The following is a 72089-nucleotide window of genomic DNA, read 5'->3' as shown; positions in this document are numbered from 1 at the left end:
TTGAGTGAAGTAGGTCAGAATGGAGTTTGTAATCGATGCTTCAGAACAACAGAAAAGGTGTCGAAAATGGAGGAATGACTTAAAGAAACAACTTTTCCCTAAAACGAACGAGGGAGACATTTTCGGTAAATTTAACATTACCTTGTCGGCAGTTTGCTGAAAAGTATGAGTTCAGAACAGCCTCAAAAAATCACGGGTAATACATCGCAATTTTAAAGAATCTGCAATCGCACCAATAATTATAAAGCCATTTTTACAGAAATCGGGAATCAATATTTAGAATGAGGTAGACTACCTGATTATGTGCACGAGGAAAGTCTCGGCCAAGACCGATTGGAAACCTGTGCTGAGATCACTGGCAGTCATCGAAAATCAGAAATCACGTTGGATGGTGAAATAGAGGTAGTATTTTAAATTATATTTAGTTGAGCTTTAATTAAATGAATATTTGACGATAGTTCAAATAGACATTTTACCCAGAATTAATCCTGAGAATCTTGTTGCCATGTGTTTGTGTATGATTAATATCAAAAATTAAAATCTCACTTAAATTTGCTAGCTCTTCAAGCTTAATGGTATCTGTTCTCAGTCATCACATCTGTCCAGTTTTGATTTACTTGATGCTGCTCGGCAATTAGGTATACAAAACTTTAGAGGAGTCTTCATGCGTGATCAATTACCAGAAGAACCAAATCGATTTGAAACTGGTATCATTAATCTCGATGAAGTTTAGTCCAGGTACTCAGCGTACGTTATTGCTCTGCGTAGTGTTGTTCAGTTTGATTCATATGGAGTGGCGGCACCAAAAGAATTTTTAATAAATATCAGTGGATTGGCCAGCCAGATCTGGATTGAACATTACCAACGCAGACATTGACAGATTGGTCTGTGTGCGATCCAGAAGTACTTGCTGTACTTATCGCGATATCAAGGTTATCAGCGCCGCCGCATAAAGTCATCCATGAGTACACCAATGGACGGCATATGCGTTCGACAGCAACACCGCCAGTCGTTTTAAATAGTTAAATAATTTATAATGGTATATATTTACGGAAGATATGCTACGTGCCAAGGTCCCAATGACATTGATTTGTCAAGCGTATGTGACTAAGGATGAGCTTGCTGATCTTGTGCTTCTCGTCTGGGATGACCAGGGTGAGGTTGTTGTTTTTCAGGATAAGCATGGAAGGTTAAAGACGAACAATACATGGTCGGTTGATATTATTCATTGAGGTTTAGGTGCGACCACCAATAACACCCCGGTATTTACTGATCTTGGGAAATCAGAGACTCAAACGTATCAATCCCAGAGATCAGATATGAGATCAAAAACAAGGTCAGTAAAAAGATCAGTAATCGTGTTTCTAAAAGCGGCGATATAATGACCGTTCCACTCGCCATGAGTGGAAATAGAATTGCTAACTCGGGTGAACCTTCATTTAGGCTCGAAGTTACACCAAAGGAATAGGTGGACGAAATAGACATCTAAATCAATAATGAGTTCAGTAAACGTGTTGCTAAAACAGGTGATTCAGTGACTGGTAAACTCAACAGAATGGAAATAGAATTGTTGTTTTGAGAGTACCGTTATCAGACGATGACGCTGCGTTGAGGAAATACGTGGACATCGCGATAAGTACCTCGCTAACAACAACGAGTGATCAATTTACCACGGTGTGATCTATGTATGATGCTGATGTGAGCGTTTTTTTTACGGATTTTTGAAGAAACTCTCTGAGACTTAATAAAGTCACCGATAATTTCATTGGAAATCCAATGGTCGTTGATGTTAAACTCGCTGCAATTTGCACACAAGGCGATGGTATCTCCAAAAAAATTAAAAAATATCGGTGCTGGTGTAATTTCTCAATTGCAGAGATAATAGCGCTACTATTTTCTTAGCTGATTATACACAAAAAAACCCCAACTTTTTAATAAAAGGACACGCCGTACCCAGCATGGCCCGGCAGATACGTTGAGGACGTTTCATATCTATAATCGCATATGAAAGGTCCCCAAAAAATATGTCGCTACGTTTACTGATATTTTACTGTTTAGTGTGCATTTTAGTATACAGATTGCTTAACCAAAGGTTCTATCGAGGCCAATGCGATATCGTGTTGCTGGATCGTGTAAATTGATTGTAATGAATCCATATGGAATTCTCTGAGTATGTACAAAAAGGTTTTTAAACTCTTCTGCAGTAATATCGCTAGCGATATTATTGAATTCCTTGAGGACATCATAACATCGTTGGTCGTCTGCGGATGGCGCTACTAAATAAAGTTTGTCCAATTTGAGCCACCTCATTATTAGGTTGAGCAGCAGCTTTACAAAACGGATCGTTGATAATGGCTCGTACAATTTCGTGATGCTGGATCGTGTTTGACGGATGCTTGATCTTGTGTTGCTGAAGAGTCAATTAAGTTCATATTGTAGGAATATGTATTTTTTTATAATCATGAGTCCGTATTGTGTTCGATGCAGGACGTTCACGGATAATATTGGAATAAGAGCAACAACGACAGAGAATAACAGGCGAATACTTACATGCCAGTGTGTAAAATGTGGCACAAAACTAAATTTTTGTGAGTAATCCTAGTGGGCAAAGCCGGGGTGTTGATATTGCTTTACGGCACTTGGGAGATTACCAGGAACTCAACTGGGTAAGTACCCGGGTGAAAAACATCTTCTGGGATATAATTAATGTGGTCCTGGAACACGATTTGATATCAGACTCGATGAAAATAATCGTCCAAAAACCAGGCGAATTCTCAGTGACTGCGATTGATCAAGCGTACCATGCTCATGATGTCAGGTATAAAACTAAAGATCTGCAACAACGACACATCGCGGATGTCATGTTGATTCACACGCTGAAGTCGATTAAAAAAATGTGATAAGTTAGCGGTGGGGCGAGTAATTAATTGTATGGTAATTTTAAATGGAATCGATCTATTATAGTCCAAGAGGATACTGGAACGGTACAGCAGTGATTAGCAAACTCGCTGATTCAGCAGGTGTCGCGCATGGTGTTGTCGCTGGTTGGTTGACCCACATGCAATATGGCAAATTTATCCACCGCCAACTAAAATGGTTCAACTTGGATGGTTTTGATGTTAACACTCCCAACCAAGTTCATCAGGCTGATGTCTTGTTTCTACCCAATGACACTATCACTGGCACATCACGCAAACACAAACAACATACTCGCATATACAACTACGCGTTGACGGTCGTCGTCTCTGAAAGCAGATTCAAGGAAGCGGAGCCTCTATCGACTACAACAGCAACTGAAGTTGAAACTGCGTTTGAACGGATTTATTTGAGTGGACCTTTACCATGGCCACGATTGCTGCAAGTTGATAGTGGCAATGAATTTATTGGTGCAGTATCATTGCTGATCCAACAACATGATGTTTAAATCAGACGTGGACACGCCGATACGTCGTAATCAGGAAATCCTTAAATAATTTAATCGAACACTTGTTGAGCGATTGGTTGGACACAGGAACTACTGAACAAGAACAAATCTCGTGAATGGATTGCAAGACTACCAGATGTGATAGCCGCAATAAACAGCTAATTCATGCGTGAAATTGCTTTGAAACCCCTCGATGCAATCGCGAAGAAACACATTCAACTTAAGCGGCGCGACTTGCTAGCGAGACCACTGATGATCAGCAACATGACAGTCGGGTATTTTTTATGAGCCTGGTGAACTTGAAGGTGGCAGAACAAGAACACCGACTGATCCTATCTGGAGTGTAAACACACATTAAATTTTTCCAACGTGGTATGGGCAGGCCTGCAATTTACAGACTAGATTCGGGGGCTCCTGAACGTAGATTTGTCCTTGAACAATTACAGATAATTCCTGGAAATACATAATTACCACCAGCATGGATACGCTAGCAAAGCAGGGCACTAGCTCCTCGTCGTCTGTTACATTCAAGACATGCCAGGGCTACATTTTCGCGTGGGTGGAATAAACTACTATAGATTCTGTCAACGGTAAATTGTCTTGGGTCATTAGGAAAATAATTCCATAACAATATTGTGTTTTAGCACACACGGTGATTATCTCTCTGATTGTTAACTGTTTTCTTTACTGTGCCGAGAATTGGCATGCAGGGGATTTTAGTGGGGATCCGTTGGATCCACCATTGAATCATGGTATCTGAGGTTGATTATAAACCGTCATGTACAGCTGCGATATGTTTGTAACTCTCGATACTGACATATACACTAAATTTAACCCGTCGACTCGATCATCGACAATTCAAATATTGGTATTTGAGATTGGAAGCCTCCGCGATTAATGCATTGCTATTGCATATCCTAGAGTCGAGCATGATGGTTGTGCCAGAGCCTTTCAACAACCTCCACGGAACATCAACATATCATTAAGAACGAGTTTTTTTTTTAGCTGTATCACAGGAGCCGTTCCTGCAATAACAACTAGGGTGTTTTGAAGACGAGTATCCACTGGACGATAATACAATGGAACTGGTAACTCGGGAAATCTTTCCTTATGAAGCTCAAATAATATACGCTGAAGTTAATCGGGAACTATTTTCATGGATGCAAGTATCGGATCATTAGTTTCATAAATCATACTTCGCAATATCTCGCACTGAGTCTTCTCAGGTTGAAGTCTTATTAACGATTTTAGTTCTCTCAGCGATTCCACTGGTTCTGTGGTCTTCTAACATTTCATCGTAAACGTTAAGATATTTTTTTTAGCCATTTATGTGGCTATTCTCCTGTAAAAGTATGAGGTTGCCCATGATCTCTGCACATGATAATAGCTGTTTCTTGTTTTTAACCAACCAATAAATATGTCTAACGTTTCTTTGGACACATTACAAATTTCGTCCCAAATGATGATTTCGTTGCAAGCGCACGACTTAACACCCATCCGTTTCATCTCCCTGGCAAGTCGGCGAAGTGGGGTTAGCACTACCTTGTCGGAATTTCTAAATATGGTACGTGTTGTTTTACCAGAACCACCAGGGCCATTAAGATCAACCGTTGTGTGTCGTGTAAAAGGATCATTTACTGATGGCGCCATTGACTGTTCTGATAATTTATAGATACAGTAATGCACATGATGAGGTTTATAATCTGCAAATTAAGAATAATTACGTATTTTCTCATTCATTATTATCAGAATGATCCCATTTAGCAGAATCATAGTTAATATGCATCATTATAAGCTTTTTTAAAAAAATATCTTTTCTTGATTTACTTCATAAAATGAATCTGCAGGAACTATAATAGCGTCATTTGGAAATCGTTTAATCATCGATAACATATTTACTGATGCATATTAAAGCACTGAATATCTCAAATGAGTAAACTGTGATGAATCATCATCGTCGTAGCTGATGATGGTGCCGATTTTGGTTCGATCTCGTAGGTTTGCACGCTGCCTGGTGGCCAATACATCTTTAGCTGCTGTATCTGCGATTATAAAATCAAGTTCTGATTCGTCCATAATTAACCTTGTGCAGCAGCGCTTGTTTTCATATGAGGCTCCCTGTGTAAATTTGCCAATAATTTTTCGAATCATAATTTTTGCATTACTGCACTCTGTGGCTGGTACCGAATCGTTTTCTTTGGTGGTCTATATGAAATTATTTGTTCATTCACTGTCAATGATGTCAAGTCCTCTTATCGCGCATATATCTCACTAACAGTATTGGATCACAACTACGTTTATTTTTGCACAGATGTCTATGAGATTTATCTCCTGATCTGGTTTATTAAAATGACGACCAAACCAAGCAACAATAATCAGACGAATGTTTGCTGCAAACTCAAACATATCTAGTTAGATCCACCTCGAGTAGCTGACCGTTTATTGCAGTTTGGAACATTTCGTGTGTTGAATGACCAAATCGCGAGAAATACAGCTCACATTCACCTGCTCCAAGACATATAGTGGGGTAACATGCTACCATATCAACATAAATTACATCATCGGGATTATATGTGGTGTCCTAATTCAATACAAATATCCTCGAGAAAGTCTTTCCGGGTGGACGCCATGAAATTTGTTCCCGGGCAAAGTCAGCAACCACAGACGAGATTGTAAAACAATTATTTACCAACCCATCTGCGACATCTATGTCATCGGTGTATTTTATCGCCACCTGTTTCATCTGCGTATGAATATATTAAGGTTACCCGACAGTAGCACAAATTTATCAAATTTGGATTCCAATTCCGATTCTGGATCGCTCTGACACAGCCAGATTGAAAAGGATATTTTCTACTAATTGTATAAATTTCTTCAAAAATATTACCGTCTTAAAATATTGTAGATTTCTCGGCGGAACTTTTGTTATGCTCGCAGTCCACGCATGCTATTTGTGGTCAAATATCACCACGGTGAAGCTTTTGTTTTATAGTTGCTGCAATCGCGCAAAACCTCGTCGGTTATTGTTTTTACTACTATAACAAATTTTATTTTTTCCCCGATATTACGAGGTAATCTTTACGAGCTCCATTCTCTGAAGCACGCTTTGCCCATTCGTTTATTTTTTTGATTCGTAATTCTGTAAATCCATTGCCTTGTATGGCGTTCATAAAATGTTCTGTGACCCGTTGAAGTTCACAATTTAAGATACCAATTCGCATCGGTAAAAGAGCATTACTATTATGTTCGTTTAATGGTAATTTTCATTACATGATATTGTAATGTAAAATTATTCACCAGAGATGATACTTTTTTAGAAAATAGTTTGACCTTGACTGTTAGTTTATAAACACAAGGTGTTGATTTAAATCCTGACCTTGTTTCAGAATTTGTAGCAACCTTCGTAAACAAGTTTTATTTTATTTTATAATGATTGGTTGTTTCTAAAGTGATGATAGGACCTTGTCTTTAAGATATAAACAATTATTTTTTATTTTTTGTTTCTTGGAGTAAAAATGATTCGTTTTCGTCAGGGTCACGCTGGGTAAATGTGATCTGTAACAAGTATTTGCTACTATAAACTTCCAGAAGATGATCACGTGACCCTTGTTTACGTTTTAAAAAGCCCATATAACACATGCTTTGGAGAATTAATCTAAGTAGAAGCTGGGCTGTTGAACTGTCGGAGGTTGTGCTGTTTGGAGTTATTTCAAATTACTTGAATTCAAAAGGATTAATTCCACTATTTTTCTGGAAAATACGTGTGCTCATGTAATATTGTGGAACAATGGCAGTTTAAGAAAAAATAAAAATGTATTCAGCTATCAGAAGCCGGAGTGATAATTTTTATTTCTGCACAAGATTGTAGCATAAATCATCGTCTTCCATCTTGTATGCTTCATCGAGATTCGAACGTGAAATCAGTTTAACATTTTGTCATTGGGACTATTTAAGTTTTATTCTCGGACTATTTTTAGATCATTTTTTGATTTGATTCTATAAAACCATAAGTTCATATTTGTTTTCATTTTTACAGAATTTTTCCAGGGAAATAAATAATTCTATTTTTGAAAGCTTTTTTTTCACTCTTTCTTGTATTACTGTTTATTTGAGCCTAAACAAGTGACATAAGAATTATATACGCACGCATTAAACATAATTGTTTCCTCATTCAAGTAATCTATCATTAAACATTGCTCTCCTGTCACTATCAAAAGTGTCCAGTTGTAAATCTGAAATCCCACACGATTATCTTGTTGCACTCTTGATATGTATAATAATAAGATTACTGGTCTTAGAGAACCAGAATCAAATGATGACGCTGCAACGAAGAAATATGTCGACAATATCAACATTCTGATGATGACAATTAATGATGGAAAGACCACATTTAGATCTGAATTTTCTCCTCACAATCAAGCGTTTGCAAATTGTTGTAGAAACACAAATAGGACCATTCATGAATTTCTCGAGAATCCAGCTGTCGTTGATATTAAGATCTCTGAAATAAAAAAAGATCACCGGCAGTATAGTATATACTGTAGCGTCTGGATCAGCGTTTTGGTCACCACTCAATAAATACACTAAACATCGCGCCGAGCTCACCGTTATATACAGGTTCTAAGTACTCGGTGTTACAAGATTTATAATTTCAACCACAATTTCACGGCGTTACCCACTAAGTGGATCTTCTTATTAGTAGTAGTACTAGATCAAAACGAAAAACGATGAAGTAACATTTGTGGTTAAACCGAAGAAAAATGCGCCCTCTTGTTGTGCTACTATTATCTTGCATTAATCACTGAATTAATCGCTAAACTAAAACCTACATAAAAAATAATTTATCAAACCCAATCAACGTTTAACATTTCAGATACGAGGAAATGTGTTTTGTGGCATAAACAACTGAAAAATATCATTGATGTGTATCAGTAAAACAAAACGGAAAATACCGCAGTGTGTCGTTGTTACTGACAAAATTATATGCTCTGCATCGGCAGTCATCAGTGGAACAGTAACGGTTATCAGCGCATTGTCAGCTACATATGTAATAGCACAAGTGATAAGAATTGGCGTCGCAGCTGTAACAGGAATTGTTGTTATTCTTAATATCATCGCAAAAATATTCACGTACGCGGTTAATAAATTACACGATTATGCAAAAAAAAAAAAAAAAACCATACAGCGACACTAGCATTTTCCAAGTTATGTTCATTGATATCATCAGGTCTTAGCGATGGAATAATATCTGATACTGAGTTCACAGAAATGATGAATATTTACCAAGAAGGTACAAATATACCTTTGCGAATGACTATCAGAATCTATGAATGATTTTGAATAAGGATTGAACAAATAATAAAAATAATAATGTCAACGTCGAACGAAACACTACAATAGATAGTCACTAATACAACACCGTCAAAAACCACGATGATATCAGCAAGTTCAACCAATCACGCGTTCAATGTTAACTTTCCAACTTCGATTCCAGCCGAAGAAATTGCACTAGCTGGCAAACTATAAGATAAAATTCATTCGTTGGGTTGCAAGCAAATAATTCACTGGTATTTGCATATAAAATAAACAAGATGGAACTCTCGATTGGAATGTTGCGAGTATACCCACGGGCAGTTGTCACATCGAACAGATCAATGATAAATTCCATCCCAGAACCAAATCTATTACTTGCTATCACTGTTGACGAACAAACATTATCAGTGGCGATAGAAATAAACTCGCTGGATTATGCCGTTGATATATATCAATCATCGATCAAAACTGTGTTAGGATGGCCAGAAGTTCCGCCGGTTTATCAGAGACCACCAAAACAGCAACGTGACGATTTTATCACAGATAAACAAATTTTTTGAAGCTTCCCTAATATCGAAAAACTGCATGGGAATACAGTGATGATGTTACTGGACATATTTATTTCATTATAAAAGATAATCATGTAAATTCATTTATTCAGTATGATGTTATGTTTAATTTAGCTGTTAAAGAATAAATTATCAAATTATATTTTGACGATATGAAATCTGAACACGCACGTGTACTCGGTATTCTACGAAATTTATTTTCTTGTATAAAACAATTTTATTCTGAAGATACAAAACAACATATAATTAAGACGATAACAACAACTAAACCAGGTTGCATCAGATCTCGAGTATATCAATGGGGAAATCATCGAATTTCTCTCCCGCCACTCGACAATATTTCTCAATCATTATAACATAACTAAAGAATAATTAGCAGCATATGTACATCCTGGATTTAATGCCGACGAGCTAATGTAATCGTCAACGATGTTATCGATGGGGAAAAATTGCGCCTCCTCCAAATATTCTCAAACAAAATAATGATGCATACGGTGGAGGTCGTCATATTTAGTCAGGTGTAGTTAATATAACATCAACAATCGCAGTGAATCTTGTATGTGATGCAATTGTTGAAAGTTACCAAGTAGATCTTTTAAACTCCAGTCAGGATCAGCAGGATTATATTTTATATACATTCACACCTCAAGCACTCACGTGATTTTTGATTGCGTTACAACCCGTTAATCCAGTTAATCTGTGAGGTCATAATCCGTTATTGTCACGGATAAATTTCAAAATTACTTGAAAGTTTTAAATATAAATATGTATGTAAGATCATAGAGCCTCACGTTCGCATAGGATTTTGTAAAGTCGACGTTGGCGTTTTACAAATGCTACAAACAAATTTTCCTTGATTTAATCAAAGGGTATTATAGAATATACCAACACGCGAGGTTTTTTGTATACAACAAAGAAATTCTTTAAAGTGCCATCAGAACAATATTGACACTTTCCTCCAATGACTTCGTCATCGACAAAGTCAAGGCAGAACAATTTAGTGTTAATATAATTATTGATGAATATGACGATGAAGAATTTCGCTAACGCAGGCGCAGTTAAATGAGCTTCAGCGAGAACATATTATTACGATTGTGAGAGACAGAGATAAAATCCTGAATTATGCACATTCTTGCATTGAATTTGATCAGCTTAAAAATATTATCAGAATAAAAATAATATCTATTTCTTTTTACACTAGGAAGAAATGAATTTTCCATTAACGACTCTGTTGATGAATTCAAGGACTCATCGATCGACTCTGTCGAGGATTTTCACTTTTGTTTATCTGTTACATTTACGTTCATGTTCACAATCCGTTACTACTTTCACTTTGTTTAGTGCTTTCACAATTACTACGGTCACTGGTGACAGCGCTTTTAGTTTCACTTTCACCAGTAACAGAGTTGTATGCATACATAATCTTTCTCAATTGTCTTACACGCTTATTAATAATCTTTTTCATTTGTATTCGTGAGACAATTTTGATCTAATTTTTTCAAACGCGTTTGCGAACGAAACAAATTGTTCAACTTGTGTATCTTTCACTCGCTGATGATTATAACATTGACTTACGAATCAGCTTAATGAATCGATACTTTGCTGGTAATGTATGTCTATCTTCAAAATTTCGTTTTTTTGATGATTCACAAATAATTATCTCAAGATCAGAAATTTGTATACCGTTATGTTGTACTTTTTGAATTGCAGAAATAATAGCAATAATATTTTCGTAATTCATTATATAATAAATATATGTTTAAAATAAAAATATAAAAATATTTCTGAATCTGAAACGTTTCTCAATTTTTTTTTATTATTCTGAATAAAAAATATAGCAGCAATGATGAGCGGTTACCGTCCCGTGGGATTCCTTCATTTTCCAGTATTTGCCATTCCATGGAATCCCTTCATTCGAGGCCTTTCTTATGGTCGACATTCTTTGCTATTCTTTCTGACATTCTTTGTCATCTTTTCTGAATGTTGTGTGGTGTACCCTTCACGAGGCTTTTTTTTCCTGGCGATTTTCTTTCTCAATGTCCTTGTGTGGGGTATCCTTCAATGAGGTTGAAAGGTCATCATTGCTACTGTTTATTTTTTATATTACATATATAGAATGATGGCACAGCACTCACTTAATTCTACTCATGGCACAACACATACATACGAGGGCATTTTCCACATTCAACAAATTTCTGCACACCTTCCTACGATCAATCTCGGGGAGAGCAAAAGAGCACCCACCATGTGGTGACATGGTGTGAAGGTGTGCTTGTCTGTTTAAGTTCGATAAAATGGGGCGGACCCCCAATGATAACACGGGTCTTATATCATATAAGCTAACCAATACTTTGAAATACAATAGTATATCACATATCAGGCGTGGCATATTCGATGTTTTAATTTTTCTGTTTTTTTTTTCTTCTTGCAAAATATCGTTGACAAAATGTAGAGGAAACAAGAAACCTGACAGATTCAGTGAAAGCAGTAGCAAAATACAAGTTAGATAGTTATTTAATCTTTCTATTCATCCCATGTTACAGTCAATACAGAGTTATGTGCTTTCGTCTTGCCAGACAATTACAACAGAATGGTCTGTGGAATTTTTACCTGGATCATCACACTAACGATATGACTCTTGTTTTTTCTGAATTATCACCATGACAGAATCCCTAACGAGAAATTCGTCGACGTAGTAAATGTCTGAGACACAACAACAAGAATAAAGATAATTGCTACATTCATTTAGTATTTAGAAGTAACAAGCTGGGCAACAGCTTAATCACTATATCGGAGAAAGATTTGATTAATATTGTCATCTCTCTCCACAACTCCTACTTTGTGTAATACTGAAAAGTCATTTTTTGTTTGTATTTCTTCGAGAACGCCGATCTGTTTATATTATTTGCGATACGGTGTATTGAATACCTACAAATATCAAAATATTTGCCATCTGCTTTAGTGGATTGAAATTCTATTTCCTCGCCAGTTTCAACACTCAGAGATTTAATAGCTTTTCCGCTCTTATCATTACAACAGGTTCATCCAAATTTGCAATTCTGACTAGTTTTTTCAAGAATTATCTTTCGGATCTGAATAAATATATTTGATCACAAGACCCTTATTCGATTAGTCCATGAAAACATTCACACACGTATTTATGATAAAGGTAAATTTTATTTCCCCCGGTATTAAATATGAGATACCCAGTAATAATGACAGAATCGACTGCTTTGTTTAGTTGACAATTCTTGATTACACCATCACAAGATGCCTCATTATTCTTGATCATGGGATGTTTCACAAAATCATTTTTCTCTATTTATATAATAATATTATTTGTCTGAATAATTATTTTGAAAATCTGGCAAGATAGTCTTCGGCGTTTCTTATTCCAGTAACGTTGTTAACGGTGACATTTTTTTCCTTCATAATATCGATTTAGCTCTCTGCATCTTTTGCCACCGCATTTTATACACAACTGCGTTTCACCTCTAACCCCAACACCACATCGAATGCACAGTTTTGGTCCTAGACTCCCTCTTCGTACGCTTCATAGGTGATATCCACATAATTCATTTACGCAAGTACGCAAGACATATTCTAAGAAACAATCATGGAACCAATCGTTAGCCATTTACATGTATTCTTTGCTTGTATCATATATTATTTTATTAGCGACGATTATTAATTATCTCTACAAAGCTACTTTTTTTTTAGAATAAAGTTAATTGCCGAATTAGACGGTACTTGGATTATCCGTGACACACGTGACTCTATTCGGTTACATAACACTGGAAATACTCTTACATTAAATAAAAATTCAAAACCAGGAATGTTGACTGGTATTGAAAAATCATATTATGAAAGAACGTATCCTGGGACTGCAGTTGTTTATGCGATATATCCGCTGAATGATAAACCTAGCGTTGTTGATATCAAACCGATGAAATTGTCAAGGCTTAACCGTGGAGCTGAGCGAATTACAGAACACTTTACAAACGCGATACGTTGAAACGGTTTAACGGATTTACGACGTAAAAAGTAAATAAGTGGACAGAAAGAGTTCAAGATAACGGAGCATCCGTCAAATATATTGCTGAACTGGAAAATAAATTAAGATTCCCAATGACAGTGAAGACATTAACTGAAGAGATTCTGTACGAATCGAAATATAAAAAAATGAAGCTTCGATAAAGACTATTAGTCAGAAAGCACACACGTGGACTTTGGATATAAAAATATTTCCATGAAATCGAACTGTTAAATTCTATAATGGTGACATGTGTGATATTATCAGCAATACCAGTAAAAGCGATCATATATCCGTGTGGCTGTTTCAAGGTTCCGATGATGGAAACTATGATCAATTAGTACGACCTAATAGAAATATGTATCGTACATAATCTCTCCATGAAGAAATAAAAAATCTTGCATCGAAATATACCGATGATACTGAGCAATTACTGGGTAATTGTTTTTCCGTTCCGTCAGTTGCTGCTCATTTTCCTCTGAAGGAATATTCATGGAAACCACCACGATTGGAATTTACTGAAGATATCAAACGCAGTTGTATGGAATACGGACACGGCGGATTGTTGAATACTAAATACGGTTATGAGGATATTATGTCAGTTGATATGGATGCATGTTATCCTGGAAGTTTTATTGGAATGGGAGAATGTTCTAAATACTTTTAGAAATTTGGACATCCAACACACGAGATGACCAGAGTTGCGATAAACGTACCCTTACCAGAATTTTTACTAAACTGAATTTACACGAATTACATCATTTAAGTTTGCTAAGATCTTCATCCGATTTGTTATGTCTGGTTTGATAAACACTTTTCAGAAAAGGATGTGGGCACCAACAGTATTATTACGGTGAATGCTTGATGTAAAATTGCTATAATTATTAACAGTAAGTGAAGCAGCGATATCATATTGTTTGCAGAGGCAAGTTTGGTTACCACAACAATAGAAATATTCTGTTGATGAAAATTCTGATATAACTGATTTGAAAATAAATACATGAAAGATCTTGGCAGAAAAATAACTGGTAAACTTACGCAAGGAGGATCATATGATCATAAACGACATTGTACAAGATTAATTATAGACGATGCTGAACTCGATGTTATAATTGCTGATACAACGGAGAGAAACACATTTATAAGTCGAAGTAATGTTAATTTATCGGACGGAACTAAATTAGGTACAATTGTGAGTTACACTTATGGTGACTCACCACAGATTACTCATTTAAGATCTTCAATGCTCGTGTACGTTTCGATAAATTTATTATCGATGATAAACAGATTTCCTGATACCGCGGTTAGAGTCGCCACAGATTCATTTTATATGAATAAAAAATACAGGATTTATAGAACAATTACACATAGGCGTTGATGCATCATTGGGCGAAAGGAGAATGAAACTAGAAAAGATACTTAGTTATTCTGAATCTTCCGACGTTGAAATCAAGGATATTTATTACAAAAATAAACAGATGTCAGAATTGTCATCAGCACCATCTGTATATGATCCTGTGACCAGACATAAAACTCTTTATCTCAATGGACCATGAGGTCCTGCTAAAAAGAGCATGTCCGATTGAATTATTTTGAAATTGTTATATGGTTGTTTTGACAACCACACATTGACTCGCCAGATAAATGAACGAATGAGGAGTTAAATCTCATACTTATCATAGCTTTTTCAATGGAAGGGAGAAACATGGACTCCTGAACGAATGTGTGAGAAATACAGTCCAAAAAGTATTATCTGGGATGAAATATGTACAGTGTACTGCTGTTATGATATCATGCTCAACCACCACCTCTTGTCGGATCATCTCACATGAATGGCTGAATAAGTTCCTAGATTATTATGAGGAGATAATTGATGGTCATAGCGCGCTTGATCCAGAATTAAGACAGCTTAAGAAATAAATCAGACTACAACCAGATTAAACTTACGTGTGAATTAATGCGTGAGATAATTTCGGAAACTCCTACGAATGATTTTAGGAATTTGTGGAGGCCAGATGATTTGATAGTTGCAAGTAGAAGGATATTTCTTGATACACTTCAACAACAATTATTTCTGTTTTATAAAGTAAAGTTTACAAATCTACCTGTACCATTGTGTCATCGGCCAGCAGATTCGCGACGGCAAAATATCAACGTTGAAATTCCAGGAACCTTGACAGAGTCAACGAAATAAAATCTTGTGTTAAATGATATAGTTTTAGTTCATGTGAGTGATATTGAGAGTGCGTTAACGATGGACGAAACTCCGTGGACTCTAGGGTATGCTATAACGATTCTATCGTCACAAGGATTAACTATTTCTGATACAAACATTTGGATTATTGATGTATTGAATGGTCAAATTTAGTATATCTCGCAGTGTCTTGAGTGAGAAGGATATCTCAGCTGCGGAGTGTTATCAGTAACTTCACGGAAAATTATAATCAAACTGCTAGTACTGGAGATGATATAGTAAGTAATAAGTAATAAATTAGCAAGTCATAAACAATGTGACAAAACAAATAAACGCGATATTGATCTCGATGCTGAATTTATCATGACGCTGAACAATGACATGACAATCATTGTGCGAGCTGTAACACAGTAATGTTGTGGCAATATTCAAATAATAATCCAAGACGGTTTACCGTAGATAGAATGAATAGTATTGTTGGTCACACACGCGAAAATATGATGTTGACCTGTCTTGAATGTAATCGAAGTCGAGGCGCCAGTTCACAAAAGTGAATGCGGTGGTATATATATTATATCTTTTATCATATTAATGAATTTTATAAGTTTCAAGGCTTAAACCCTTTCTTATAAAAATCGATTTAGCTAAACAAACCAACATGGACCGATGAAATCGAATAGTCTCGTTTGTATACACATATAGCTGATTGCGTTACATTCTTATGCATTATATTAATTTGTTTGTGTTGTAAATCAACAACTTAACACGTTAATTCTCTGATACATTATTCTTCGACATAACTAACTTGGAACACATTTTTGTTTAGTCTAAACTAGCAAACATACGAAAGGCATTATCTGTAGATACCTACGTTGTTTTTGATCTATTAAGAAAAATTACAAGTATTATTTTGTTTTCGCTTTATTGAATTTATTGTCTGACTGGTCAAGTAAAACAGTAAAATTTTATTTTTTTATGGTGATACACAATAATATGAATAGTCTGTAGCTGAATCCCAATTTTTGATGTTCTAGTGATTTTGTTCTAAATTTTACATTTTATCTGCTCTTATTCCTATACGTGATGTAACTCCATGGCAAAGCACACTAATAATGCTGGTTTAATTTTTCTTTTTCAAGACTTTTGGGTCTAGTTATTGAAATATTAATTTAAAAAAAACAACAAACAACAACAACAACAACAAAAACCCACCACAAAACAACAAAAACAATGCACCCCCCCCCCAAACGACTTTTATCGTTCTACTGACTCTATATTCGGATGTAAACATATACACATACAGGTATGAGGTTCTGACCTGCAAACATGTACACTACTTACGATTTATTTATTGTTCCATCACAATCATCATGATTCCTTTTTTTTTTTGTTCTATTATTTTCCATCTACAGCAGATTAAGTTTAGAAACATTAAGAATGGATAATTTGTTTATATAATCGACGTTCACTCACACCCCCACACCCAATCAGTTAGCAAGGTCTACAACATTACTAAAATCTCTTTAAAAACATGATTTAGGACGAAATGACCAAACAGAACCGACATGTGGACGAAACGACCCCTCATTTAATTATATAACAAATGAGGTTACGAGAATTTGCTATATTCTGGGATTGATCAGGTTTATTTGCACTTAACATCTAAAAAAAAAAGGAAAAAATGTTATTACGTGTTTCCCAAGCAACCTATACGTCTTGGAAGAAGTGGGCACGTGCGCAGTGCACTTCCTGTTATAATTACCCATAATTCAACCAAACTATCCGCCATAACATCGGAAACTGACAGGACTCCAGTGGTCAGCTTTAAAAATTTACTAATCGTTAGCCATGCCTGGGGTTCTATAATTTCTTTGTGGGAGGAAGATAGTTCTGAAAAGTCAACAGAAAAAAACAACCCCATGTTTCCCATTTTTAACGATCTTGCTGAGAAGAAATCTCAGTTGATAAAATGATGCTCTGAAATAGGGAGAGGCCCTATTGTGTTTACTCAACAGTCCGGTCTTTTACCGACCCATACTAAAACATTCTTGTGAATCTCCCTTGACCATGGGATCGAAAAGTACACCCTTAGACAAAGTAAGTACACAATCTATTTACGAAGTTAAATGACGTGTTTATATGATCCATTATTATATCTACAGAATATAGTATTCTGATCATGATCGTGTCCGATACTTCAAATTATGCATAGGTCTAGGTCATATATCTGCAATATTTTTCACGTTTATAAATGAAGAATTTTGTTTTCGGTGTGTCTGAGTTTATTCACAGTTTTCAGTAATGTATAGAGTTCTTGCATATTTCTATTTTAAACGCCAGTCTGGTACTGTGTGACTAGTCCTAAAATGTAATCAGTCTCCACTGATAAACAGTGATATTTGTTTTTTGGTTCGTCGTCTTACTGCAAAAATAACGGCGTTGTGTTGTGTGCTGCCTTGTTGACTGACAGGAAAATGAGAGACCATAATTTCAGGAATATCTCAAACACTTTCCAGCACATATCAATGAATTTCTAAAAAAACAAAAATCGTACGTGTTTGATGGTGTTGTTTGAAAGTAGAACAAGCATATTTTTTGCCATATTAAGAATCTATCCATATTATAAATAAAACAGCAAGTTTTGATCATGAATCGGCAGGTAATGTTACTGTTACATGGTTTTTATGGTCTTTGAAGGTCTTTGACAGTTTGGGAAAAATGAGGTAGCATTTTCAAGGCCTTGAAAGTTTGGGAAAATCGAGCAGATTACTCTGAGGTCTTTAAAAGTCTTTGAAAATTGAAATATTGCTTATGCTATTTTTATGTTGTTTTAAGATGTTGTATGTGCTACCGCATGACCACATTTAAGCTTATCACATATTGATATGAACTTGTATAAGATTAGAGTGAGTCAGTCCCTAAATTATGTAGCCCTGGCAATAATTCATTTGTAAGATTTAGGAGAAGTACAGAGATTAGCAGATAGACTTCCACTGAATTGCCATGCGCCTTGAGACACAGAGTGTCTGAATAAATAGGAAGACAAAATCACTACATAATTTCATGTAATAATTATGAGAACCAGGATCCCTACATTACATCAAATATCTGATATGCTGAGTTAGGAACTGGTCATTTCAGCTTGTCCACATGACATAAAGCAACTGTCAGCATGTTGAAAGTTTTTGGACTGTAGTGTAGATATTCAAAGCCTAGAACACCAAGCTTCAATCTGAGACCCACTGCTTTCAACTCCTTGCTAATGTGATAAATCTACATGTAATTGCTTTAAAGTTCAGAAGGACACAATTAACTTATAATATTCCTATGACTACAACTAAATTATCAACTCTTTCCTCTGAAAATGTTGTTGTTGTTGTTGTTGGGTTTAACGCCATTTTTCAGCACACGATAGGCTATACATGGCGGCCAGTATTAATGGTGGAGGAAGAACCCGGGAAAACACCGGAAAGAACCACCGACCCACGAGAAGCTACTGGCAAGCTTTCTCACATATCCACATTGGCTGAATCCTAGACTCGAACAGCCGCAGACAGAGGTGAGATGGCAGTGATCCGTAACGAAGAGCGCTTTAGACCACTCGGCCACTCGGGGCCCCCTCTGAAAATGAGTGATTTGTAAACAAAACTCTTCCCTTGTCTGAATGTTTTAAAGTTAAGACTTTGTTTTAAAAAAAAAGAAATGATGGAAAGCCAAAGTCAGGAAAGAGAAAGAGAACTACAGTTGCAGAAAGTGGAACAGGAGAGAGAGGAGAGAAAAATGCAAATGCAAACAGAAAAAGAAGAGAGGGAAATACAGATGCAGGGAGAAAGAGGAGAGGAGAAATGGAAAGGCAAGAAGTAGTGGAAATGCAATTTAGACTAAAAGAACTAAAACTAGCAAGCAGAAAGCAGCCCCCCCCCCCCATTACACACAAGTTCAGGTTTTGATGTTACCAGAAATATTAGGTTATTACCCTGTTATAGTGAAAAAGAAGTAAATCAGTATTTTCCTCATTTTGAGAAAATTGCTGAAAATTTGAAATGGCCAAGAGAAGATTGGACTTTATTGTTACAAAGTACACGTATTTGCAAAGCTCATGAAGTACTACAATTCACTGTTGGTGCAACAAAGTGCTAATTATGATATGCTTAAGGAATGTATCTTCAAGGGTTACAATTTAGTGCATGAGTCATATCAACAAAGGTTTAGGAACTATAGAAAAGAAACTGGACTGACCTATGTTGAATTTGCATGGGGAAAAGAATAATTATTTGATAAATGATACTCGGCCAAGAAGACTGATCAAGCTCATATCAGCTGAAGAGTTCAAGAAATGCATTCATAGTAATGTTAAGACCTACATTGAAGAGTAAGAGGTTGTAACATTAGAAAATGCATCTCATACAGCTGACAGTTATTCCTTGATTCACAAAGTTTCTTTAGTCAGTAAGTCTTTCTCTTAGCAGCTTTTGGGTAAAAAACCAACTTGGTCTTGTACGAGCAATTCCAAATCTCAATCTGTCTCAACCTTTAGGAATCAGACTTCTGATAAGACTGATCAGAAATCCTTATGTTCCTACATGCACCTATTGTATGAAGAAAGGACACATTTTTTTTCTGATTGCTTCAGATTGGAAAATAGGCAAAAGAATAAAGACATATCTATTCCAAATGCTCTTATTTCTAAGAGGTCATGGTCATATATTGAATGCAATACATTTGTTGGGTTACTCAAACCCCATTCTAATTTTATTATGGAGAATTATGAACCATTCATGTCGATAGATTCTGTTTCACTTGTTAGTGACCCTGCTAATCTTATCCTTTTAAAATATTATGGGACACATTAGCTTCTCAGAGTCTTTTATTTTCAGGTACTTTGCCTTTATCTGAAAAGTTTTCTTCTAGTGAAAGTTTTATTTTTCAGGAAGTAGAGTGCAACTTTATTAATGTTCCTCTCCGTTGTAGAAATTTGTCATCAGATTTGATCAGGACCCATGACAGTTGGAACAGTGACTTTATTCATCGAGTGTATTCGTTTATTACTAGGCATTGGCCTAGCCTGAGATAAGGTTGTGGTTAATCCACTTGTAACTGAGAAGTCTTGTTTGGATCAAAAAGTAGATCTTTTTGAATATGAAATCCCTGATTTATACCCAGCCTGTGCAGTTACTAGATCTTTGGCAAATATATGTTAATGAGGAAATTCTTCCTTTAGCTGTCACATGTACTGGTCAGTCTTTTGATATGGTCACTTTTACTCCTGGTATTGATCAGTCAAGAGGTATTGATCACTGTTTCTATCTGTCATTCTCTTTCTCCTAATTAGGTTAACAAAAACAAAATTTTCATTGTCGAACAAGAACAAGATCCAGATATCTTTTATTTGTTTAAGAGGGCTATTAGTGAAACTTAAGCCCCTCAAATACCAATTTGTTATTTGTGAGAAATGAGGTCCTTATGAGAAAATGGAAATGGGAGGTACCTGTTGGTGACGAGTGGTCAGTGAGCTATCATATTGTTGTTCCTAAGTCCTATCAACATGAAATTCTTGATAGATTAGCCCACGAAACTTCCTTGGATGGTCATTTAGGAGTGAATAGGACTTATCACAAGATTGTGAAATATTTTTAATGGCAGAAAATTGAAAGTGATGTTTGTAAATACTGAAGATCTTTGTTAAATGGTAGGAAACCCCAATCAGAAGATATCGCAGGCTCATCTGCAACCTATTCATGCTAAAGATGCTAATGGATACCTGCCCATTGACAATTGCCTGGGTAATAAAATGAACAACTGGATGCACCAGATGCCCCTTATAAAAGTTTCCAAGTTCAGATCGAGACACAGAATAACAATTAGAATTCGAGGCTTGTGTCGTGTCCACATTTATTCGACATCACAAGGGCTTGTATCGTTGCTTATGATTTACTTGTCATACATGTACTAGATAATAATGCAAGGGAGGATACTTCATTTTTCTCATGCAACCTATTTAAGAATCAGTGCTGATATTTCAGGCCAGACTTTGTGTAGCATAATAAATTTGGTACCGATGCTTAGCTGAGGCATGCAACTTTGTATGCCTGTCCAAAGTTTGGCTTGCTATCATACCTTTAATAAATGCATTACCATTTGCCATGCTACCGCTTGACATTGCCACGATCGCATAATATGCAGACATGATTTTTCTCCATTTAGAGTGGAATTCTGCTTTTTTCCTGACTTGAATCAGATTTTTCATGGTATAGTCCATTTTTTATATCATCTTTGATCTGATTTTTAAAAAAAAAGCTCTGTCCAGTCCCATTCTCCAACAACCCCTGTAAATTATTTGTTCCATATATTATTTAGCACATGACTCTCGTAAAGAGTATTCTGATTGGTCAAAGGTTTAAATTCATCCAATGAATCTTCGTGTAATGGAAGATCTGAATCACAGTTGGAAGAGTTTGAAACAGCACCCACAAAAGAAGCTGTATAAGGAAAAAAATCAAAGCTCAGAAGGCATCTGGAAAAAGTGCAGTTAATTACTATAAGAAGAAAAATTTCTTGCACGAGAGAACAGATGTAGCCCTCTGTCAAAATATGTGCACTGCATGTCACCAATACAAGCACCAGCTTGAAATGAACAAGGCTCTCAATGAGAAGGAAAAGAAACAATTGCACATTGAGCCAAAAATGCCAGTGGTGACAAAAAGGAAGGCTAAAGAAATCTTTGCCAAAGCCGCAAAAAGAGTTCAACTGACATATCAATAAGTTGTGTCCTTTGGAGAAAAAGACAAGTGAATGTATGGGATTATTTGTATATAGTTGATGTACTTGGGTGTTTATTTTACAGAATTGTTATGAAAAGAGAGAAGTATAATATGTTTGTTGCAAAAATTGACAAATTATTGGGACTTAATTACGATGTGAACACTGGCATGCACATGAAATAACTTCAGCATCAATAGTATTGGAGAACAAATTCATGTGACAATAAATATTGTGAAATTATTGAGGTAAAGTTGAACATTTTTAGTAAGTTTATCAGTTTTTCAAATGATTATTTTGGTTTATTTTATGATCATTAGTTGCACCAGGAGACGTTTTTTATGAGTATAAAATGTGTTTTTGGCAGGGGGCCTCTGGCACACAGGACCACTCAATCTAGGGCACTGCCCCTCAAGGCCACATTGGGGGAGGGCCCCCAAACCCCCCTTACAATTTTTTCAGCTTGTTTTTTTGGAAGACCAAAATCATGTTTGAATATGTGAGTGCAACTCGCTAAATGTAATACTTCTCTCATTGGCCAATGCAAAATGACAAATGAAACCTATTTGCGACTTACTTTGTATTATTGTATAGTACATATATGATAATAATAATGAGGACTTTGTATAGCGCCTAATCTTTAGAAGCTGTAAGTGCTTTACAACATTAGACAACACCTATAAGAAAAAAAACATAATAATATTATTACAAAAACAAACATGAAATTAAAAAAACATTAAAAAATAAAAAACATGCTGGGAATATTTCAGGTAGGAAACATTATTAGGTCTTTAAGTTTGTTCTTGCAGTCGAAATAAGTGAGTTTTGAGAGCCCTCTTGAATGTGATCACTGTGTCTTTGTGTCTGAGTTCAGTGGGCAATTCATTCCACGTTGCTGGGCCCTGGTATGCAAAAGAACGTTGTCCATATGACTTTGTTTTCATAGTGGGAATAATGAGTATATGATTGTCAGAAGAGGAGCGTAAGTATCTTGCTGGTGTGTACACATGGGTGAGGTCAGATAGGTATGTTGGACTAGAGTCCAACAGTGAAATGTAGCACAGAGAACAAATTTTGTGTTTGATTCTGGATTGAATGGAAAACCAGTGTAGGGTACAGAGCAGCAGGGAGGTGTGCTCTGATCGTGGTACTCTAAGTATGATCCGACCAGCCGTGTTTTGAAGTTTCTGGAGTAGATGTTGAGATGAACCAGACAGAATTGAGTTACAATAGTCCAGTCTTGAAAGTACTAATGAACCCACAAGTGTTTTAGTGACATCAACTGAAAGATATTTGTGAATTGAGCTGATGCATCTCAGCTCAAGATATGCAGCCTTGCATATGTTCATGACATGTTGGTGCAGTGTGAGAGTACTGTCCAGAGTAACACCTAGGTTTCGTACTGATTGTGTGAATTTAATGTTGGCGTTGCTGATATTTATTGTTTGAGGTAAAGGATGTGAATGAGAAAGTCTTTGTGTTGTGATCAGAATGGCCTCAGTTTTATTATCATTCATCTGCAGCTTGTTACAAGTCATCCATGATTTCACATCAGAAATGCACCTCTCTACACCTTGGATGGTAGCATCAACTTCAGTTGGGTGGCTAGATTTGTATATTTGGGTGTCATCAGCGTATAATTGGTGATACACTGGATGATGATCTATGATACTGGAGAGCGACTGAGTGTACAGAATGAAGAAAACAGGTCCAAGAACAGACCCCTGTGGAACACCACAACATATATCAACTGGGCTGGAGTGTATTCCATTTGCAGATACAATTTGTGTCCTGTTGACCAAGTAGGACTTGAACCACAGTAAGGCTGTATCATTAATGCCAAATACATGCTGGAGATGGTGAAGTAATATATCATGGTCTGTTGTGTCAAAATGCTGCAGACAAATCAAGGAGGGTGAGGACTGTAATCTTTCCGCTATCTAATGCAGAGAGAATGTCATTAACTACTTTTAGAAGAGTAGTTTCAGTACTGTGGCAAGGGTGATATGCAGATTGTACATTGCTGTAAATCTCTTGAGGGTTGGCATATGTGAACCTACAACAAAGCAGTTCAGGTTCATATTTAATATACTTTCCCTTTGATCGAGTAAAAGGGTAACTGACCATTATGATTGATGGGTACCCAGTAGAAATTTCCTTAAATTTTGATGTCTTTAGTTCCTGCAATTGATGAACAATTCAGTAGAATAATGGTAGAATGTATTGGTCTCTTACATAAGACCAAGTCAGGCGACAATTAGTTGCTGACCATAATGTGTGCATCCACAAGAAACTAAAACCATAGTAAAAGAACAGGGTTTCTTTGGGTTTTTTAAACACAATTTGGCCTTCCCAAATCCGTCCAATCTTATCAGGGATCAAGTTTTATGTTTAGAATTTTTCTTGCAAGTTATGCATGAATTAAGCATCCAGTAATTTTAAGTCTTCTGCTTATCAGCCTGAAAGTCAGAGGCACTTTAGAAAGATTTCACCAGACTTTGAAGAATATGGTTTGGTCGTATTGCTTTAATACATAAACAGGTTTGATGTGGGTATTCAGTTACTTGTTGTTTGCTGTTAAGCATCAGCTAAAGAATTGTGAGGTTTTAGTCCTTTTGAACTAGTGTTTGGACTTACAGTCAGTGGACTGTTGAAGTTATCAAAAGAAACTTCTTTCAACTGAAACTTCAGAGAATAATCTTCTTGACCTTGTCTATGAATTCAGACACAAGTTGTCAAAGGCTAGTGAAGTTAGAAGAAGTGATCTTCACTCTAATATGTCAAAAATGAAATGAAAGTAAGACAAAAATGCAAACAGATGGAGTTTTCATCCTGGTGATAGAGTTCTGGCTGTCTTGCCCATAACTCCAAATTCTCTTCAGGCTAAGTGTTATGGTCCTTATAGAGTTGAAAAGAAAGGCAACTTATATTATTAACACTTCTAAGATGTGAAAACAGAAAAAACTTTGCCATTTAAATTTGTTACAGAAGTATATTGATAGAAACATCCTTGTTAATCATTCAGCCAATTTAATTGTACCTGTCCCTCACAGTGAGGATTTAAATGATGGAATGCAGTCTGTGTCTACTTTGGTGTAACCAGTCTTCAGAATTCAGATATTTAGGAACAATCTGGACCAGAAACTTTCACATCTACATCCACAAGAAATGCGTGATCTAAAACTACTATTATTTGAATATAAGTACTTGTGTCCAGATTTTCTAACACAAATAAATAATATCTACCATGACGAAAATTGCAGATTCAATACCTGTGAAACAGCATACTTACAGGATATATTCTCTCCAACTGGAATGTTTGAAAATAGAAATTCAGTATTTGGAGGAGAGTGATTTCATAGAACCAAGTAAAAGTAACAGGTGCTCACTATGTATTCTGTTAATGAAACCAGATAATACTTTCCAAATGTGCACTGACTATAGAAAAGTGAAAAGTATCACCCAAAGAAATTCATTTCCATTGCCAAGAAATCGCTTTCTGCATTGGCAAAATTGGAAACTGTCACCAAGTTTGACCTTTTGAAAGGATTCCAGCGATTCCACTCAGTGAAAGAGCAAAGGAGATTTTGATATTCCTAACTCCAGATGGATCAATATAAAGTGACGCCATTTGGGATGAAAGGTTCTCCTTCAGTGTTTACAGCATTTAATGTACATGATTACATCTGGTCTAGATAACTGTGACACTTACATTGATGACATCATCATCTACAATGACACTTGGAAAGATCACATGAAAAGCATTTGGAAATTCTTTGATCAAAAATCAGTGATGCACATTTAAAAGTTGAATTTTACAAACCATGTTGTTTTTCACTCTTTTCTGTTATTTAGTTTGAATTGTAACAGTGAGGTACACCTTGGGATGACGATATATTTTGCATAAGCGGTCACTGACCTAATTGCAGGGTTTATTCAACAGCTGAAAAAATGTGCTACAGAATCGGTATTTGTGAGCCTTGCCATCTTAAACAGCTATACATGTAGTTATTATTTATTTAGGCTACAGAAATTTAAAATGCCATATTCTTTCAGCTGAGACATTTCAAGCTGCTGTTGACATTTTTTTTTTCTTTGCAGATTAATCTTCGACTGATTCTTGTTAGTGGTAAAACAAAAGAGTTTTTATTCACCCCCAATGATGCTGCAGCAGATATTACAGACTATGTTTATAACAACTGGCCTACAGGTATAAGCAGGAAGCTTGCTACTACTACTTCTACTACTACAACTACTACTAATTCACTGGTCCACCTTTCTTTAAGATCTCTTTGATAGAAGTCACTTCTTTACATGCGTCACTTGTTCTGCATCTCAGTTGATCTTTTATATGGCTTCTAGCATGATTTACTGGAAAATTCACAAGAATTGCTTTCATTCATAACATACAGGTGACACTTGATAATGCCATAGATACATTCCTGAGGTTATGGTATACATTGAAAGTAATTTTCCCCACAGGATACTTGTAAATTGAGTAAGGTCTTGGGTAAATTAAACTTCTAAATGGCATTAGTAATGGCATAAAAACAAGCACAGTGCTGTTAATTGAATGCTGTTTCTCAATTATAAATGGTGTTAAAATGAAAGCATATTAATCAAATTGGCGTATATTAAGCCTCACCCCCTGTGGTGTTTTAATGTAAGGCAATAATAGATGACATTTTGGGGGAATTATTCAAGCAGTGAGATATGTTACTTTGAGGATTCATAAGGCTAATCGCCCAAATAAATGCCACTTAATTAATATTTTGCTTAATTGGAGTTCTCTTTTGGCTTTGAAAATGTATGTCCTCGCTATATTTCTTCAAAAGTTGTAATTGGGTACATAGAAAACAGTGGCCCAAATTTGGAAAATCTTTAACCAGAGACCAGAAACTGGGGGTCCTGGAAGCAAGTTCCAAAATCTTATCAAACATGTAATGGTTCATATATTTTATCTCAGAATGGGCAGAAGAAAAGTTACCAGAGAGCAACATTTTGAGACTTATATACCAAGGAAGATTTCTACATGGAAATGTAACATTAGGAGGTGAGTTATTTTGTTTTAAATTACCCAGATACTACCATAGATAGTGAATATTAATCAGAGTACTCCTTTATAATGGTTTGGTATCATGTCAGTACTTTTAATGTTATATTATGCTCAGACCAGAAGAGCAAATTAATTTCAGTAGTTTCACCTTTTGAAACATTGTTTTTTTACCTGTTCTGAAATTCTTCATCATTTCTTTTTGTACTTTTTTCTGTTCTGGAGCCAGTACATTTGAATCCCAAAACCTTAGTTGATCCCATAGTGTAAAGAAACCTTGGAAATGTGCCACAGAATTGAAAGTTCTTGTGCTAGAGCTAGATTATCAGAAAATATTAGTTTTATTTTGACAGTTTTTGATTTGTCAGCACAAGAATTGGATAAATCATATTACTTGTATGATACTCCATAAATACCGTGGAATAGTCCTGAAATGACTGTTATTACCTAATACTAGTATTTTTTTAGAGTATCAAAACATAGAATAAAATTTATGTTTTAAGGCACATTATATCTATTAAAGCAGAGGTATTTAGCATAGATTTGACAGTAATGATAATTACTGAGTAAAAATGTTTTTTCTACAAAATTTTGTGCTAAAAAAATGAAAATATTTTGAGAATAAACTGCATGGGCAAACAAAACAACTATCCTTCACGGTGTTAGAGAGATAATTATTTTCCAGATATTTTCACTTTTGTTTCTCTTAAGTAGATCTTTTTCATATATTTTATATGAACCATATAACAAATGTTTGAATAGTTATAAAATACATGAATGCATAAAATAAAACAAATACACCCATGCATACAAATATATTAATGGTGGTAAATCAATAAGAGAAATTAACTTTTTAATTTCACAATTGTTAAGCTTATTGTTTCTGTTATGGTAAAACCTTGTCTGTGCTAGATGTACTATCGTCCTGTTCTATACGTTCCTAGAACACATGCAAAGTCCCAGTCTGTCCTGCGTCATCATCCCATGTTCAGTAGCACATCCTCATTCTTTTTTTTCAGACAATATCTTAAGTCAGACATGGAAAAAATACTAACTTCAGGAAATTACCTAGTGATGTTTATGCTGTAACAGGACTTTTGATATTCATATTTCTTGTTAGCAAAAAGTTATCCGTCGATCCATATTTATCGGAAGTATCATTTGATTATTTAGTGCATTTCACATTATGTGCCACCTATCCTTCCTTTACTAGGTTTGAAGTTACTTGTAGGAATATGTATAATTACTAATGGATCTTCAAACTTACCCATTCATTATTTACACTTGCATGTGTCCATGTTGTCCGAGGGTTCATATATTAGTATCATTATTGTTATTAATGCCGTGAGCATTATTAACTCTTTACCTTCTGCTAATGCATATCTGCGACACTAAAAATAGCCTTGTATCCCCAGTGATGCATATACAAGTTACTAACAATACTCTTTCTGTCCCAGTTGGCTCATACATGCATTTCCAGCCAAGGGTTGGGAAACCCCAGAGACACATATAGATGTTGCATAACAAAGCTTGCATTAGATCAAAATGCAAACATCAAGTCATTTTAACAATATTTAGCCAATGAAAGTAGTCCTTACATAAAATGATGAAAGTGTTCTATTAGTAGTTCTGCAGCCTATAAGTGGGAATTTCCACTGAAAACTGCACTGAAACAAATGGCAACATTGATGTGTTTAGATGATTCAGACTCAAGTTCTGAAAGTGATGACATTGCAAATTACATCAACTTGAACAGTCAGATTGAAAACAAAGGATCAGACATTAGTGTAAGTCCTGTTTTGGCACCTGACATTTCAGATCTATCTGAATCTGAAGATGAAACACCCAGTGATGTTGTGTCATCAGAACACATGGGGCCAGTACATGTGGACAATTTTACAAAGATTCAGTGAAAATGCAAGGGAGATAAATTTCTTTTTACAATCTTTTCCCAAAGAAATATTCCAGTCATTGGTAGCTTAAACGAACAGATGTGCCAAAAAAACAAAGTAGTGGTCACCTACTTTGGTTGCAGAAATGGTGGAATTTCATGGACTCCATGTCCTTTTTATTATAATGCAAATTCCAAAATAAACTTTGACAAGTGTTGTAAATTTTATTTCAAATTAAATTACATAGTTTAAAACATAGATATAATGTGCTCTAACTCGAGTAGCTCTCACTCAGTTAACCATTTATGATGCTCATGGATTTATCCTACAGACCAGACAGCTGCTAAAAGGCAGGCAGCTTAGTATGTAAGTAGTAAGGATGATGAGACTGATGCAGCCATGTTATTATACATAATCTGTAGTTTCTTTTCAGATATCACAATTATAGGTAAGTTTGGGCATAAGAAAAGCCGTATGGGACACTCGTATCACGTGTTTTGTATGCATAGTCTACATGAATGGATTGATGTCCAGTTTGTTGTTTACAGTTTGGTGGAAAGTTTCTTTTAAGATGACCCTTATCTGGGTTCTTTAATTGTGTCCAAGGTTTAATATTAGGTTTGTTTATATTAGAATTAACTCATTTGTACATTAACATCCAAAGTGGAATCAGTCTTTTAGTTATGTTCAGTTTTAATTTGAGAGGATTTATTTATTTCAACTATCAATGGAATTTCAAAGTACTTTTTTACTTCAGGACTAAATCACTATTTTGTGAATTCCTTTAGAGACATTTTGGATTATGTCATTTTTGTTTATCAATACTGATGGTACAGCAACACTTTCAGGCTATTGGTAAATCAGCACAGTCAAGATTGGAATTTATTTGGAACACCACTGGAATTCATTTGGAATACTCTGTTTTTGGACATGTGATATAACTTTTAGGGCTATTTGGGATTTTATTCAAAATACCATAATTTCATTTTAAATTTTCACTTGTATTTTTAGGAAGATAGACTATTTTGTTTAATTTTACAAAACTTATCTTTCGCTTTTTTCTGTTACTTAGTTTAAGTGCATAAAGTTGTAACAGAAAATTATTACAGCAAGAGGAGGCCTTCAAGATGTAAAATGTGGCATCAGTTTTCAACTCTGTCAGAACTATAGAATTTGGCAGTTTCCATCAACCTTCAATGTGCATATTCAACATTTCGATCTTTCCTCTGCACAAGAAATACTATCAGTTTTCAGTAATGAACAGGAGATATTCAGTCATGAGTTGTGCCATTCTGTCTAGCCTCAATGCCCAGGGTCCTCACCAGAGTTGCAGGAGGCTGTAAACTCGAGGTATCTGGGGATGCATCACATCCAGTACTTTGACTGATTGCTGCATAATAGCAGCAAACAGTCCTCATTACTTCACATGACTCACTGTTGGTTTGTAATGACTCGGGACTCATTCCCAAACTAGAGAAATCAGATCTCATTCCTTTTCAATATTTCATGTACATAGGAATGAATTTCCTTGCCTCTCTGGATTGGGTTCATGTTCTCCCAGAAAGGATTAACAAAATCCTAGAATTGTTGGGAACTTTACAGGCCAAGACTTCCTTGACAGTTTGTCTTTATCTCTTATTTCTGGGGACCTTGAATACCACAGCAAACCCAGGGCTGAGAAAAAATTTAACTGGTCCATGGATTTAATTTTCACCAAGATCATTGTTTAGATTGACACAAATTTTAGAATAAATGTATGGGGGGGGGGGGCATCTAATCTGGTTTATAGATAACAGTAATGTTCATCTATCTACTGGCCATGTTTTGCAACATTTTCCTTACCAAAACATTCTGCTGGTGTGATTAATCAACATGAATGAAAGTAAATCTTGAACTAATCAAACAGTGCTTCTCAAATTATTGCTCTGTTTGGAAAGAAAATGGCTGCTGAAAAAATTGAAGCAAAATAATTGGAGGAAAAGGGTTATTTTGTCCAACAAAAAAGTGAGGGTGAAGGATATTGTAAGGATGTGAAAAACACTTTCTTGTTCAGATGGCTTGAGCATGGCCTTGAGATGATGTGAAGGCTGGTTACAATGAAGCAGTGACAGTAAACTCAATGACTTGTTTGTGATATATGATTAGCCAGACAGGCATTGTGTAATTTGTGTACAGAGCAAAATAATTGTGGCAGTAGCAATTAATTATGGCCTTCGCATTGCATTGTTGCTCTAAGAGCATATCTGATCAACTAATCATGTGACATGTTTGAATAAGAAAAAATACTGCAGCATTGTCAGGCTATTGAAGCAATTTAGTGATGAACCTGGAGGACTTTGGCAACCCAATACCAGCTACCAATACCAGATACTGCCACAACCTCATAGCTAGTTCCTGTGTGTTATAGATTTTCAAATACTGAGGTGTGTATTTGTCTTTGTGCCATTTCTTAAGATGTGCAATGTGTTCTTGAGGATAAGGGGAATCTGAACCAAAAGCCAACTGATTAAGTTTGGGGTAAAACAATTATACAGTTAAAATCTTAATAACATTTATTGCTATGTTTCCTGAGAGAGACAAGAGTCATAGAAATAAGATAGACCATTGTGCCATGCACCAATTCTGGTGGATCTGACAAAAGCCATGTCACCTGACCCAATAATTCCTTTGTGGCTACACAATGAATGGAAAACTACATCATATTATATAATACACAATGTTGCAAAAGGTTTGAACAAAAATGGCTGAGAAAATACATATATCAATTTGAACATGGATGAGAGCACTAGTAATTGTAAGAAGAAAGTCCTCATAAATATGCAGAGTTTAAATGCATTAAAAGGACTTTTACTCTGACAGAGAAGAAAACCTATTAAATTTATGCTATATTACTATTTGCTTTTCCCCCCTTTTTTTCTCAATATCTTGTTAACAGACCTGGGTTGACCTGGTATTATTAGGCAAACTCAGTTTTTCAAGTTATGAAGTACACTGTATATCAGATTATTGGAGCTGGGAAAAGTACTAGTGGAGATACCTTTGGTTGATTTTGAGCTTGAAAATTTTAGTCCATTGTGCATGCTGGATGGACAAATATAGACAGCATGCTGGTCAAATATCCTTTCAGCAAATGTTGAAAAGGCTGAATACCAAGCCAAAATAAAATAAATTCAATTTAAAAGTAAAAAGCAATTTTCATTTCTTTTGTTAACTCATTAACCCCTGGCGTTGCATTTATGTGGCAGGAGGTAGTAACCTACTGCCGAGTTCTGTATCGTCAAGGTCATGTATGATACACTAAAGTGGGTTGTAGTATAGAAAGGTAGACATATATAGCTCTACAATGATACCAAATAATCAGGAAGTTCTAGTAGCACTACAAAATACAGAGGGAAAAACCTAATTTTTTGGACCCGATTATTTCCCCACCCAAAATTCGCCCGAGGTCGGAATCCGATTTTGTGCCTGGATTTTATACTTTTTGGCCTCAGATACAAAGCAGACCAGTCTGAACTGCACACAGACAGATGAACCTTTGCAAAAAGTAGGATAAGATGGGTATTTGGAATAAAGAGTGGTCTTGATACGAAAATGATGGGTCCATTAAGGAACAAAAAAAAAATCTAATTTTTACCCTGTTGCTTATGGGCATTAGGTTAATGGGAAATCACTAGGAAGTCTGTGTATTATGATGTATTCAGAAATAGTCAACAAAATGTGTTTCCTACTAGTATTTCATGCAAAAATGACAAAAACCTCCAGGTATTAATGAGTTAAACAATTTAGCCCTGCAGGATCGTGTGCTACAAAACTATTTCCCCATTGGGGTTAAGATAAACGGAATAAATAAGATTGAAAAAATGAAATTAGGAAGTAAAAATACTGTATTTTGAACAAAATACTTCTGTCTGGTGGCCAAAGTGATTCCTGCATCTGGTCAGATGGAGCAGCCTTATCTGACCTAAAATACAAATCACAGACAAATAACAGATAGTCAGTTTGAATGTATTTTTGTTGTGTTGTCATGGATGAAAATAGCATATAAATAGGTGCCAAGTATGTCTGTCTCTCTGTAATCTTCATACTGAAAATACAGTCAGTAAATCACATATAAAGGCACCACCTAACACTGATGGACCTTCTAAAGATGGAATGACCATCAAGTTAATATGTGTATTGATATTGTATCATAGGCTGTGTATCATGAATCATATTGGTGCGCTGCACAGGTGTATCGTTTCACCCCTTATGTGGGGTTGCCTCTTTTGTATCCAACATTGAGGAAGGCTTTGCCATGGAGACTTGAACCTTGATGTTGTTTGCTAAAGCTGTCAGTTTTACACTGTTTTGGAACATGAAACAATTCCATTTTAAGATGATTAATCCACTTTGCCAATTTGTGGTAGATGTGAGTTGTTTCATTCTTGATATGAAAAGTTGAGATTTTATAAGTAAGACTGTAAATAAATATTTTACATGGTAGTTCAGATTACTTAATAAGACTTTACCTTGTTTGAATTTTGGCAGAATATGGCTTCAGTAAGTAGCAAGAAAAGCAAATTACTCATGCCATTGAGTATAACAGTATTTTCCTTATATGTCCACTCAGTGAAATGCATGAACCCTATAATTCATGTAATTACCTTGTCCATTCATCCTTTTGTCCATTCACACTTCATTTAGCCAACATACATGTGGCTCAGATCCTTACACATACTTATCTCCACACATCCTTGTAACCAGCAGGGGAACCATTCTACATATTCTGATACAATTTGCTGTGTACATTGTCTGATACACCTATGTATGCATTAGAATAGATTCTGTCTTGTCAACTCCATTTTGATCATTAGCAGTTAACTTCATATCTTCACATAGGATGTTTATTGTGATCAGCATATATTTGCAAAAACACGTAATTGGATGCCATTTAGTTAGTGAACTGCCTATTATATTTAATATGTATTTTAAAGGTTTTGTCTCTGAGTCAAGCTATTGCATATTATTCCATCTGTATTGCATTTCCATTAGCAGATCTTGGTAACCATCATAGCTCAGGAACCATTCACCATATTCTGATGTGATTTGATGTGCACATTTTTTCATAGCATTAGATATGCCCCTGTGGATTTTCTCTTATCAGCTGCATTTTGGAAGGAGTTGTAGCTCTTAACAATGTAACCAGCATAGCTCAAAAACCATTGAACATAATGAACACTGTTTTGTATACTTACATGTGCCTTGTACAGGTTTGGTCGCATTTCTAAGAGTTATGGCTCCCTGATTGCACATTTTCATGACCGGTTTTAGCCAAATTTGGCATGAGGATTCATTATGCTGAAACCTTGAATGAGTATGATTTTATGTCTTCAGTAACATCATTTTTGAGTTGTGATCCAATTTCCCATCTTAGTGACTTTTGTTTCTGTAACATACATATAACTTTAGTAAGCACTGTTCCATTTCAGCCATATTTGATATGCACCTTTATGTAGATGAGACTTTGAATGAGTTGGATTTCCAGCTTTTCACAGAAGTTGTGGCCCCTGAAGGCCCAGCCAATCAAATTATAAAGAGTGGGGCCTGCTGCAATTCATTTATCAATACTAGCTTTTATTTTATTTTTTCTTGTCTTCCCAGCTCTGCAGTTACATCTTGGTAAAACAACAGTGATGCACTTAGTAGCCAGGGAAAATTTACCAGAACCAAATAATCAGGGTGAGTTATATTGACGTTACATATATTTTTCTACAGCTAATGTCTAATTCATGGTCTGATATCAGGACAACAGTTAATTAGTCTAGCGTAAATTTAGTAGCCCATGGGTACTTTAATATGATATTGTTAGCTTGATGACTTACTTTTTCATAGATAGAAGTCATTAACAATTATCCACTTTTGTGGATCTTTTATTTTTACAGTTTTGAAGAAAAAACTCTACAAAAAACCAAGTCATCATATGTTGTAACCAATCAGTCTACCTGAATTCAGCAGATGGTAACCCAGAAAAGGCATTCTGATAGCTACCTGAATTGAACATATGGTAGCCCAGACATGGTATCCTGATAGCTACCTGAATTCAATGTATGGTAGCCCAGACTAGGCATTCTGATAGCTACCAGAATTCAGCATATGGTAGCCCAGGCTAGGCATTCTGATAGCTCTTGCACTGCAGGCTCAAGACATTTCAGACCTTGACACTTGGAATGAGTAATGTTATTCTACATCATTTGAAAATTCTATCAGAGAATCCCAAAAATTATTCCAAGAAGGTCATTGCGTTTTTACACATTATTATATTTTGATCCACCTTCAAACATATTCTTTTAGTTTATGCAGTTTTATTGGCTCAAAGTTTTTTGGGTATTGTATACCGACATTTTCCAAAAGAACTGAATACATCAAAACCTGTTTTGAGAGACCAGGTTCTCCTTGCACATTTATTGGTTATATAGTGTTATGACCTGTCTTGAGAGGCCATTATTTTTTGGCAGATGGGGTGGTCTTTCAAGACAGGTTTTACTGTAATAATAAAGTTACAGATCTATTAGCCTGTCATGGGATATAATTTAATTAGTCAAAGTAAATTTATGTAGTGACAATAAATAAAGGGTGAATGATTAAACAAGTAAACAAGTCCTGTGCAGTTTGAGTAAAGAAGAAAAAGTGGGTTGAAAATCACCTGTAATACAACAGCTGGATCACTGGCCCACATTGTTTACTCTAACTAGTTCTTATTGACCAGATTTAACATGTACATGCAGATGGTAATCTAACATTTCTAAATATCTTGAAGTACACTACTTTGTTTGGTCACCATGAAGTTCAGCCATTTTATTTTTATGACAGTTTGGGGAAACTGCTGTACATATCTATTGATTTCCTCTGTGTAAATCTCCAGCAATGTAGGTGACAATACTCAAGGGTTATACAAGTTTTATTGCCATTATAAACATTGCAAGGCTTATTGCAAAACTCCAGGTTAAGATATAGTATGTACTCAATGATAGAGCAGATTTTATTACATCTGTGAAATCTGTGTACCAGAGGTCCACCAACATAGTGACAATTCAGCTTTGAATTTGTCAAATTTGTAGACACAGAAGGCACACCATTTTCTTATAGTGATTGCTTTATCTGTGACATGTAAACAACTCTTCTGATGATTTCCACATTAGCATTGTCAGTTGTGTGGAACTTGGCACTAGTGTTTTATGTGCATGTTTCGCTGTGTACAAGAGAGAAAGAGAGAGAGTCAAATCTTGGTAATTTAACGATATTTTGTCCAATTTTCATGAAAATTTTACCACACACCTAAATGTCCTGTCAGTCACAGTGATTCACCCCTCCATAACATTTGTCAAACGTAATAATGTTATCTTTGTCAGTCCATCCAGGTAAGCTTTGCATTTAGGTTATTTTTTGCAGACTGATGGAGCATCTGTGTCCCATGAATTCATTTCTCCATTGAACACATTCCCTGAACATTAGGAACATAAACCTGCTACATAAACCTGCTACCTCCCTATTGTAGCCAAACTAAAAGACAAGAAATTGTCTTTTTTGTCTATATTATATAGTCAGAGGGCAGTAACTATTGCCCATTACCTCCCCTTGCCACCAGTAAGTGTTGTCATATTTAAGCTGAGCCAACTACCAAAGACGATGCTTGCATAGTGTTTTTTTTTTTTTCAAGCTTTGCTTCCATACGAAACAGTATGGAATAACCCTTCCAGCAATCGAAGTCCTTGTGTGTGAAATTGAAGCCATCAATTCATTGTTTTGGATTTATTTGGACTAGTAGTATAAATTATTTTATTAATTTGGCAGATATTTTTTGATCATGTCCTCGGACTTGGTCCATTAGACTGCATGGTACAAGATGTAGACTTTCAAGTGTTCATGCATACTGTCATTAATTCACACACTCAGTTTATTATGGGTGTTATTTAGTGAATTATTAACACATTGACATCCCAAATATACATATACTTCCCTTTCAGCATGTGCATTGTGGTCTGAGGAGACTTGGTCATCCATTCTGCAAAAATCAGCAAATGGCAAAGAGAAAAGGGAAAAAACATGCAAGACCAGTGTGGATGTACTAAGTATACATTTGAATACAGAATCACTTGCAAGCCTTGTGCAGGGCTTGAATATTTTGTTGATGGGTGGCAGGTCCAGGACCTGTCACCCACTGAGGGAGCCTGGTCTGACATGCGTATGAACAGGTCCAAGTTGAAGAGCTGTTGTAAGGAACATCAATACAAATGCATAGTTACATGCACAAACTTTAATAAATGAAAAAGTTATTTTTAAACAACGCAGTTTCCATTCTTTACTGATCTGAATAAGATGTTCAGTAGTCTTGAATGTTTTCACTGTCATAGGACGTGAGATTAATATAACTGAAGTCAAATCAACCTTTCATTTTGTTGTACCACAGTTTAGAGTGCTAGACCTGTCACCTAAATCAGGGAACTTTTAAAAGGTTGAACATATTTTTCCTGTATCAGGATCATATTCAACCCAAAGCAAATACGTTTTCCAGTGTCCTTTAAATGTGTGAACAAAACAAAATTACACTTTGCTTCAGAAATAATGATGAAACTGCAGAAGAATACTTTTAATTTCCATTTCATGGAAAAGTGGGATGTCTGACAGACTTCTGTGAAGTTTATCTCTTGGAGCAGATTGGGCAACTGCAGGTTCCAGACCTCAGACCAACACTTATTTTCAGGCCATGCTTATGGGGGCACTCTCCCCCCCTCCCCAATCAGAAGGAATGTGCTTTCTGCCACTATGACATTGGCAGATTTGGGGAACATGAATCAGATATGTTGCATTTTCAGTAAGATACACCAGCCTTTCAATAACATGAAGCAATTGGTATAGGAGATGGCGATGCAGTTCCTGATTTCAGACCAACCAACCCCATTTTTAGAGAGCACAGTGGGTACAGGCCCACTGCAAGTCCAAGCTTGGCCTACTTGCCTTTAAGACCAGGTACATTGGGTATTTTGGGGGATTCAGTGGATCCAGCATGTAGTTCCATTTCACCGTCCGGAGATGTATAGGATGTCCAGCCAGCCTAGCTGTCCCAACCTGGACCCGATGATGGTGATCCTAGTGTTAGATTTGACTGTTTAGCCAGTAGACAGGACATCAACCTTTTAGAAAATGGAAGCCATCATACACATTTTTTAATTCTGGAAGGACTGACTCTGGGGGGAAGTCAGTCATGATTATGTCAGATGACTCTGTAGTGGTGGCTTGCCTTCTCTAACATGGTGTCACCATAACTCCTGACCTGTACATACTGGTTGGGCAGTTACCAACTTCAGATTGACGTACAAATCAGACACATTCCCTGCACACTCTTTGTTCTGGCCAGTGTACTGTCCAGACAGGTTAATGTTATTCTAATGGAATGGTTCCTTCATCCATCAATTTTTTGTCATTGGATTTGTGTACTTTGGGTGCATCTGGTGATCGACCTGATTAGCACAAAGTATAACCACAAGCAACTGATATTTGTCTCACCAGTTCTAGACCCAGAAGCTTGAGCTGTGGATGTGCTTTCAGTCAGCTGAAAGGGCTTATTGACCTCTGCTTTACCTGTCACAGATGGGACAAGTCCTGGGTCAGTGATCTACTTGAACTAGTGATAGACCTGCCCAGAAAGATTATAGCCAAACCAAATCTCAAACAACCAAGGTTGCAGGTGTTTCACCCCTCCTGTGGCTCAATGAGGAGAAAATGTTTGCAACAGTTAATATCAAAGACTAACACTCCATGGTACCTAACACATTCAGGCACCATGGTACCTAACACATTCAGGCACCATGGCAGAAGAGATCAGTCATGATAAAGATCTTTCATACCTATAGTGACATTGTTTCTAAAATGGAATCAGACTTGGGTTCTTACATGGTTCAACAAAAAATTCAGGTCATTGATCAAGACCTCGCTGAAGCTGTATGCATTAAAATCCTGTTTCCTGAGTTATTATCTCAGGGATTAAACTTTGCAGGGACAAAGTCTGAATATGATGGGCCTTGTGGCTGTGCCCCAGATGATGACAAGACTTGATTAAACCAACACAGCCTTTTAACTTCATTGGATTCACCAGTGGATTTAGACTGTACTAAGTCTTCAGTAATCATCTTAACCTGACATTGGCAGTTTATGTGACTATAAGCAGGAGAATTGGTTATTGTTCACATGGGGCATCCAATTATTCTTCCCTAGAAGGATACCTGAGGTATAGGTAAGACAATCAGCATTTACTCCATCTGTTTCCTGTTGTGGTAATGTTAATTCAGTAAGAGAATGTTTTGAAAGGAGAAATCAAATTTTATAGTAAAGTGATCACATTACATTATTCACTTCTAACCACCATGCTGTGTGAGAATTCTCATTTGGTAGTTTGCTCAGCTTAAAACTGGTGACAACTACCAGTGGCAGTGGCAGGTAGTGAGCAAGAGTTACTGCTCTTTATGTGATATAGGCAGCAAAGCTGAATTTTTGTTTTTTATTTGGGCTGTATTTGGTATTGTAGCAGGCTTATGTTCCTAATGTTAATATAATAGGGTAAGTATTCTTTCAGAAACACAATTTACTATAGAATATTTGTTTTCTAATTTTCAAGGGTAAAAACACTGTATATGTTTGAGTTAGTGGGTGGAACATTCTTTTTCGAAGAGATCAATTAGCCTCAAGATGACTTTTTTATGTGCAGCTAAAGAATAAGCTAATTAAGATGAGTCGTTATTCACATATACTGGTAAGTCTCTTGTTGGAATGATGCATCTTTATATGGGATTTAATGCCTATTCAATAACATGGAATCTCATAACAAATCTGTATTGCTTTACCTTTTAGGAATTTACGTTTTGGAGTAAACCTGTTTAAATAATATTTTTGGTTTATATTTAGAACTGTTGGTTTAGGACTTTTGTAGAATAGTCCAACCTTCAAGGCATAGAGATATTGGCCTCTGGTGACATGTTGTTGCTTTATTCTTGTCCGTTTTTTCTCTTTAAGTAAATTTGTGTTAACTCTCAGATGTGGTTGAAAAGGTCAGACTATTTTTTGGTTGGTTCAAATACACTTTTCACACATTATTGGCTATATCATGCTGAGGAAATAGGAGTTTTGAATCTGTCATTTTCATTTGTTCCATGGTTTTGCAAGTACCATTTGTTAGTGGTGTGGGATCATACTGTTAACCCACATATAAAGTCCACCTGCTCAAAATTAGCCTTTTTCCTAGATATTGAGTGGGCATTATACTACATATATTTGATTTGTATTGTGTGATTGACCTTTGTCCTCTAATGTAATTTTTATTTCTTCATTTTACTTTGATCTGAATTCAAGACATTTGTTTTCCCCATGGAAATTTTCCTTGTTTATCTGATGTTTGTTATGTTCTTTTCTAACATTGACGTAAAAGACTCGTATTGTGTACGAGGTTTTTATATTAAGGTTGTATATTCATTCCTATCTTAACATGTATTATAATGGAATCAGTCTTTTTTGTGTTCAGTTATAATTTGGGAGGATTTATTTAAATTATTCATTGGAATTAGAAAGTGCTCATTATCTGTTTGGACTAAATCACTATTTTGGGATTATTGTGAATTCATTTAAAGACCTTCTTGATTATACATGTATCTTTGTGATAGATGAAGGCCATTAACATCAGCATATTCCAGACTATTGGCACATCAGCATATTCAACATTGGAATTCATTTGGAAAACCACTGGAATTCATTTAAAACACTTTATACCTTTGGACTTGTGATAGAATTTTTAGGACTAGTTGGGATTTAACTCATGATACTGTAAGTTCCTATTAAATTTTCACTTTCTGTTCTGGGGAAAATTGTTAAATTTTGCTAAACTTGTTGGTTTCACTATTTTTTACTTAGTTCAAGACCTTAGCATTTTAGTTCATTATGCAGGTTTAACACTAGTTACTTTGATTGGATCTGACAGGGTTCGTACAGTCTTTGAAGGTCTTTGAGAGTTTGGGAAAAATGAGGTAGCATTTTCAAGGCCTTGAAAGTTTGTGAAAATCTAGCAGATTACCTTGAGGTCTTTAAAAGTCTTTAAAAATTGAAATAAACCCAAATTTTTTATTTCTTTCCATAATCACAAATCAAATTGTTCAAGGTTGTTAGATTCGGATGCATAGTCTGACTATACCAACCTGTTTGTTTGTAAACACCCCCCCCCCACCGATTTCAATAATAGAAAACTTTAATGTGATAAAAAGTGCAAGGAACTTAGTCAATTCATTCAATGATTTATAATTTCTAACCTGACTGTGAGTAGAGAGGCCCTAACACCATCATCATCTGTGGGTTTCACGCTTAACAGAAGTTTTCAGTATAATAGACGGACATGCTCGAGATCCATTTCCAGTTCCTGGGCAAGTCCATTTTCAGCAAAACAGTGTGTGCACGACTATGGATGTACATACATATGTTGTCTGCTTTTGATATTTCCAAAGTTGAATCAAGCAAAGGAAAAGAATGACAACAAAAAAATTGCCTTTAATCATGGAATTATCAAGCAGTTTAATTTCTAGGTTCATGTGTGTAAAGGGATATAATTCCAAACTCTCAATATTATGGCAATTTACGGAATTATCTGGCAGTTACCGAATAGGAAGAACTATATCATTATGTTGTCTGATGGAAATACAGTAGCCCATAGTGTACGCAACATGGCGCCATGTTATTATGAAAGGTCTGTTAAGCATGAAAGGTGCATGAGATGCCAGTATTAGTACCATTCTGGTCACAGGTTATAAATTATAAATCAGTGATTCAATTGTCTTAGTTCTGTGCACTTTTCATCACATTAACTGTTTTTGGTATAGAAATCGGTAGGGGGTACAAACAAACGGGGATATGTAGTCAGACTATAGTCGAGTTTTCCTGGTTTCTTTCTTTTGATGACCCATTCAGTTTTATTCCCGCCACAATAACAAATGAGCATTTGTTTGACCATCCAAAGTTGGCCTTAATAACATATGCATTCTTCATCAAAGCAAGCCGGCTACACCCTTCATCAAAGGAAGTCAACACCATAACTATTTCATCATGTTTGTTTTTTTTCATCTAATTTCTGTTTTTTTCTTCTTTCGTAATCATATCATTATACACATTTTTAGGTGTTATCTAATGGATTCTTATTAATTGAATAAAACAGACAATTTGATTATTATATTTAAGTTTTCAACAGCACTTATTCCAAGGTCATACAACTGCTCTTAATCTACATACGATTCTTACAGTAATACTGAACCACACTGGCAAAGCCAAAACTTTATACGATGATTTGAATTCTTTTTTTTTTTTCAGGAATGATACACCAAGTTTTAACAACATGTTTCCAGAAATTGTGTTTATTAAATTACTAATGATATCTTTGGCAAAATCAATCCCAAAGTTAAAACAGATTTAGGTCCATTTGAGAATAAGGGATAAAACTTGGTATATTGTTCATCTATCTTTAAGGTCAAGGACAAAATATTTTAGGTTTTTCACTAACATTTTTCTTTCTGTTGTTTAACTTATGAACTGTTTTGAGTTATAAATCAGCTATTTTGACCTATCACAATGGAGTGCTGTTTTGGATCCTGGGTTCAGTGAGTACATTTACTAGAAAGACAAATGTGTTAGGGGTAGAAGATACTGACAGTTGTTCTTGTATCTGAAACTGCTTAGATATAAATGGCCAAAATTTTAAACTACTCATTTTAGGCAAAGTCACTAACTTTCACGACAACATAAATAAACCTTTTGTGGTATGAGGTGTATATATATATATATATATCTGTGTGTGTGTGTGTGTGTGTGTAAAACGTTGTTTTACTATTCTGTAAAATTAAGTCTCTGTTCCATGCAGGTATAATGGTCTTTTATTCTTTTTTCAGTCTTGATTCAGGTAACATGAATTGAAATCTATCAAACTCTGTACGTTTGATGATGTACTCTATTTAGCCCATTACATTGTGTACCTTACTACAAACATGGTAGACCATATAACCAATCCAACTTTGATGATAAGCATGCAGATCTGGCTCAATATTCATGAAACTCATCTTGCTTGCTTGCACAGATTCAGAATTACCTTTGCTAAAGGTCTTATATTTTGTTACATTGTTACAAAATACACTACATATTTAACAGACATATGTAACTAAATATATTTCTATTTTTAAATCATCTCTGTTTTGATTAGTTAATTTATTGCAAACTATTAAAACATTACCTTGAGTCTGCACTCAAGTTAAGTTTCATGAATATATGACCTGGCCACATATTTACAAAACTTTCTGAGCATGAAACTGAAGCTCAGCTTAAAACACCAAGTATAGATTTGATGTTTTAAAGTGTTTCTACATCATTAGGGTCCCAAGTTTAGAAAATTCTGAAAGGTATGGTCATAAGTTCTAGCATTATTAATATCAAAAGTACTTACTGTTGAAGTTTCAAGAATTATAATCTTGAGCTCAAGTTACAAGCTCATACAGTTCTGGGAATACAGACAGTGGTGTCTGCTGCTGCTTACACATTAAAATCTTTACTTTTTTTATCTTTCAGGCCAGCTCAAAAAGGACAAAAGTGGAGAAGGAAACTGTAGTAACTGTTGTATACTCCTTTAACCTCAGTCATGAACATTTCTTGGAAATACCGTTCCTCTTTTCCCACCTTGTTTCTAGTTGTTCGTTGTGATACAGTTCCATGCACTGCAAGTGAATTTCAAGTGAAGATGGGAAAGATAACTACTCCATTAGTAGAGGGAGATTATATAAAAAATTTGTGGACAAAAATATACCTTCTGATTTTTGATTATTTAAATGCTTTTCAACTGTGATCTTACAATAGACATCTGTTCAGGTTTCTTGTCATCATTTTAAACAGAGGAACTTGTTGCCGAGTCTGCAGAACAACTCACATATACAAGATAGTGATTAACAAACTGTGAAATTTATTCCTTATTGGAAAAGATCTCAAGTGATGCTTTTCCTGTGCTGGATATGGGACATCCCATTTATATTTATTGTTTTCTGTGAATGTATCATCATCAGAAATCAATGTGTGATTGATTCCATTACCATTCAGTAGTTTGTAATGTAATCAATCACGTATGGGTTTCAGAATAATGTGAATGTGTGTACTTCTGACATAATTGTCATAGCTTTAAGTAGTGTATAATTGGTAGAGCACATTATGTTCAAAGCAGAAATTATGACTTTATGAAAATTTTACGCACAAATTGACATTTCATTTAAAATTTTTATGCTGGTTCTAATCATAACTTTTAACTTTTGTTTGTTTCTTAGTAATTGCCAACATGTTACTTACTTTGTGTCAAACATAAATGTTTCATAATTTTTGATTGAATTGGTCATTTTATTTTTAAACTAATAATCGTGTTCTTGCGAGTGCTAAATTGAATATTTACATGAGATTTGTTCCGTAATATACACTTTGATACCTGGAATGCTTTTCTGTTAGCTGAAACAGGTTGTTTTGGATGATCTAGATGTTTGGAGTTTGATTTTTTTTTCTTCTGTAACTTAATTTATATGGTTAACTTCCCTTCATAGTAAGAACCTTGATTAAGTACTCAACATCTTCTCTAAATTATATTGTTATTTCTTGAGCTGCCAAATTATATATTGATCTGATCAGAACAGTCATGTGGTACCTGCTGCCTCATACCAAATGCTTGATCAGTTAATTGGTTTACTGTTTTACAGCACAGCAAAACTATATTTATATAGTGTCAAGTCTGGGTGAAGTGCTTAGAGACAAGACTTCAGAAGCTGGTATGCTTTTAGGATTTAAGGATACTTTCATCCATTTGTGAATCTAGCATGCAGAGCCACCATAGCTCCTTTGATTTTGTTGAAGTAGTTCAGAATTATCCCATTATTTGTAGTTGTTCTAATTGGAAAACATGACAATCCCAATCTATCTGGTAAGTAGATTTAAAGTGAATGACAGCGGAATTTATATCAAGAAACTCAAAGATTTGTACCCATGTTCCTTGTTGCTTTCAGCAGTTTTCTGTAGGGTGAGTTGTAATTTTTGTTTTAATCATAAAAATGTGAGAATGAGAAGGAACAAATTGAGAATTGTGATGCCTACCTGCGTACTAATTCAGTGTGTTAGCAGTGCACTATGTTTGCATTGTTCAGGGTGACCACAAAACTTTGTTTTAGAAAAAAGATCACCTGTTTGCATCCCCAAACTAAAACAAATCCACAGAGGAAAAACTTTTGTCACTGCCATTTAATTCCATTTTTTTAAGTCAGAGTCTTTGGAAAGTTTTTCCTCTTTAATTATAACATATTTAATTTTTACAGACAACCTGACATTATCTACATGCAGTGTAATATCATAACCTACAAAATGTCGCTATGAGCAGATTTTTGCCTGTAAGTCACCGAGTGATATGCATAAATACATAATTTAGCAATAAATTAAATTTATATTCATTCGAAAAGAAAAAGATCATTGAAAGTTAGTAATACCAGTACAGTTCTTTTCTGGTACACTAGATAATGTCGGTACTTTTTGGGATAGTATTTGGTCAATACTTGTAGATTCTAGACACTATAAAACTCTCCAAGGAGAAACCAACCAACATGTTTACAACAAATTTTAAATGGAAAGGTGAGAACTTCCTCCAACTAGTCTAAACCTACCCAGACATTATCTGCATAGAAATTTTGCAGATATCGTTTTGGGAAAGAAACAGTAAAAACTACATCCCCAGGTACGTTAAAATCAGATGGATATATTTTGATCTCATTACATGTTTATGTGTTGCCATTGTGAAGATAATGATATAAAAATCTGCATGACTTCAAAACTGATATGCAACTATATTGATCTTAAAATAGTCTCCTTGATAAAGATAAATTTAACATATTTACCTTGAAGATGTGAATTGCTATACTTTGTTTTCTTTATTAATCTAATTTACCATAGTCAGGTCATAATAGCACTCCAAAATTTGTGGCACCCTGTTTTTATTTCACTTCGATTTTACCCTCAGTGAAATTCAAAGTGGGCTGGGTGAACCAGGCTACCTCTGTATAGCCTTCTGTGGAGGTGCTACCCATTTTACTTTAAAGTGGCACATCAACTTTGACTGTCACATGGATACACTTGCTTTTGATATTTATTACCTGTGCATTAATATTTTGAATACACTGCAATAATAGGTGTTTGAATTTCATTTGTTGTAACACGTGTGGGTACCTTTTCAGGACATATTGGGATACAGGACACCTCCCTATCCAAGATACTGTGAAGTTTTTCTTTTTCTCCCCGCTCCCCTTTCAGTAACAGGAAATGTCACTTTCTTAAAAAATACATATTTCTATGTGCTTAGTTTTCTAAAAGAGAAGAAATAAGATGGCATCATATGTTGCTATGTATTATTGCAACTTTCAAAATGTGTGCAATTTGATGAACTCTGGTCATGTCATATCATTCAGAGGTCCTGTTTATGTTGACAGCTAGATGATAGTAACCTGATTTCAGGCCTGAAAATTACAGTGGTCCAAGGTCTAGGATAAATCGTTTTATTTAGCAGCGGACCAGCACTAGCCAGTCAAACCTCTAATATTTCTTAGTTGTTCCTATAAACTGAATAAATTGTGCTGTTTAATCTATACAACATCTGAAAAGAGTCGCTGATGCAAGTGGAAGTTGATTGTTCTATAATGAAAATTGGTATTGTTACCACTTTACGGAAATCAGCAAATTTAGCAAGCAATAAACAGAGCACCCATCTAAGATTGATCATCTTTCGTTAACTTCAGCTAAAACAAAGTTTAAACTGTATTTGTTATTGAAATTTTTAATTTCAGACCTAATTTTTGGACATAAACATACAAATCTGGAAAGTCCTGGAACAGTAAGAAAAGAATTTTCGTGCCCATGATTTTGACACATTTTTACTCCAACAACTGTTACGACATCAGTCATATTTGTCTCGACTGTGGAACCATATTTTTGGCTAAATTTATTATAGAATCAAATATCATTGACACCAGTATGTTAATTTAATGATGAAGTACATGAAATAATGTAGGCTGCATTCTCTTACCCTGTACGTCAGTCACAGGACTTGATAGCTAGTTGTGTGTATTTGTATTTATGCAAAGACATGTGTCATAGACGGTAGAAAATAGTCTTTTTAAGGAAATTTTATTTTCACCAAAAGAATATGGCCACTGTTTGACCTAGAAAATTGACTTTTAATTAATTCATATTGGTGCGAACATCCATAACATATGGACAGATTTCTTGTTTTTAACAAAAGTGTCCAAACAGGGTTTATCTGATTATAACAGTTGTGTGTTTGAAGATTTTTGGATCATAATGGTGGTTTCACTGTCACCACTAAACATTTTACCAGCTCCTTCTAACATGTTGCTGGTAAAAGTTGATGTATAATGTTTAAACTTTTACCACCAATAAAAGACTTTTAACTCAAAAGTACAGGCCTTTAAAATGAGGCAAGTTCATTTCCATAGGCAACAAATACAAGGGTTCATTTAATTCACTGGGAAAGACAAAATCTATTACTACCTGTAACATGCATTGGCAGGTAAAGCAGATAAAGAAACTATAATTATACTTGCCTTTGAGCAAGAATTGTGAAAATAATTGAAGGGTATGTTGATATATTATTCATATATAATATAAGATGATTGATCATTTTAGAGATACAACTTTTCAGGTGGTCTCAGCACATTTCTCATGTTATTAAGGAAAATAGAAGTACTTGAATTCCCCATTATTTGCTAAATATTAGCTATCTTATTATTGCTTTTCCTCATTACAACATGATGTTTGGTGTCCACAACTACTGACATCATAATGCACTGAACCATAGTATCAACGAAATGCCAGTCAAATATATTTTTTTCACTCCATGGTATGCATTTTGTTTTGTCAAATAATAATGTATAAAAAGGAAATAAGGCTATGTTAAGCTTCATGTTGTTTTCATTAAATCAGTATTGTCATACATTAGATAGACCAATTCAGATGTTTAATTTGGATCACAGCATTCAGAACAGTACTGTGTTATGTCTGGAATCATTTTATAATGAATGAAAGCTCAAAAAGTAAAGTTTCCATGGAATTACCACAAATAAAGCAATAATAAAGGTAGATATGTGAATAATTTATGCAGGGCCAACAAGGGGGGTACAATCAGGGATATATCCCCGAGGCCTGGGCCTATGAGGGGGCCCAGGCCGAACAACAATTTTGAATTTTATAAAAGAAAAAGTTTGAACAAGAACTAAGGGAGAGGCCAGGGTGTTTTTTACCCCAGGGTCTGTGATAGCTCTCTACTGCCCTGAATTTATGCATATACACTGTAGGCAAGGTTTAATAGTTGTGATTAAAGTTAAGTTGGAATGTGCCATATAAAAGAAAACTATTAAAAGCCAATTGAAATATGAGTGATTCAAGTGTAGGCATTAACTTAAAGAAATGTATATGCTTTGTATTCTTGAATAATGTCAGAAATATGCAGAATGCTGAGTATTTTCTTTCCTCTATTTACTTCACCATATAGATAATGTTATTGGTCATTAGTTCTTGCATGAATTGGATGATGTTTATAAATATTTAATTTAGACTGTAATGCCCCTTGATCAGACTTGTAAGGACTCTTGATCAGACTTTAAGCCCCTTGATCAGACTTGTAAGGCCTCACTGATCCTACTGTAAGGCCTCACTCATCAGACTGTAATGCCCCTTGATGAGACTGTAAGGCCCATTAATCAGACTATAATGCCCCTTGATCAGAATGTAAGGCCTCACTGATCAGATTCTAAGGTCCAACTGAAATTTATCGTCAGATTGTTTGATATACAAGAAAGATGTCTTATGCGTCAGTAACATTTACTATATAATATAACACATGGGTTGTTGATGCTAGACATAGAAATGGCACAGACTGACCTACTATGAAACATTATTCAGAAGACAAGCATTAGTAAATTGATTGATCAGTTTTAAATTGATTTTAAAGGTAAAAGTTAAATATATACCATAAATCAGACACTCGGAGATAGCATTTGCCTAGTTATAAATTGATGTTCTGATAGTAAAATCATGGATGCTTCAATTTCTTTGTTCAGTGCCATGATTTGATTTTTACAAGAAGAGCTATATCTCTTAACTAAATTTGCATTTGTCATCTGTAAAATACTCATTGTATGACATTTTATTAGATAACCATATTTATCCAGAAATAACATGCAGTTAACTATAGGAAGCAGAGACCTTGATCTCCTGCTTAATTGTGTGCCAGGATATCAGACTATTTGTCATTCTGTTTAGGTTTTAAGGATGATTTCATGTATTTGTGTAATATTTTAGTACTTTTGAAAGCCTGATATTCTTACATAGCAAGTGAAAAGTCATCTAAAACTGTACACTTTGGTGGGCATTTTCTCATGCAGATAATAGATACTATCCAAAATTTTAGGCTATATTGTCACCATTTATCCTTCAATAATAGTTGAATGAGTATACAAATATTTACCAGATTTGTCCTCTTATACCACAAAAGATAATTATTGTTTGGTGCATGTATTCTTTTCAGTATGACAGTTGCTAAGGTCAGTTTTCTGCAACAGAAAGCAAGTGCTGTCAATATGTGGCAGGTCGTAAGTTGCTAAGGATTTTCCAAAGTCTCCTATACTTCACGTTTAACTTTATCATTTTTTCAATAGATGGTTATTGTGATTATTGAAATTGTAAGATAGTTGTCATAACACTCATTTTACATCCAATCTGCCCCAAAGCTCAGAGCACTGTGATACCCTCAGGTAACAGGTGACATTATATTGATGATGTCATAATGTTATGACCAGATCATGTGAAGCCACAAAGTAAGTGTTTATTTTACACTAGTGAATATCCTTAACACAAACAGTAATGTAGATCTCGATTATGCCACTTGTAATGTGCTAATAGATGTTGGCATATATTGTTGGGTAAATTGAATATGCAGATAAATATGGTAGTTGGTATTCTAAACCTGACAGTTACTTCAGCCTGAGTTGATCACGGTTTTCATAGCTGGTAATATTTCCAAATAAATCGGAATGAGTTTTATTCATTACATTTCAATACACATTCATTTCTGCAGTTTTTGATGGGGCTTGATACATATCATCAACATGTCTATGACAAAGCTCCACATTTCATCATTATGTTCTGTTGATGTTGTGATTGTTTTTATATGTATAAATGTTAACTCAATATTGCATTTACTTTAAAACTGGTACAATCGAGAATTCATTGAATCAGTGTTTGATGGGAGTTTATTATGCACAGCAGTGTGGGAAAATGTTAGTGGAGAATAAAATGGTTCATTTAAATTTGACAAATAATTCATTGTGTAACAGCAAGATGGTCACTTTTGATTATATATTTACATTACACTTGATGTGTGCAGCAAAGTCAGAACTTATTTAATATTGTTTATTTGTAAACACTGTGCTGTATATATGTATATTACTGATCATTGTTTATGTTTATTATTGTATATTTCAATTTGATGCATGCGGGGTCACATATTTTATCTAAGATGTAAATAATCGTTTGTTTTAGATATTCAGCTTTCATTTGCACAGTGTGTATTTAAGTTGAATAGTAGCCCTAGTTGCTATAATTGGTCAGGATTATGGTCATTTTCAGTTGATAAAGAGAGTACAAGATCTTGATGTGTTACTTCTGTACTGTTCATTTTCTAAAAACATGCAGATTTATTTGCCAGTTATTTTCTCAATAAAGAAATTCCTTGTTTCCAACTCAAATTATCATTGCTGGTAACATCTACCATAATAGCAGCAGAGAAGGTGAACAGACCACTTGTTGGAAGGTCCATTTTTGAAAATAACGCTTTCAACAAAAAATGAAAATAAAAAATAAGTAACGTCATACCAATCCTCTAACTAAAACCGAGAGTTTCTCTAATTGGGTTAGTTTGTTTTGTTACTTTATCTTTGTCGTTTGTGTTTTTCAAAATTTGTGTTTTTGTTTACACACAGTGACACTTATTTGTGGTTGCACCGTCTCAGCTCTGCTGCTGTATTGAGTGAGTAATTAAATCATTATTATATCAGTAATGGAATCTTACCTTAGTAGTTTAGTTAGAGAAAGATTAGAAGCAATCAGAAGATATCTTCCTTTTTTCATGATGTTCTCAAACAAAAACTGCAAGAATGCCAGGAAGCACAAGTTGAATATGCAGAAGATAAGAAAAGTTTTTAAAACCTGTTACAAAGGTTACTGTACTAGTTGCAGAAGTTACTGAGGGTCTTCTTCCCGCATTAAAACAAACTGCTGAGCAAACTAAAAAGATAACAAGATGAACTAAACAGACAAAAAAGATTTTAAGAGAACTTCCAGGCGAAATAGTTGCCACTCAGCCACAAACATCACCTGCTCAACCTCCGGTTCAGCCATAACCAGAAGGTGCTGTTGGCGAAGAACCAGAATCAGCAAAAGAAAAAGTTGAATTGTTTGATAAATTTACCCCAGCAACTATTGATACAATAAAAGGATCTAAAAAATTAAAAGATTTCGCTGCATTTGCCACTGCGGGTTATAGGTATAGATATTTAAAACCCGCATATGCTAATAAGCCGGCGTCAAAAGAAACCTGGAAGAAATGGATATTTTGAATAAAAAAAGGAGGCAAGCAAGCCAGAGATGATCTTGATTGTATTGCATATTTGCAGTGGAGCCTCGCTAATCCGGACTCCGTTTATCCGGAAACCTTGCTATCCGGACAAAATTCAATGGGAACGGAATTCCTAAATGTTAATTTGCTCCGTTAATCAAGAAATCTGCGTTCCGGATCCGGAAATCAAAATTGGGGACCAAAGTGTAAAATTACATTAAAACTTGTCTTGATAATCCGGAAATAATCTGTCCAAAGATAAGAAAATTCGAAAAATCGTATGTGCAAATACAATCAGAAGAATAATACATAAAACACAGTAGTGAAGCCCTTGAGAATCTATGGCCACTATCAATAACTAAGTAGCGTGACCATATTGTAACCAGCGATTGTATAAACAATGTTTTAGCTAGTCGCCGACGGGGGTGTTAATAATTAAATAAACACAACTGGGATCAAATCGTCCACGCTTTTTGACATAACATATGGTAAATAAATTTAAAGTGTCATTAAGCCTCTTTGTTGTTTACCAATTGTATGTAACAATCACAGTTTATTGTTTGCTGTGCAAATACAGTTGACATTTTTAAGCTGTGGACAGTATAGGGCTTCAAAGAATCCAGGCAAACAAAGGTTACAGACTTCTTCAGGAAATTGACATAATAAATGTATGTACAGTACATACATGTACATGAACATAGTGTGATGTGTTCGATGTGTTAATTGTCTAAACTTCTATTTACTGTATATGTACGTACAAGCACATGTTATAATAATGTGAAATAAACACAAATTAATAGATGTATTCATTAATTTATTTCAACCATTATTGAATATACAGTACATTACATTTAAAGCTAGCATATACATTATACATGTACATATATACGGTGTGATGATATCCTAAAATAAAAAATGTGCATGATTCAATTATCCGGAAAACTCATAAAATCCGGACATATTCGCTGGGAACGAATGTGTCCGGATTAACGAGGCTCCACTGTATATGAAATAGATAAGCATTATACAGAGTTAAAGAAATATGCTAAATCTAAAAGACAACCTAAACCTGAACCTCTTAAAACCAAAAAAGAAAAACAAAAAAACAAACTCCTCCACAACCTGAAACTCGACAACAATTAGCTGAACTTCGAAGTAAATTTACAAATAAGGGTTTAAACGCTATCGTGACTGCGAAATATGAACAACTAGTAGATATTGCTGCAAATATGATAAAATAGGAAAATATGTAAAAACTAAACATGCTGAATCTTTTACAAAAGATTATTGGATTAAAAATGTGTATCTCATCAGTTCTGATAGTAGTCCTATCACTGATGATGTGAATTTTTCAACATTTAAAAAATCATGTAAGACAAGAACAACAATTGCAACAAACACAAATTCCTCAACAACAAATAACTGAAGCTGAAATAAGAAGTAAAGGTCAGTGGCTTTCGTACTAATTGTTTTTCAATCGGTATTGCTTTTGGGGTTACCGTTCTGAATAGACCTTGAACAACATCACCAACTCCATATCCGTAGATAACTTTATATGTTGGTTATCGTGAATTTATTATCCTGACCATCACAGGTCCATGTTGAGCATTGTGTATGATCATGTTCTTTTGTTGTCACTGATCTAATTGCATACCAATTAATCGCTGTGGTAATCGGCGGTAATTTCATAGATTAGTGCCCGATAAACGTAGATGTCCATGACACCACGTGTGAACAATCGCTGACATCACAACTGCTTCATTGATGATTTCAGGAAACTTATTGCCGGCTCGTCTTAGACCAGTGAGAAGTTCTAGTCGATCAACAGGACAAAGTTTATTGTGTATCACCGGCAATTTAGGGGTTACTTTATTTTTTTATAGTTTTGTATGACCACGAACTGACCCGCAAGTGGCAAAGCCACTTAAGATTGTTTCTTCTTCCTCAATATGAGGTGGTCTGAATGGTGATTTTTTAGGGTGATAATATATCTACAGACTTGTTTCTCAAATTTTTCAAATTCATTCTTATATTTTATGTAGCGATTTTACTTATAACACAGTCATTTCGAAACACAAAAGGAACCCATTTTGATTCTGAAATATAAGCGGTTTCTGGATCTAAGAAAATATTACGAGTTGAACATCCTGTTGCAGCGATTGTCATGGGATTCTAGAAGTTTTCTAAAACCTTCGGTACATTGGGCAGGTGATGTTTTAACAGTTTCTTTTTCTGGTTCTGGATTTGGCGTAACAAGATCCTTCACATTCCGATCTCAGCACAAACTTGGTCAATGCTCTCAATTACTTATATTTCTTGCTGTAATTATGGCTGAGCAGCAGCTATTTCTGCTGGAAGTTTCCGTTGAATATTTTTAGTCGTTTTAGTTCTTTCTGCTGTTTTTTCCAGTCGCTTTAGTGCTTTTTTTCCAGGGATGAAAGATGACCTTTATTAGTCTCTTTGACCGGTTTAAAGAATTCTGCAGCACCTTATGTAGATTCTACTCGAGCTGCTTGACATTGTTGCACTTAATGTTTGGCAGAATCACGGACGGGATTAACTGCATCTAGTCGTTGTCGAGCTAATTAAGAAGTATGAAATTAAATGTTTATGGTTAACGTAGCATCACTAATTGTTTTATTAATATAGCAAGGATTTAATTATATTACCTGTTAGCGCTACTTTTTATTTACCCCAGTGAGAAGGTTTAGTTTTTTAAATCGCTCAAACTTCGAATCACCTTTTTCATGACATTTTTCACATTCACATTCCTGAAGCGTTATTTTTACAAACCCAACAGCAAAGTGGTCTTCCTTCCTCGCTTCAGACCCACCTCCACTCTGGCCTTGTAGGTTTAACTTCGTGTTAAGCTCGTTATGACCAAATATTTGGTCTGCTCAGCCTTCCTGCTACTGTTTTTGTTAACAGATTCTATGGCAGATGAAAGTAATGACAGAGTATGATGACAAGATGATGCTTATATATTATATTTTAGACCAAATCACTGCTTTGTATCTCTCATGGAAGACATATAGTATAAACAATGGATCTGACACTTATCTTGGAGAAAAGTATGAGGTCACTTAAGATTAAATAAAAGTCAGCAGAGTTGTAATGCCGATCATAATTGGCGGCTTTGTGTTGGCCACAGTCCTTGGTTTCAGCTCATCCATATCAGCAAAGGCATAGCCAGAATAAAGCTTGGCAATGATATTTGCATCTGAATTATTGAAGGCTTCATGTACAGACCAGATAGCTACATAGTGGACGGCAATACAAATTTTCTGATGGAATTCAAATGTCCCTTTATCACAAACTTTAGCAAGATGACTCTATTATATATCGCAAGTACTATCTGGCTTAGAAGTTTCTGCAGTGGTGTCATACTGCTTGCATATCTGCACAGCTTGTCACGTGCTCATTACATCAATTTGGAGTTTGTCCCGAGTATGACAGAAAATTTCATAACAGAGACTACAGTCGAAGTGAGAATGATCTGATCGCAATCGGTATCATAGGATTCTTTGGTGACTAATAGCGATTTTGTTGACAAGGAGAATCTACTAAGTCGAGATATCATTGTTTAAATAGAAATACATGAATAGAGAACATTGTTACATCACATCAAGCAGCAAATATCAGCAAGACATTATTGCCACTGTGATAGATGCTGTGACAAATAAATATCCAGAAAGAAAACCATTTGTATTGTTGCCTCGGAAAACTTTCAAGATTCCTTACAATTATAGCTCGTGTGCCAGGCTGTAGCCAATAACCAAGCTTGTGAAATAAAAATTGGCAACAGAATGTATCGGAATGAAACAAAGAAAAACCAACAGTAATGTACAATTTTTACTCGATGGCCACCTGTGAGAATGCATACAAAGCTAAACTTTCCAATAGGATGGAACAGAGAAGACATCAGTTGGATGGTTTAGAATGTCGAGTCATTAAAAGTTAATACCAAAAGTTTGCTGAGGATGCATTCAGAATAATTTATCAAATGTCAAAGAAAGACCTAGACCATTTTGATTTCTACGCTGAGATCGTTGCGTACTAGTAAAATCTAGGAACGTGCTAGGAGAATAATACAATAAACCTAGCAGCAAGAGATAACAGTATGATATTGTCAATACCAGTATTGCAACTTTAAATTCAGACAGCATTTATCTTTCCATCATAGCCGACTTTGCAGCTGCATGCAGTGTAGTCCACTAATTTGGAAAAACAAACAGCAGCATCATGATCTGTGCCAGTACCTTTATCATGAATGTCAAGGTACATTGGACTTGGCTCACTAACTATATTGTCGATGATCTTGATTTCTTGAACGAGATATGTTAATGTTAGGTGTGGCACGAGGCAAGCAAGACCTAATTTGATTTAAAATTGCAGTGTACATGACATAGGCTTATCTGCACATAGCTTTTTATTATGAAGTCCTGGCTCCATTTTTTTAAAGGGCAGTCTACACTGCAGTTTAACTGCTAGAACGATAAGTATGAAAGGGTTTAATACAGTACCTGTGCCAGCAACACCTGCTGAACATAGTGCTAGCAGAATGCATACATGACAAACATTACACTTTTGGCGTAATCATTAAGCTTTTTCACCAAATTACTTCTTGCTTTAGGTTGTATATGTATTACGCTTTTCCAGCACATTAAAAATTAAAAATAAATCAATAGAAAGTTGTTTCTCATTTATATTATCATCTTTTTAATTCTGCTCATCATACAGCTTTTTATAATATTTTAAGAAAGACTGCTGCGTATGAATAGCGTAAGAGCTGATTTGTCCATCATAAATCTATGTATACTCTTCCAATTTTCTATTTATAGCAACTTTATATTTGACCCTATTTCCAAGCATCTTCGCAAGCAAAGTTCTAATATGTTAACCCTATCTACACCTTAGCGGATCGAGCAGATCTTTTAGCGCTTTGGCCTAGCAACATCTATTGGATTGTATAAGTTGCCTCCCTTAGTATGTAATGTCAATTAACCCAGAGTTTGTAACAGCGGTGCATTGTACTTCGGCCAAGAATGGTGGAAGCAATTGACTTATCCATTCAAGATACGTGCTCCTCTTGAATATATCATGTAGAAAAAGTGTTCAAATTTTGAACAACGTAATTTTGTTTGGATGCGGTGGCTTGTCGCCGCTTATAATAAACAAAATTCATTAGTTTTATTTTAATTCTTTTCTTTGCTCAGTAGCTGCAGGCTCAGATAGTAAAATTTATGCTATAGGCCTTTTTGCTTTAGATTGTGGTTGTGACATTTCTGTTTCAGGTTTTGGCTCTGTTTGTAATATTCCATATCAAATTTAATTGTATTTTTTCACTCCCTTTTTTAACTTGCTTTCTATTGACATATTGTTTTGTAGTAGCATTTTCATTGTCATTTAACAGACCCCAATTTATTTTTTTCAGAAGATATTGTATGTCAATACCTGCTGTGCTAACCTCAAATATAGTTCAATTTAGGTTGCGTGAAATTCTGAATCTTTCAGGCCTCTGAATAATTATAGAACTATATACAACAGCATATAATCTCTAAACAAAAATCTAATGCATCTGTAATGCAAAAGTAAAACAAAATGATTTGCATTCAGCTAGCTCTGACGTCATTCTGATGTATCTGTTGGTTGCTGTATGGCTGTAAGTAATATGTTGGTGCCGTACTTTGTTTCTGCATATTGCTTATTGACAGCATCTGCTGTGCTTGATAATACAATTGATATTATGCCAGATTTTGTGATTAAAGAAATAATTACAGGTACCGGTAGTTGCAGTCCACCCACCCGAATCCGCTTGCCTGTTAAACTTTACAGCCGATTAACTGCCCACCATCGGCTAATTTGTAACATTTCCATATTTGACATGAAACGAAAAGTCATCGCAGTACCTTTATTCATTTCTTCTCTAATACCAACAATCATTTGTACTGCTGGTGGTTTTGGCACAACAAAATTACGAAGAAACTTGTCAACACAATACTTACTGTTTATTGCTTCACTATCAAAGTCTGAGCATCCAAGCTTGTAATTTTTCATTTCCCAATTGTTATCACTAAACATGGTTCCACCAAACAGCGGCAAAACACTTAGTACAGAAAGCAGCATTTGATTGCCAGTAGAGGAAAAACCCGGAAAGAACAACTGGCCTACGGTTCAGAAATCTAAAGCTTGCTTCTATCAGCAGAACGTTTACACGTGCATATTTGTCCATACCATTGTATTGGAATAATTGAAATAGCAATTACAGTTCAATGTTTGAAATTAAGAGACTAAAATGGACTGTTTAAACTGAGATTGCTGTTGGAGCTTAGGAAATCATAAGATTGCTGTTGGATAATTGGAATTACCTAATTGCAATCGAATGTTTGGAAATTACGACATTGCAGTTGATGGATAGAATTATAAGAGTGGAATAAAATGTTTCGAACTTTGAGAATGCAATTGAATGTATAAGATTACAAATGAATGCTTGGAAGTTATTAGAAAACATTTGAATGTTTGGAATTACTAGAGAGCAATCGAATGTTTGGAAATTGCGTAAATGAAATTGAGTATTTACAATTAAGAGAATGGAATTGAATGCTTGGAAATTATTAGAATGCAGTTCATAGTGTTTGGGGTTACAAGAATGCAATATTTTATTGCTTTAAAATTACAAAATTTTGAAGGAATGTTTGGAAACTACGATACTATATAATTCACTGAAATTATGAGAATTGATTTCAACGTTTGGAATTACAAGATTGTATTAGAATGTTTGGAATTAAAAGACTGCAGCTGAGTGTTTGGAAACTAGAGATACCTACACTGTATTAAATATTTTGAATTACGAACATGGATTTGAATGTTTTGAATCAGGAGATTGCAATTGATTCCATGTGAATGTTTCCAGATACGAAAGCGCAATTGACTGTTTTAAACTACTAGATTTAAATTAAATATTTCCAATTCCAATATTCAAACACAATGTTTATAATTGAGAGAATGCAATGAATGTTTATATATTAGTAGATTGGAATTGAATGTCTGGAATTACGAGAATGCAATTGAATGTTTCGAATTATGTGAATGCAACTGGATGTTTGGAAATTGCGAAAATCTAATTGAATGTTTAGAAATTACGAGATTGCAATTGAATGTATGAAACTAGAGATTGTAATTAAATGATTGGAATTACGAGACTACAATTTAATATTTGGAATTATGTAAATGCATTTGAATGTTTGGAATTATGGAATGTAGTGCAATGCTTTGAATTATGAGATTCCAGTTAATTGTTTGGAATTACATAAATGGTAAGGAATCTTTGGAATGAAGGGATTGCGCATGACCTTGTGGAGTACGAGAATGGAATTAAATGGTTGTAATCACGAGATTGCTGTTTTAATGTTTGCATGTAAGAGAATGCAATTGAATGTTACGTAATTACGAGAATGCAGTTGACCGCTTCGAACTACATGATTGCATATCAGTGTTTGGAAAAATACGAATTTGCAATTGAATGTTTTGAAATTGGAAGATTGCATTTGAATATATTGAAATTAAGATGTTGCATGTACATATTTCGAATCAAGAGATGTAATTTAAATGTTTAGAATTCCGAGAATGCAGTTGAATGTTTTGAAATTACGAGATTGCTATTGAATGTTTGCTGCTCTGCTCAAACATTAAACATTCAATAGCAATCTCGTAGGCAGGTCGACGACAGACATGATCTTCTCCCTACGACAACTCCAAGAGAAGAGCAGAGAGCAAGGTCAACCACTCTACATGATGTTCATCGACCTCACCAAGGCCTTTGACTTGGTCAGCAGGAAGGGCCTTTTTGAACTTCTGAGTAAGATCGGTTGCCCCCCAAAACTCCTCAGCATGATAATCTCTTTCCATGCAGATATGAAGGGAACAGTCCTGTATGATGGATCATCCTCAACTTCCTTCCCAATTAACAGTGGTGTGAAGCAGGGCTGCGTGCTGGCACCAACACTTTTTGGGATCTTCTTCTCCCTGCTCCTGTCCTACGCCTTCGACACATCCACGGATGGCATATATCTACACACCAGGTCTGATGGGAGCCTGTTCAACCTGGCACGACTGCGCTCAAAGACCAAAGTGAGAGCTGTGCTCATCAGGGAGATGCTTTTTGCAGATGACGCAGCTCTTGTGGCCCACACCGAGGAAGCCCTCCAGAGACTGGGAGACCGTTTTGCTGTTGCCTGCACGCACTTTGGTCTCACAATCAGCTTGGAAAAAACAAATGTCAGCGTGCAAGATACCACCATTGCCCCTTCAATCAAAATCAATGGTGTCACCCTGGAAGCAGTCAACAACTTTACCTACCTAGGGTCAACCATCAGCAACACTCTCTCGATTGATATGGAGCTGGACAGAAGGCTTGGAAAGGCAAACACCATCATGGCTCGATTAACAAAGAGGGTTTGGGAAAACAACGCGCTGACAGAGCACACCAAGGTCCGAGTCTACCAGGCCTGCGTTCTTAGCACCCTTCTATATGGAAGTGAGACGTGGAGTACCTACATGAGGCAAGAACGCCGGCTCAACTCCTTCCATATACGGTGCCTAAAACGCATCCTGAAAATCAGCTGGCAAGACCGTGTTCCACACAGCGAGATCCTGCAGCGTGCAAGTACCCCCAGCATGTACTCCCTGCTAATTAAACGCCGCCTTCGATGGCTGGGTCACGTCCGACGCATGGAGGATGGAAGGCTGCCAAAGGACATCTTATATGGACAGCTGGCCACTGGCATGAGAAGAGTCGGACGCCCCTCACTCCGTTTCAAAGATGTGTGCAAGAGGGACATGAAGGCATGCAACATTTCACCCGATGGCTGGGAAGAGCTGGCTGAGGACCGAGGCACCTGGAGACTGATGGTAAACAATGGCATATCAGTCGCTGATGCGAGGAGAGGCCAGTTGGTGGCAGAGAAACGTAAGAGAAAGAAGAACGCAACAGCAACCACAGTAATGCAGACTTCCCAGTATGTCTGCACCAACTGCAGTAGGGACTGTCACTCACGTATAGGCCTGCACAGCCACAGCAGACGTTGCCAACAGAGACAGGCAACACCCCAAGGGCGCTATTCGCATGGTCTTTCGAGACCGAGTCGCCAATGATGATGATGATGATGATGATTGAATGTTTTCAATTAAGAAATTGCTATTGAAGATTTGCTATTACGTGATTGCAACTGAATGATTTGGAATTATATAACGCAATTGAATGTTTGGAATTACATAAGGCAATTGAATGTTTGGAAAGTATGGGATAGCAATTAAATGTTTGTAATTGAGACAATCAAAATGAATGCTTGAAACTTAAGAGAATGGATTTCAATCCTTGTAATTATGAGATTGCAGTTCTATGTCGCCGGCTCCAATGGCCTAAGTAATTGCGTCCGCCAAAGGATGAGTGAAGTCACAGGTTGGAACACCAGCCGAGTCTTGACAAAGATTTATAAAAATTGGTATTAGCAGGGGTCTCGCTTAGCGCTCAGCATTTAGAATTTTGTTTTAGGACTGGCGTCCATGGTGTCCGGGTAATGGAAATGAACATCTTGAATTGATAGGCTGCAGATGATTATTTGTGGGATTACGAAAATGGAATTAAATGGTTGTAATCACGAGATTTCTGTTCAATCTTTGCAATTAAGAAAATACTAGTAAATGTTAGAAAATGACGAGAGTGCAGTTGACTGTTTGGTACTTAAAGATTGCAGTTGAATGTTTGGAATTACGTGATTGCGATTAAAATTTCATGGACTAAGAGATTCCAATGTTTTGCATAATGAGAATCCAATTTAATGTTTCCAGTCATGAGAGTGCAATTGAACGCTTGGAGTTACGTGATTACAGACGAAAGTTTGGATTTACCAAATTGCAATTGCATGTTTGGTTTACCAAGATTGTAATTAATTATTTAAGAAAGAGATTGTATTTGACTTTCGAATTACAAGAATGAAATTGAATGGTTAGAAATTGCGAGACAATGCAATTCAATGTTTTGAATTCCAGGATGACACTTAAATATTTGGAATTACAAGATGGCACTGAATGTTTTAAATACAACACTGCATTTGAAATTTTGGAAAGAGCAGAGCTGAATTGAATGTTTGGAATGACGAAATCGCAATTCAATGTTTGATTTAAGAGAATGCAGTCAAATGTTTTGAAAATGCGAGAATACAGTTTACTGTTTCGAATTTCGTGTTTGCCATTGTTTGTTTACTGAGTAGGCAATTCAGTGTTTGCAATTAAGTAATTTCAATTGATTGTTTTGAAATTATGTGGCTGCATTTGAATATTTCGAAATGCATGATTGCAAACAAATATGTGGAAATACATGCATGCAGCTGATGTTTCAAATTACAAGGTTTCTATTGAATGTTTGGAAAATTCCAAAAATCAATCGAATGTTTTAAAATTTGTTCTTTGGAACTACGAGACTGCAATGGATTGTCTGGAATTTACAAAATTGAAAATAAATATTTCGAATTAAGAGATTACAATTGGATGTTGAATATTACGACAAAAGCATTTGAATATTTGAACGTTGCTCTTGAATGTTTGGAATAGTAAGATTGCTAATGAATGTTTGGAAAGTACGAGATTCAAATTGGATGTTTGGAAGTTATGAGAATTGAATTGAATTGAATGTTTAGAATTACGAGATTTGAAATGAATGATTGGACTTATGAAATTGCAACTGAATGTTTGAGATTACGAGATTCATTTTAAAGTTTGGAATTAAGGGATTGCAATTTTTCCGAAGTACGAGAAAGAAAGTGAATGTTTGGGAATTCCGACAATGAAATTGAATGTTTAAAATTACGTGATTGCAGTTTAATGTCTGGAAATTGCGAGAATGCAAGGAATCCTTAGAATTAGGTTTAAATCCTTTGGTTGCTGCAAATGTAATTAAAAAGGTAATTTTCCCTTCAATGTTTTATGGAAGTGAATTATGGTGTAACATTTCAAAATGTGACCTCGCTTTATTGGATAAAACTCTGAGGTATTTTGCCAAACATTTACAAGGTTTTCCAATACATACAAGATCAGACATTGCCCTGGGAATGCTAGGATGGACATCAGCACAGTCCGAAATTGATAGAAGAAAATTGATGTTTTTACACAGATTGTGTTTGATGCCTAACAATGTACATACTAAACGTGTGTTTAACGTTGCGTTATTTCACTTCATTCTGAGCGGATGCATGTCAAGCTGCAGGTTAATTTCAAATTTATATTATACCTCAAAGAAGTTTGACTTGCTCGGGTATCTAACTGATTATTTACATCATTCTGAAATTCCAGATAAACATAATTGGAAAGAAATTGTAAGGTCAAAAATTGTTGGTCTTGAAAATAGCCTCTGGAGAGTTCGTATGTCTAATCAAGCAGATTTTGATAGATTCTCTTCGATACACGAATACTTACGACCTGCCTCAGTGTGGCAGTCGGCTAAAACCAGACAACACACTAAGGTATTTACATATGTAGCTAAACTATGGGCTGCTGTTCCACAAACACAGCTTGATATGTGTATTAGATGTGGGAATGTTTATACAGACTTGATACTTCATTGTTGTGTTAGTTGTCCTTATATGTCGAACTTTCGAAATTCTTTCTGGGATTTCCTTACTGATAAATTTCCCCTGAGCCTGCACATTACGTTATTTAATGCAGAAGATGAGCTGCAACTACAATATCGTTTAGGTAAAAGGTTACCATCAGGAGTAATCGACAAAGAAAACTCCAAGCTATTCGTCCTGTATGCAGCATACTTTGTCATGCAGTGTGCAGCTATCTTCTGTAAATAAGGTACTGAAACTTGCAACTTATGAGTTGACGAACACTTTGTTGATTGATATTGTGTAAGAATTTGTATTCTAATACAGAATTTTCTTTTTTTTTCTTTTTTTTTTCTTTTTTTTTAAATATTTATTGATTGTATTCAGATGATTTATTCTTATATCATGTAATCTTCCATGGAAGGAAATAAAGATGATGATGATGATGAGGGTGCAATTAAATGTTTTGATTAAGAGAATGCAGTTGATTGTTTGGAATTACATGATTACTGTTGAATGCTTGGAACTTACTAGACTGCAGTTGAATGTTTGGGATTACCGACTGAATATGAATATCTCGAATTACAAGAATACAATTCAATGTTTTGGATTGAAGAAATATATGGAATTTGATTATTTGAATTACGAGAATGAAATTGAATGTTTGGAATTGCAAATTTGCGGTTGATTATTTGCAAAATACGAGATTGCAAATGAATGTTTGGAAGTTAGAAGATTGCAATTTAATGTTCAAAGTTTAGAATTAAGAGAGTTCAGTTGCAAATTTTGAGATCATGAGTATACAATTGAAGGTTTGGAATTACGACAATGCAATTATATGCTGGAATTACCAGATTGCACCTGAATGATTTCAATTACGAGAATGCAATTGAATGTTTTTATATTGTGAGAATGCAATCGATTATTTTGCATTTTGGGACTCAATCCAATCTATGGAGTTACGATAATGCAGTTGACCGTTTAGAAATGAGACTGCAAATGAATATTCAGAAATTCCAATTACACTACTGAATGTTTTTAGTTATAATGGAGCAGTTGAATTTTAGGAAACAAGAGGATGTAATTTAGTGTTTTGAATTAGGAAAACACAATTGAAAGCTTGGAAGTTACGAGATTACAATTGGTTGTTTGAAATTATACGATTGCAACTAAATGTTTGGAATTACAAGCATGAAATCGGATGTTTGGAATTATGCCATTGCAACTAAATTTTTGAATTTAAGAAATTGCAATTGAATGTTTGGAAATTTCGGGAATAGAATTGAATTATTCGAATTACGAGATTCCAGTCGAGTGCTTGCAATTACGAGAATGTATTGGACTGTATGGAATTGCAATGTAAAAGTCGAATATTTGAGAATTTTGCGAATGCAGTTGAATATTTAGAATAACCAGACTGTAATTCAAGGTTGCAAACGACTATTTGCAATTATGAGAATGTAATTGAATGCTTGGATTTACGATATTCTAATTCTCTGTTTGAAATTAAGGGACTCCATATCACGTTTGGTAGTACGATAGTGCAATTAAATGTTTGGAAATTGCTACAATACAATTGAATGTTAGGAATTATGAGATTGGAATCGAATGTTTGGACATTGCGAGAATGGAATGGAATGTTTAGAATTGCGATAGTCGAGATAAATGTTTGGAATTACAAGCTTGCAATTGAATGTTCCAAAATTGCGAGAAAGCTGTTGAATATTCAGAATTACAAGAGAACAAGTGAATGTTTCGAAATTTCGAAAATGGAATTGAATGATTGCAATTTCGAGATTGCAAATGGATATTTGAAAATAATGTGAATGCAATTGACTGTTTAGATTGATAAGATTGCAATCGAATACATGCAGTTAAGAGATTGCAATTAAATATTTGGAATTAACGAGAATGAATTTGAATGTTTGGATTTACTCGATTGGATTTGAATGTTTCATATTACATAATTGCAATTAAATGTTTGGATTTCTGAGATTGCAGTTGTAAATTGGAAATTTCAAACAAATGTTTTGGAATCACGAGAATGCACTGGGAGTTTTGGTATTGTAAGAATGGAATTGAGTATTTGGAATCATGAGCATGCACCATACTGTTTAGGGGGCAGGGTCCAGTTTTTATGTACAAATTTAATGCCGCAATCAGTGACCTAGTATAAAAAATCATAAAAAATCAAATACACAAGTGAGGTCAAAAAGGTCGATAGTTTAGATACCTATATTAAAACAAAGCATAAGAATAGTATTTCACTTGACCAGTGAAGTCAATGGCAGTTCACAGCAAAAGAGGTTTATGCACCCCAACCCCTATTTTATACCTGCATTTTTCACATCCAAATGCCATTTTTGACAGCATGTGGTGCTCACATTGCAAACGCAAGCCCTTTCCCTGGATGAAAATTTTGAAAAACATTGTCTACTAAATAATTTGATGCAATTCAGAATAGTTGTCATCCAAGCCGTTTTTGAGATACTCTAGTTGCCTTGAACCCACGTGTCTACTGCTATGGGAGGCTAGCTCTTCTTCCTAGCCAACTATTGGTATTTCACTATCAACATACTGCAGAGCAACTATGGAAGGTGTACATGCCTGACATCAATTTCAAGAACAACACAAGCCCAGAACACCTAGTTCACAAATATATTCATATCTATAAATACTAAACAATAATAGCTGAAAAAGTCACACATAGCCTTAAGATAAGAAATTTGCCAGGGGCCAATTTACGAAACTGGACCCTGCCACCTTAGAATTACGTTAATATAGTTAAATGTTTAGAAGTACGAGATTACAATTGAAAAGTTGGAAATTCCGAGCTTGCAATCGACTGCATGGAATTAAGATATTTTAGTTGGATGTTTGGAAGAAGGAGACTAAAATTGAACGTTTTCTTTGACAAGAATGCGATTAAATGTCCTGGAATTAGGAGAATGCGGTTAAATGTTTAGAAATACAAGAGTGAAGTTAAATATATAGAATTAGGATAATGCAACTATTTGGAAAATGCGATAGTACACTTAAATGTGGAAATAAGAATGCAATTAAAATTTTCTAATGAAAAGATTGCAATTGAATTTGTTGGAAGTAATTTGAATCTGATTGAATTTTTGAATTACGAAATTATGAATGAATATTTGGAATTTACGATAATGCAAGTGAATGTGTGTAATTACCAGAATGGAATTGATTTCTTTGAGTTACTAGATTGCAATTTAATGCCTCTAATAACGAGCTTGCAATAAACTGTTTTGACTTGCTCGATTATAAATGAAAGTTTGGAAGTACGAGATTCCAATATAATGTCTGAAACGAAACGATTGCAATTGAATATTTGGAGATTACAAGATTGCAATGGAATGTTTGGAATAACGAGAATGAAATTGTGTGTGTGGATATACAAGATTGTAACGGAATAATTTCAGTTACTTATATGCGATTCATTGCTTCATAGATAAAATATGTATGAACGTTTTGGATCAGGAGAATGCAACTCACTGTTGGGATGTACGAGAATGCAGTTAAATATATATAATCAAGAAGGTATTATTGAATGTTGGGAATTACGAGAACATAATTGAATGTTTAGAGTTAGAAAATGCAGTTGAGCATTTCAGAAGTACAAGAATACAGTTGAATAGTTGAAAATATCTGAATGTATTTGAAAACTTCGAATTACGCGAATGCCATTGAAAGGTTGGAATTACGAGAATGCAATTAATGCTTGGATTTTGCGAGAATGCAATAAAATATTTGGAATATTACTACTGCCGCTTAATTTTCAGAATTAGGAGGATGTAGACGAATTTTAAAAATTAAGAGATTACATATGAATATTTGGAAATTATGATCTAGCAATCGAATATATTCAATTAACATATTGTAACTGAATGTTCGGGATTATGATACTGCGATTGGATTTTTGATATTACGAGAATGCAACTGAATGTTTGGAATTACGATGTTGCAGTTGAATGTTTGAAAATTACGCGAATGCTTCTAAATTTTTGGACGTACATGAATGAAAATGAATGTGTAATTAAATGTTCGGAATTTCGAGATTGAAAATGATTATTTGGAATTTACTTGAATAAAACTAAATGATTGAAATCACAATATTGTAATGAAATATTTGAAGATTACGAGAATCCAATTCAATATTTAGAATTACCAGATTGGACTTGAATGTTATGAAGTTCCTTTTATACAACTGAATGTTTGGAAATGTCAAAATTGCAATTAAAAAGAATGCAATTAAGTATTTCAAATTGTGTGAAAGCAAATATATGTTTGGAATTACTAAACTGTAATTGAATGTTTGAAATGTGTGGGAAAACCATTGAATGTTTGGATCTACACGAGTGCAGCTGAATGTTTGGAAACTACGAGAATACGGTAGTATGTTTGGAAATTACAAGATTTTGATTGAATCTTGCAAAATACGGGATTGCAACTAAATGTTTTGAGATTATAAGAAAGCAATTGCATCTTTTGAGTTATGATATTGTACTTATATGTTTGGAGATTATGATATTTCAATTGAATGTTTGGAACTGCTAGAGTGCAATAAAATCTTTTGAAAACTACTAGAACGGAGTCAACTAGTTAGAAATTACGCTAATGCAATTGACTATTTGTAATTATGAGAATGAAGTTGAGTGATTGGAATTACAAGAATGCAATCGAACGTTTGGAATTATGAGATTGTTATTGACTATTACCTGAATGTTTTTAATTACGAGATTTCAATTCAATTTTCGAATTACGAAATTGCAGCTGCTTCTTAAGAACTACGAAATTCCAATTGAATATTTGGAATTAGAAGATTGTTGTTAGAGGTTCGGTATCTAAATGTGTGTATCTACAATATTGCAATTGAATTTTTGGACTATCAAGAATAAATTTGTATGTTTGCAGTTAGCGAATGCGGTTGAATCTTTGGAATTTCAATATTTGAGTTACAATTTTGAATACTGAGCTATCATTTGAATGTTTGGAATGAATAGATTAAAGGTCAATGTTTGGAATGAATAGATTGAAGGTCAATGTTCGAAAAATACGAGAATGGAATTCAATATGGGGGATTAGAGAATACAATTGAATGTTTTTAAAAATAGAGAAATACAACAGACTGTCTGGAAATTCAAGGTTGTTTTTGATTGTTTGAAATTGAGAGATTGGAATTGAGTGTTTGATATTAACGAAATTGCAAGTGAATATTTATAATTAAGAGTGCAGTTGGATGTTTGCATAGTGAAATAATGCAATTCAGTCGTTGGAATTGTTGGAATTGAGATTGTGATGACTGTTGGCAAGAAGAAAATGCCAGTCAATGTTTGTAAATTACGAGAATGTAATTGAGTGTTTAAAATAACAAGGTTGCGATTAAATGTTTGGAAAGTACGATATTGCAGTTGAATCTTTGGAAATGAAGAGAACAGAATTGATTTTTTGCAATTACGAGATCAAAGTTGAATGTTTGGTTTTACGACATTGCAATTGATTGTTTGGCATTACTTGACTGTTATTGACTATTAGCTGAATGCTTTTAATTACGAGATTTCAATTCAATATTTCGAATTACGAGATTGCAGCTGATTCTTTAGAACTACGAAATTCCATCTGAATATTTGAAATTAGGAGATTGTTATTAGAGGTTTGATATTTGAAAGTGTGTATTTATAATATTGCAATTGAATTTTAGGACTATCCAGAATAAGTTTGTATGATTACAATTAGAGAATCCGGTTGATTCTTTGGAATTTCAATAATTTAGTTAATATTCTGAATACTGACCTATCATTTGAATGTTTGGAATGAATATATTGAAGGTCAATGTTTGAAAACAACGAGAATGGAATTCAATAATGGGGGATTAGAGACTACAGTTAAATGTTTGGAATTAATAGATTAAAGGTCGCTGTTTGAAAACTACGAGAATGGAATTTAATATGTGGGATTAGAGACTACAATTGAATGTTTGTAAAAATAGAAAAATACAATAGAATATTTGGAAATTACATGATTATATTTGATTAATTGAAATTGAGAGATTGGAACTGGGTGTTTGATATTAACGAAATTGCAAGTGAATATTTGGAATTAAGAGTGCAGTTGGATGTTTGCAGAGTGAAAGAATGCAACTAAGTCGTTGGAATTGTGAGATTGTGATGAGTGTTGGCAAGAAGAAAATGCCAGTCAATGTTTGTAAATTACGAGAATATAATTGAATGTCTAGAATTACATGGTTGCGATTAAATGTTTGGAAAGTACGATATTGCAATTGAATGTTTGGGAATTAAGAGGACATAATTGATTATTTGCAATTACGAGATTAGAGTTGAATGTTTGGTTTTACGACATTGCAATTGATTGTTTGGCATTACTAGATTGCTATTGAATGTTTCGGATTACGATTTTTGAATTGAATCTGATGATATTGCGAGAATGTTTGATTTAGAAATTGCAACTGAATGTAAGATTGCAATGAAATGTGTGAAATTATGAGAAAGCTAGGGTATGTTTGGAACTATGAAATCGCATTTGAATGTTTGAAAATTGCAACAAAACAATTGAATATTTGGCACTAAAGTAGTGCAGTTAAATATTTGGAAAACACAATGCAATTGAATGTTTGGAAACTATGACATTGCGATGGACTGTTTGGACGTTTCAATATTGCAATTGAATGTTTCAAAAATACAGCACTGCAATGGAATATCTGGAAATTACAAGATTGCGATTGAATCAAACGAATATTTCGAAATTGCGAGAAAGAAGTTGGCTTCCTGAATTATTCGAAGATTCGGTTTATGATACTGAGAATGTTTGGAAGTTACGAGATTCCAATTGAGCGTTTGGAATTTAGGGATTGCATTCGAATGTTTGGAAATTACCAGAATGCATGTGATTGCTTGAAAGTACGAGAATGCCACTAAATGTGTCCAAATTTCGAGCATGCCGTTTGAATGTTTAGAATTAAGATATTGTAATCGAATCCTTTGAAGTATGAGAATGCATTTACATGAGAGGAAATATTGTTATTGGAATTGAATATTTGGAATTACACGATTTCAATGTTTGGGATACGAGAATACAACTTAACGTCTGCAATTACGAGATTGCAATTGAATGTTTTTAAATTGTAAGAATTCAATGGATTGCTTGGAAAAGTCGATAGTGCGATTAATGTTTTGAATTGTGAGTAAACAATTGAGTGTTTCGAATTACTAGATTACAACTGAATGCTTTGAAATAGTGAAAAGACAGTTTGGAAATACAGCAGTGCAAATGGCTTTTTCGAAATTTCGGAAATGTACTTGAAAGTCTGCTGAAATGTTTGGAAATTATGACATTGCAAACTAATGTTTGAAGTGAATGGAACTAAATGTTTGAACATTACGACAATGCTGTGAACACTTTGCAATTACTCGATTGCAATTTAATGTTTCAATCTACAAGATTCTGATTCAGTTAAGAGATACCACGTGTCTTGATTGCAATTCATTGATTTCAGTGACGAGATTGCAACTGAAGGTTTTGAAAAGGAGGCTGAAACTGAATGATTGGATTTCTGAGAATGCAGTTGAATGCTTGGAATCATTAGAATGCAATTCAAAGTTTGAAATGGAGACATTGCAATTGAATGTTTTTTGATTTGGAGATTCCAATTGAATGTCTGGAATTATGAGTTTGAAAATTAATGTTAGTAATTAGGAGGCTAGAACATAATGTTTGAAAATACGAGAATTCCTTTGAATGTTTTGAGTTACTAGAATGTAGGTGAATGTTTGGAAATTAAGAGATTCCAATTGAATGTTTGGAAATTGCGAGATTGTAGTTGAAACTTTGAACGTACGAGAATGCATTTGGCTTTAGGGGGAAGTTAGGGGATTGGAATTCAATGTTTGGAATTATGAGATTGTTACTGAGGGTTTGGAATAGCAAGAATATACTTGAATTTATTCCAATTAAATCTTTTTAAATTGCGAGAATGGAATTGATTGGTATTTAGAGAGTGCAATTAAAGGCACGGGATTAAAACAAATCAGTCGAATGTTTAGAATTACTGTATTACTCCTTGAATTCCTAGAATTACGAGAGTGCTATTTAATGTTTGGTATCATCGAAAATGGAATTGATCTTTTATAATTATGAGACTGCAAATGAGTATTTGGAATTACAAGAACGTAATTGAATATTTGAAATTACCAGATTGCAATTTAATGTTTATGGCATTGTAATGGAATGTTTGGATTCAACGACATTGCAATTATATGTTTACAATTAAGCTAGTGGAATAAAATGTTTTGGAAATGACGAGAAAGCAGGTGACTTTCTGATGTTAGGAGAATGAAACTGAAACTGAATATTTGATCATTACAAAATTGCAAATGCATCTTTGGAATTATAGGGTTGCGTTTGAATGTTTGGAAATTACAAGATTACAATTAAATGTTTTTAGATGAGATAATA

The 72089-nt window shown here is 35.0% G+C and overlaps 1 protein-coding gene across 1 annotated transcript; it reads left to right on the top strand.

Moving 5' to 3' along the window:
- The first annotated feature begins 17314 nt into the window (after window positions 1-17314).
- Window positions 17315-51118, top strand: LOC149797417 (ubiquitin-like protein 3). The gene is made up of 5 exons (XM_089962207.1): window positions 17315-17630; window positions 26394-26502; window positions 27259-27345; window positions 34878-34955; window positions 43860-51118. Exons 1-5 carry the CDS (start codon window positions 17601-17603, stop codon window positions 43919-43921), a joined length of 366 nt encoding a protein of 121 aa, XP_089818333.1. The 5' UTR covers window positions 17315-17600; the 3' UTR covers window positions 43922-51118.
- The last annotated feature ends 20971 nt before the right edge of the window (window positions 51119-72089 follow it).

Source organism: Sinohyriopsis cumingii, chromosome 6 (genome assembly GCF_028554795.1).
Source record: "Sinohyriopsis cumingii isolate HCF-2022 chromosome 6, ASM2855479v2, whole genome shotgun sequence".
Classification (NCBI taxonomy): domain Eukaryota; kingdom Metazoa; phylum Mollusca; class Bivalvia; order Unionida; family Unionidae; genus Sinohyriopsis; species Sinohyriopsis cumingii.
This window is presented reverse-complemented; position numbering and strand designations above follow the sequence as displayed.

Coding starts and splice junctions, on each gene's coding strand:
- LOC149797417 (XM_089962207.1), top strand. CDS start 17,601: ATGGGATCGAAAAGTACACCCTTAGACAAA. Junction 17,631..26,393: donor AAAGTACACCCTTAGACAAA/GTAAGTACACAA, acceptor TTTTCTTTGCAG/ATTAATCTTCGACTGATTCT. Junction 27,346..34,877: donor TGGAAATGTAACATTAGGAG/GTGAGTTATTTT, acceptor TTGTCTTCCCAG/CTCTGCAGTTACATCTTGGT.